General features: G+C 37.6%; 1 long non-coding RNA gene across 1 annotated transcript; it reads right to left on the reverse strand.

The window, feature by feature from the left end:
* Positions 1–3,218: 3,218 nt before the first annotated feature.
* On the reverse strand, positions 3,219–38,648 carry LOC125323713. The gene is made up of 3 exons (XR_007202622.1): positions 38,539–38,648; positions 6,240–6,346; positions 3,219–3,297 (listed from the first exon to the last, which is right to left on the reverse strand). It is a non-coding gene; the product is annotated as an uncharacterized LOC125323713 (long non-coding RNA).
* Positions 38,649–65,272: the final 26,624 nt, after the last annotated feature.

Consider the following 65,272-nt stretch of genomic DNA (forward strand, 5'->3'; position numbering starts at 1 on the left):
AGTACAAACACAGGCCTCCTGGAAAAAATTGAGTACTTCTGACTGGTAAGGAACGTTTTATGCAAGTGTATATGAGATTTGCATTTTCACCATTTGTGTCAGATTACAAGGAATTCTGCAGGGAATAGTCAGTCAAATCCTACTTTTGTAACAGGCAGAATCTATTTATTTCACCAGTCTTCACAGGCAAGACTACACCCTACAAATTAGTGACTTCAGTGACCTGTGTAAATTTAAGAGTGCCTTCAGGTCAGTAACCCTGCATGTCGTAGACATATGTAAAGCACTGTTCATTCATGCCTAAAACTTGCAGTCTAAACCCGGATCCAATTAGTAATAGCTAAAAGGATTTACTTCTCCAGCTTTTAAAGAAAACGGAACTGAATTTAAAAAATTAAGAGTAACAGGAGTAGTAAAAACACAAAATAAAATCTGTGGTTAATACTGTTCTTCAGGGTGCAAATCAAATAGAAAGAATAAAAAAAAACCCCAGGAAATTAGAAACATTTGGTGCAAATTCAGTTCAGCCCCCTTTTACACAAATCATTAATTATATACCAAGAGATTACTTTACTCAAAGGATCACAGTCTCAAATACCAGACTGGACTGGAGATTTTCACTTAACCAGCACACATGTAATATTTGGTTTTACTTCAACGCTGACTTGTGGCCTCTTCTTCCTGTGCCCTATTCCGAATATAAAATTATTCAAGCAGTTACCTATGTATTAGCAAGCAGAATTTTCCCAAAAAGTCAGGAATAAAATGGATTAGCTTTTACAACTATGTACATAAAGTACAGTAATGTTACAATGTAGGGTATCAACATAATCACAAAATCTGGCATGCAGCATCTTGTTGACACTCAAGGTGACCACCAAGAAGTTGGAAAATACTTGTTGAAGTCTACAACAGCACATTTCTGTACCTTAATTTAACTCTTGACTTGAAAATGCTGGGAAATTCACCATTAAAGGTTCCTCTTACTTTTTTGTTGATATAATGTGCATTTAGTGGCCACAGAGAAGGGGGCTTGGGAATCTAGTGTCCTTTTACGAATTTCTGAAGCTCTTAACCTTCAGTTTTCTATGAAGGAACACCAATGATCCAGTCCCTTTGCTCTTGGGAAATTTTTGTAATCAAAATGGGCCAGACTTCACTCCATAGGAATCTGCCCAAATCTTTCATCTGGATTTGTTGCTAGTGCTAAAATAAAGAGGGAGATTAGCCTAAGGCAGACACCTGGTGTGGAAAATTCAAGTCCACATTCCAGTATGAACAAAAATATTATAAGCTATGAAAACCAGAATTTTATTGTAGGAACAATCAGACTCTTTTAATACTTCTACCTTTTAAATACAACTAATGGAAAATAAGGTATTCAGGCTCCAGTTATTAGCAGATAAAATTTGGCCCAGTTAGAAAAAATCCTAGCTGAGTTTTCATGTCTTTCTGCACCAGATGTTTTTAAAGAAGAGTGGATTCTATTTTAAATAAGAATGGCAGAAGTAATTAGGTAAGTATCTTTAGCCCATGGAATCACAAACTGATTCAGTTTCAATTGAAGGATAAATACAACTAATTCTATAAGAAGCTTCACAGTGTGCAGGGGGAAACTTAAAAGGACATCACTAAGACGGTAAGAACTTTGTTGGTAAAGTCAGCTAAATATATTGGAAGGAGACACTGTTATCTCTGTTAACCTAGGGCACAAATGATCTCAAAATCGTGGTTTATGTGATGATTAAAGTTTAGCTGAAGGGATCCAGGTGTGCATGGATTAATTTCTATTCCCATCAGATTTTTGATATAGGGAGAAATTATAGGAAAAATTATAAAAAAGAGTTAACCAGCAAAGAAAACTACATCTTGGGAGGCCAGAAAGCGAAGGGATAAAGTGAGAATTTCCAGCAGTCAAGCTGAATTAGACCTTCCAAAGGAAATGAAAACAAGCAGTAAAAGGTTATTTAGCGACATAAATAAAACAAGAGAAGTTGAGCTAGTAAGCAGTGCCAGTGGATCAGAGATTAAGACTTTATAGGTACAGACCTGAAGCTAACTGAATATTTGACTTCAGGCTTCAGGATGGTAACTATGACAAAATCAACATGGATAATGAGTAGGAGAATTGGAAAAATATATTAACACCATGAACTTGGAAATAAAAATCAAATCATAACAACAGATTATTTCTGTCACTGAATATAAATTACTGAAAAACCTCAAATCTAAAAATGCAAATATGATAACAAAACTATGTCTTCAGAGGGAACAGAGATTTTACTTTGCTCTGTAAGAATTGAATTGCAGCATCAATCTTCAATTTATTTAGTTCGGGTCTCCAAATAGCTGTTAAATCATAAGACCTTTCCTTCTTTGAAAAGCCAAAAGAGTCAGTACAATAGAATGATATATTACAAATGTAGATTAGAAATTCTTTCTCTTTTTGTGCATTACTGCACTACATTATTCTTGAAATACAGTTTCAAATTGTGTTGAATTGAAATAAAACCAGAATTTTGTCTTGTTTTTATTCATGGGAATTCTATTTTAATGCCTGTGTCACTAATAGTATGTGAAAAGAATTATAATAAGGAATTTTACCTGTCTAATATCAATGTGAAATGTTTTGGATTTTTTTGAAACAAGTTGAACTTTCAAGAGATATGAATTTAACAAACCAAGTCATAATTTTTTGCTGGTGACCTTGGCACCATAGGAATATTAATTAACCTAAGAAATTTTTAAAAAATGATAGCTAATGATCAGTAATGGGTTTCTTGTTTGGACGTAAACAGAAGAATTGTAATATTTCAATTCCTGTTGGTATTCACAATGAATTTTGATGGTGGAAATGAAATGCCATCAAAATTATTTTTCTACTAGAACCCAATAAAGATGGGAGAGATTGATATGTATTTAATAAAAAAGTAGAGGAAAACTAATATTGCCAACTATAAAAACTAAAACTAGTGTTTACTGCACAGACATACAAACAAGTAAACATTAGCTGCTGTTACAAGAGTAATTTGTCTGAGAAATTTACTCTGTTCCCTTTTCCCAGATGTGTTTTCTGCAAACCCTTCTCTACCGAAAAAGATATTAAGCAAATTCTAGAGGAAAAAAAAAAGCACCAGAAAACACTATACTATTGTTTAAGCATAAAAAATATTAAAGTTACCTGTAAAATTGCAGCTACAGGGAATTGTGTTGATGTGCAAAGTGATGTATTTAAAAGATAGTGAATGTCAAATTAAGCACATGATGATGGACCAGCTAGAAAAGTAAAACTGTTTCCTGATGGAGACATAATTGCATGAAAGGTACAGTTAATTCACTGATTTACAGCATCACACATGATAAATGCTCCCTGCTGTGAAATATACATACTTTCCGAGAAAAAAGTACATTCAAAATCATCTGGGAAGAGGGAGGGGTATTTACCATAGTCTTCATTTATTAAATATCTCAAGTCCTTACAGTGAACTATAAGAAAGAAAACACAACATATTTCTGTTTATATTGCTATAAACAGAATGAAGTTACCACTAGAGTTGGAATAAGATTAAATCTGTCCAGGAGTACATATCAGCCTCAATCCAGCCATCTACCTTGCAAATTTAAAAACTATGTGTGTACAGAAATACACACACAATTAAAAGTGTTGAAATTATAAAACAGTCAAATAACAGTCAAAAAACAATAAAACAGCCAAAACCTCTACACTGTTCTGGAGTAATTTCCAGTTTGGAGTCTCCTAGAATCAATAAATTTATTTATATCTCAAACAAATCAGATATGACTATGCAAAATGGAACACTGCATTTGCTGCTGCTTCAGAAAAGATGCAGATATAAAATCTGCTGGATGGGAATTATTGCTGATTTTAGACTTCCACAGGTCTTAAAATTGAGGTGCCTAAATGTTCATAAGAACAGTTTCTGAGGTGAAAGGTGAAAGATGTACAACCAAGCAATTTGCAAATGTTACAGCAACGTGAAACCACAGCTCAACAAGTTGGTGTGCTCCTCATTCAAAGAACATACAAACTAGCTGTTGAGAAGTCAGTTCTTTCAGAAATTAGGATCTAACCTCAGCAAAATTGGTTTATTGTTGTTGTTAAATGCAGCCCTGCTGAACAGTACATTCAATGCAGAAGCAGTAACTCAGAAGTCAAGCACCTTACTTCCTAAGGAGGAAATACACCATTGGCATAACTGTGGCCAGTCAAGGCTGTCTTTATTGCTGTGCCTAGGGTGAAAAAGCTTCTACAGTCCCATATTTTGGCTTTCGTAAAACTTATCATTGTGGTGTGAATGCTGGAGAGAAACAGGCAGTGTTGTGAAGACTCCCCAGAGAAGACAAGTTTTCAAAGTAAAATCCTGAGGCAAAGCTTTTAGGGTAATATTATGTAAATAAGTAATAAGACTGACTGAGGTTTCAGCAATAGTGCTCTGTGATTTTGCTTTGAAAGTTTTTGCTTTTTGGAGTTCACTGCAACCTCATTATGTTTTGCTGGCACTTTCTCCAGGAAAAGCAACAGCTGCATAATACTGATAAAACTTAAGAAGGCCGACATGCGTGATTGTGGCTGGTGTTCCAGTCTAAGTCAACCATATGTAAAAGCTCTAACCTGGCAGTGTTTGCTGTCATTAAATCTCAAATTCTATCTTGTAATGTAAAATGTAGTTATATAAGAATAATCATCCATAAGAGCAAATTTCTACAGAAAAAAATGGTTTAAAATATTATTCCTTAATTAGTTATACCACTATTATCATCACCTACTTCTATCAATACTGACTGAATTTGAAATCATGTCAAGGGAGTTGACAATGAAGAAAAAATTTTAATGCATCAATTATTTTTTTAGTGTCCACAGAAATAAATAGATGACACTTATAAAGCTCCTTTGAATATATAACAATACATAAAAAAATGTGTTGTGACATGAAATGTTTAATCATTTATAAAATCATTGATAATCCTGGTAATATTCAATATTGAAACAAAATATGCTCCAGGCCACAAAATATAATTCCCGGCCACAGTAGTCTTCTTTAAATTGAATGATTTAAACTAAAACACAAAGTATTTTTTTTTATTCCTTGCTGAATCTGCAGATTATAAAAATCATATTCTCCAATTGATTTAACCTCCTAAATTTTTATAGATAGAGAAGAAGAAAGTCAAAAAGTCCAGTCATGTACTAGCATTGTCTTATTAAAAATGCTAGCGTAAGTCCAGAATTTCTCCCATTCTCAAGATAGAAGAAAAATTAAGAGTATGATAAGAAATACAGAATGGAGAGACACAAAGTGGTAAGTTTTCTCCATGTGTCATTGGCCTGTGGAAACTCACTGGTTCTAAGAGTTCAACAGAAGTGAAAATGTATTTTTCACATTTAATTACCATGCACAACTATGACTAAAGGAAATAAAAATATAGGAAAGGACACGAAGCCTTTGTCTCCAAATGTAAATCAATCTCTAATTGAAAAAGGCCTCTTGCCTGTAGTTACAGTACTGACTGCATTTGTGACCCACTGTGAGAAGTATCCTTGTGTATAATATCAAAAAGAGATCAGTATTATTCCATACTGATTTAGAATAAAGTCCATAGCATCTGGGATCTTTGAACCTTTGCAAGTTAGATCCTAACTGTACAAAGTTTTTGTGCAAAAATACTGGTGGTGGCTGTGTTATTTTGAGTCAGCAGGAATATCAGTTTTCAGACAGGACTGCTAAAGCTTTATATTTGGATCATAAGAAGACATCATGAGGTCTTACATTTGAGTTTAGATATCTAGTTATGATTGTTAAAAAATCTGGTAAAACCAGAAAAATAAAAATCTCAAGTGTAGCTTCAAAAATACTGAAGGCAGAGAAACCTATTTCAATAGGTTCAATAGTTTGAACTATTGCAAACAGGTTTTTTTTGAGTTGAACTTAATAGGTCTTTTCTTCAAGGTAATTACTTTTTCAGGGTTGCTGTCAAGTATTTCAGGTTTGCTGAATGCTTAAACCTAATCTCTGCACTAAAAGGAGAATTCCTATGTCTTCAAGGGTTTGCTTTGTAGTAGATAAGTGTGATATATAATCCTCCCATACTCTGATCTCTCCTCCTGTTGTGTGATTTTTTTCTACATTGTATTTATAGACAGGCCTGATGAAGCATAGTCACATAATGCAGCATCCCAGCTCCAGTGATCAAGTACAAATACTCCACAGAAGTCTTACTTGGGAGATAAAGAAAGGAGAGGCTCCAAAATCACATATTTCCAAATTTTCAGGCTCCAAAATTATATATTTCCAATTTCTCTGCAGCTTAGCCATCCACTCAGAGCCTGAAAGAAACCCCAAAATTTAATAAATCATACAAAATATTGATCAGACTCATGAGCAATTTGGGTAGTTCTGAAATCCTTGCTAATAAACTTTCCATGGCAGGGAATTCACCACTTAATTACATGTTTATACAAAAAAAAAGCACCCCATTTATCAGCCTTAAATTTTCTACTTCTTTAGTTTTAGTAAACATCCCATTGATGTTAGTTTTCAGAAAAAAATTGCCATATTTTGTTGTTATCCTATTAATTACTGAATTTCTTTCTAAAGTTTATGATTACAACTGCTTTATTTTCTTCCTTCTTCTGTGAACCCCCTTTATACTGCATACACACTTCTCAGAAGAGCTGTATTTCCAGTCTTTCTTTCAGTCTTGGAGGTCCAATGCAGTGTGAATCAGCAATAGCTCTATTTTCACAGAAAATATATTTGTGCTCTAATTTTGATAGAAAAATAAAATTAAGATATGAACTATTGCCATCCATGGGATTAAAGTTTCTAGAACAAATAGGTGGGAGATGCTGGAAATTCTGAATCACATTTCTCTCCAAGAAAATGTGCAAGAGACTTGTCTTTCCCTCAATGTCCTTTGCTGGTTACAGATGTGGCTTCCATATTTCTGCTGCTTTTGAGACACTGAGGTCAGATATGTTACAGATACCCAATGGTGTTAAAGTGTTCTGAAGACAAAATTCTTTTACAAATTGCTAACTTTGAACACAAAAGAGACTTGTCCTAACCATTTCTAGACAGTGCACAATGAGATATCTAAATAGACAATGATCTTTAAAGGATAAAAATCCCTCTCAAGATAAATGTGATTGAGGGGTTTTTGGGATGAATAAAGTACATAAGGTTAATAAAGTATGCAGACTTTCAAGTGGATTTGATTCAACAAAAACCTTTTTCAGCATTACTAGCATTCTTGAATGTAAATCTCCATAAAAATAATGCAACTTGGGAAACAGACAAAGCTCACATTTGCTACATTTCTGATTTGTTGTTGAGCTGGTTTTGCTGGACAAGTGCACCCTTACTGAGGGAGTTTGTGTACTGCAGTGTAGCTTTGTGCAGGTGTCAGGGCTGGCTGTAAGTCTGCTGCCTATAGAACTGGAAGAAGCCTTTTGCTGGTTCCTGATTCCTGGCCAGCTCTTAGCTGTCTACATGGCACTGCTGTGTGTAATACAGACAGAGCTAATACAAATAATGGCCCTTTTTTCCTATCTTTCCAAAGCTTCCACTAGACCAGGTTGGTCAGGACCTATTCAACCTGTCCTTGAATAGTTACAGGGATGGGGCATCCACAACTACTCTGGACAGCCTTTTCCAGTGGCTCACGACCCTCTGAGTAAAAATCTTCTTCATCTAATAAAAATTTCCCCTCTTTAAGTCTAAAATTGTTCCCCCTTGTCCTATCACTAACTGCCCATGTAAAAAGTCACTCTCCATCTTTTTTATAATCTCCATTTAACTACTGAAAGGCTGCAATTAGGTCTCCCCAGAGTCTTCTCTGGCTCTTCTCCAGATTTGTTTGGTATGACCCTGTAGAAATCATAATTTGATTTCATAATAGAATGACTCTCAGGAACAAGATTGAATTACAAGATTTCTTAAAGTTCTTTAACAGTTCTGCTATGATTGCAGGTGGTCTTAGGGGATTTTAAATGGAAGTGGCTGTAGCTACACAGAGCTGTAGTTACCTTCTCTCAATCAAGCCTTCTCTGTATCCAAGCTAATACCACATTAAGTAATTTTGAGGCCAGTTTATTTAAACCACAGCAGTCAAAACAGCCAAAGTTAAATCAACATACACCCCGTCTCCATCTGCTTTAAGAATGTCTACACAAAAGATTAGAATGCCTACACAAAAGATTGCTTATGTGCCTGAGACAGGTCCATTTTTTACAACTGTATCAGCTAGCCTAATAAGAGATTTTATTTCTCTCTAAAAACCTTGCAGGTTACTTAGCAGCAGCTTATATATAAGTTGTTCTGTGACCAGTGTAATTAATGAAGTAGATGTTCAGCACAGCTTGGATTTCAGAGTGATCTCAGATGTGGATTCCCTGATAACCAATAAAGGATGAATTCAAGCCCTGTTTCCTGTATGCAGCAGCCCACCTTCCCCAACACTGCTGGAATTTACTGCATTTAAGATCTCTACCTCCATCTCTAAATTTAGCTTCAATCTACAGCCAAGCACAAAAGCTGGTGGCATAAAGACACAGATAAATGTCACAAAAATTCTTTTGAAATGATGTATGTATGGAACATGTCTGGTTTTAGTCTGAGGACTTTGGCATGACAAACAGAACATGGAATCCACTGACAATCTTTTGGTCATTTAGTCAGTGCTTTTTCTGTGTGTACTTCTGTGGTGGGGTGGGCCTTGGGTGGATGCCAGCTGCCCACCAAAGCCTCTCTGTCACTCCTTTCCTCAGCTGGGCAGAGGAGAGGAAATATAACAAAAGTCTTGTAAGTTGAGATTAGGGCAGGGGGAGATCACTCACCAGTGACCATCATGGGTAAAACAGACTCAAGTTGGGGAAACTTGTTTCATTTATAACCAAAGAAATCAAAGTAGGCTTATGGGAAATAAAACCAAATCTTAAAACAACTTCCCCCTTCCCTCCCTTCTTCCCAGACTAAACTTCACCCCTTATTTTCTTTACCTCCCCCCACACCCTTCCACTGGGAAGGAACCTTATGCTCAGTTTATCGCACAATGCCTCTGCTGCTCCTTCGTCCTCAGGAGGAGGACTCCTCACACTCTTCCTCTGCTCCAGCATGGGTCCCTCAAATGGTGTGCAGTCCTTCAGGAACAGCTGGTCCAGCATGAGTCCCTCACAGGGTCACAAGTCCTGCCAGCAAACTGCTCCAGCGTGGGCTCCTCTCTCCTTGGGGCCACAGGTCCAACCAGGATCCTGGTCCAGCACAGGCTTCCCACAGGGTTACAGCCTCCTTTGGGCATCCACCTGCTCTGACATGGGGTCCTCCACGGGCTGCAGGATCTCTGCTCCACTGTGGACCTCCATGGGTTGCAGGGGCACAGCTGCCTCACCACAGGCTGTAGGGGAATCTCAGCTCCAGTGCCTGGAGCATCTCCTCATTCTGCTCTGACCTTGGTGTCTGCAGGACTGTTTCTCTCACACATTCTCACTTCTCTCTCAGCTGCACTGGGGATTTTTTCCCCATTCTTAAGTATATTATCCCAGAGGTGCTACCACCGTTGTTGATGGGCTTGGTTTTTGCTTGGCTTGGAGCCAGCCAGAGTTGGTTCTGTCAGACATGGTGGGAAGCTTCTAACAGAAGCCACCCCTGTAGCCACCATGCTATTAAAACCTTCCCATGAAAACCCAATACAATTTACCAAGGAGGGAAAAGCTCTTTGTGTTCATGAGCTAGAATAACTGAAAATAGACCAAAATTCAGAGAAAAAGGCAAGGATGGAATGTCTGGGATGGGAAGGATTTATTCATGTTTGCATCTTTCAGCATATTTGGTGTTGTGATTTAACCCCAGCAGGCAGCCAAGCTTCACACAGCCCTCACTCACCCCACCCACTTGGATGGGGAAAAAGAATCAGAATAGTAAAAGTGAAGAAAAAAAACAACCTCATGGGTTGAGATATAGTCTAATAATTGAAATAAAAATACAAATAGTAATATTAATAATAAATATCATACAAATAGAAATGATAATAAATTAAAGTGAAATAAAAATAACAGAAAAATTAAACCCAAGAAAGACAATCCATGCAAATGAAAACAGCTGCTCACCACCAACCAACTCATGCCCAGTCAGTCCCTGAAGAGTGGTTCCCTCAGTTTTATATGCTGAGCATAATTCTGTGTGTTATGGGGTATCCCTTGGGTCAGTTGAGGTCAGCTGTGCTGACTTCATCCCCTTCCCACATTTTGTGAACCCCCAGCCTCCTAACTAGTGGGGTGGGGGGAGGAGCAGAAAAGCCCTTGACTCTGTGGTAGTACTGCTCAGCAGTAGGCAAAACATCTTTTTATTACCAACACTGTTTCCATCACAAATCCAAAACACAGACCCATACTAGTGACTGAAGAAAATACACTGTTTTTCAGCAGTGTATTTCAAACAATAGTCACTCTATATGGTCAAAATATCAGAGAGAATGTTAACTGAGAGCAGCCCGGACAGAAGACACAGATTAGCCCACAGAAGTTTGAACTCTAAATGCCGAAGGTTGTGCTTACAGGGCACATTATGCTGCAGTTCAGCCCTAGTCTTTTGTCTGTAGCTGCTACTGAGCCACTACTGCCATATCTTCACCTAAATTTAGATCTTATCTGGAATTAGTAGCATCCTCACCTTGTTAAGTCAAACCACAGAACTGTGTTTATTTATCTCTTCTATTTCTGTGAGATAGGTTTCTCTAGGCAGTGGAGACAAATGCACCTTCAGGGGACAGTAGACACTTCACCTCAAGTGGAGGAGGAGGTTCTGGTCAATTCTGCTGCTGGCTGAAAAGGTGGTATCAGACCCTGGGTGCCCTTTTTCACTTTTACAGAAAGGAAGCCAGTGGCTACTTCATATGTGAAGTGCTGCTGTTGATTTTAATTTCTGCTTGGGAATGACCAGAAGCACTTGAACAGATTTTAGGGGCACCTTCAAAGCATCTCCTTCTAGCTGTGACACAGTGCACACTGTGGAGGAGAACCCATCAGCAGAGTTGCCCACTGCAAGGTCCCGGGTAGGAGATACTTTAGTGCACCATAAGCATGTTGCCAGTTTAAATCTCATGTGAGTAATGACACAATCCTGCCACTCACTACAGCATGACATGGCAGATAGACTTAAAAAAAAAAAAAAAATAGGCTGGCTATTTTTATGCATCACCTTTTCCTCAACAGACCCAATAACTGACACAAATAGCCTTAGAAATATTTTTAGGACTGACTCAAAAAGCAGAATACCTGCAATTACTTCTGGTGTTATTCAGCAGTTATCTGATGAAAAAACAGAAGAGACACAAAGAGCTAACACTGAAATAGCAGCTCTTAAACCTTACAAGTGAACCTATGAAATATTTTGAATCAATGTCTTCCACTTTTTATATTATCTTATTTCATCTAACTCCTTACTCTATATAGAGGGGCTTTTTCCTCAGACACGTTTTCCTTTCAAGTCACTTTGATTCCTTGTGGAAGCATCTGCCAACTGACTGTATGAAGTCTGGGAAGACTACTTGGGTAGTCTGAGTTAAACCTGATGGAGCAGACACCACATTTTTAAAAGGGCAAGAAAAGCATTTGGGGCACTGAGACTGGAAGTTTCAGTAGCTTGAAAATGCCTACATAAGTCAAAATCAATCAGCCAGCACAAATGACAGTATTAATCACTACATGGCCACCAGAAATAAAACTGTATCTACTTTTTTGGTAGAATTACTCAATTTCAGGTTTCTTTATTAGAATAGTTTTTCACAAGTCCCAGTGACATCTGCATAAGTACACAACTGAGCTGTCCAGCAGGGAAGGTTTTGAGGTGGCTTTCTTATTATTTATTTTTTACCCTGTCAATTCTGTTAAAAACTTCACAAAAAATGTTTGTACCTATCCTGAAAATATACTGAGTGAACACTGGTTCTCCTGCAAGATACATCTCAACAGTGATCCAGTGAGAAATATCCTAATATAAATCAAAAAGAGTTCTTTGTGTCTGTACCCTCTAATGAGAAAAAGATTCAAGAGAGATTTTCTATGGATCTGTGCCATCATCAAATATACAAAAGCAAGTTATAGTGGCACTGATGAGTAACCTCTGCTCCTTCCTATAGCAAAGTAGTGCCAAATTCATTAATAAAAGATAACAATGGAGAAAGTGGAAGAGTAATGTTTTGAAACAGCTACTGACAGGTGATTTTTCTCCACTGCAAATCTCTCAGCAGCATATTTTCCCCAGTTTCACTGATTTTGCAATGATAAGAGCAATAAGACTGATAAGGAAGCCAACTTGTTTTAGAGCTATGAATTTCACTGAGTTGTGTTTTGAGGCTGTTGAAATCCTCAAGGAAGTCCCTCATGTATTCCTAAAGTTAAGGACAATTCAACCTGAATGAACCTGACTTGAAGTCATGATTTTTGTTTTATTAAGTACTACTTTAGTACATGCATCCATCTATACATATATATATATATACATAAAAATACATATATATACTCAACACGCATATATAGAAATGCGTATTTTTTTGTGTGTGTATGTACAAATATATTTCTATATATGAAATGTAAATAACTTATGAGTACAAAAAATTAAGATAATAAAAATTTGGTAAAATAATAACTTATAGTGTTCTCAGAAACTGTTAAGTAGCAGACAACAATGCATTAATTAATATTCCTAATGGACATTAAGAATGTTTCATGATGAGTGAAACTTTTCAGGGATAATATCAGTGAACCATTTATCTAAGATTTTTGCAACTACAGGGAATTACAAATTCCATGCCAAAGTAATATGGAGGGAAATGCTGATATAAGAAAAGATCAGCTGATAGCCCAATAACAATTTTAAAAATCAAGATGACTGTACACTGTTCACTCTACATTACCTTCTGGAAAATCCTATTCTCTACACTTAAATTTTCCTGTATTTTTAGTGACTACCTAAAGAAGAGTTTAATGGTACTTTTTATTTTTCTCAGACTAAGGGTTTTAGAGAGAAAACTTCTTCACAAATTACGAGAACAGTGCCAGACACATTTACTGTATGTGATAGCCACATGATGAGCACTGTAGGCAGAAATAGAATTAATTACAGTGAATTCAGCATTTCAGCTATAGCTTTCCTTGGAACTAGCTAGAAACTTCTTTTTTAAATGCAATATTATATAAAATTAAATTTGGTTGTGTGATGGGAAATGTAAACCACGACTACTCTACCAAAAAGAAAGGTACAAAAATTAGAATTACTGTATCATATATAACACTGATACATTTCATTAAAAACATAGTATCTCAAAGACCTGATGTAATGAAATGTTGCAGTGCATGTAGCAGTGGTCACTGCAGCAGAGCATTGGTGGACAGGCCTCCAGAACACAGAGGTCTCATTCTCACCCCTGGGTTAGAGCGAGTTCCCATGTGCCTAACGGTTCATAGTTTACATGTTTTAAGTTTATTGGTTCAGGAGTTCTCCACCCAGTTTTATGTATAAGTTTATGTTTATGTATTTCTCCTAGTTGCTTATGTATTAGTTCTGGAAAGTTCTCCCTTCTTCAATGCTCCATTGGCCTACTCCTGCAATTCCCTCCCTTAAGTTATCCCTATTGGATAGTCCTCTGTTATCTCCTCCTCCTCCTCAGTTGATCCCCATTGGTTGTTTCCCTTTGTTCCACCCCTGTATGAAATGCTGTGCTTTCCCTTTTTTCCTGGTCTTTGTGCCTGGACCCTCCAGCAGCAATAAACCAGCTGGAGCCTACACAGAGACCCCTCTCTCATCCTTTGTCTCTGCCGATGCTTTTACTCCACCTCTGTTTGGGGCTCGCTCCTTGCGAAGGAGCCAGCTTTCCCTGCAAGCTGCAGCCAACCCCTGCCTGCTGCAGCTGACAGCTTTCCCTCCTTGCTGCAGCTGACAGCTTTCCCTCCTTGCTGCAGCCAACCCCTGCCTGCAGCAGCAGAAGCCAAGGATGTCTGCAGCTGGACGCTGTGCTGCCTCGGGCAGCCCAACAGTGTCAACAAAAGACCAGAAAAAATAAGTCTTTGTTTTCAACTGTTGATTTAAAACAGTAATCTGATAGTTTTGTTCTTCATCGAAATAGAACAACTTCTGCACTATTTACTAACCTGGACCTGGATAAATATTTGTGAGCTTTTATTATGTGTATTGTGTTTCAGAGTGTCTGTTACTGCCCCATTAAACAAATTGCTACTTCTGAGTACAACAGCAAAATTAAATAGGGTTCCTGTCAAAAGTCATTTATCTGTCACACATGCTTCATAACTGGTTTTGCAATTGCTACAGCCATGAAGTTAAGGTTTCTTTTTAATATGGTATATACCCTTGATGCTGCTATAATTAGAATACTGATTTTACACCATCGAGGAATGTACTATAATTCTTATTGATTTCAATGAGTAAATTAAAAAGACATATTATTGTTGTAGTAGGTCTCTGAAATGCCTAAAAATACAGTAAAATTCTTGATATAGAAACAGTATGGCAGCTATAAAGAGTTATAAAATCAGTCTAAAATATTAACTATTAATTTAAAGAGGTTGAAGAATTACCTAATAGTGCCCAATAATTATCTTTTCTCCCTCCCTTTTCCTTTCCTCCTAAAGCAGGCTTTTTTTCTTTTAAATACAGACAAGCACACATAGAAAAGGTGCAATCTCAAGGGGAAAAAAAAAAAAAAGTAGGACCAAAAATATCTTTCTCCCTGTATAATTCACATTAAAAAAAAAAGGCAATACAACACTCTGGTAAAGAAACAAAGAGATATTAACACTAAAAAAGGAGTGCATTAAAGGCTTCTGAACTTCAGTTATCCCCTAGTTAAGTCTCACAATGCCCACAAAACACACAGAAATCTTCAAGTTAGTGCAGGTTCTCAAGACTTTTTCCTCTGTAAGAAGTCATACTGGCTGTTGATGGAAATAAGGATCTACTGACATCTGGGTCTAAACCAGAAAAAAATATAATGAAACTAAACCAACACTAAGCACCAGACTTATGAAGGCTCTCAGGTAGTCTGACAGAGAGCTGCATGCTAGCTAAAAAGGGGCCCGGAGGTCTAGCCACAGTCCCGTCCATGCTACAGCAGTCACACACCCACAGGTAAAGCAGGCTGACGGAGTTGAGCACCTCACCCAAGGGAGCTTCCCTCTAAGCTGGTGGAGTAAGCGCACAGTAGTAGAGACAAAGAAGTGAAGAGAGGGGACTCTCCGTATATGTTCATACAGGCTTATTCCAGTGAAATCACAGGGGCAAAGAGACAAATTGGTAGGAGGATCCAGGGGTCTTACACTGGGTACAGAATAGGCGGGGAGAGGGATCACAGCCAATGGGGTAAGGGCAAGTCGGTGGATTGACAGCAAGGGAACCAATGGGAACAACACAGAGGAGGGACTTAGGGAAGGATCCAATGGGGCAAAGAGGAACAAAGAACTTTCTAGATTTAATACATATTAAAGAAGGAAAATGAATATACATAACTTCATACATAAAACAGGGCGGGGAAAACATTAACCAATTGGGAGAAAACATGCAAAAGGAAGAACAAGGGAATCATGGGTTCTCACCATGACTGTAAGTTACGTGCTAAACTTGGGTTGCTGACCACCACAGCTGGTTGGTTGAGGTCTCCTCAGGAGACAAAATGGTTGGAGCCACTTGTACCGCCACAGTAGTCAAAACCAGGTCTAAATGGACCTCTAACTGTTAAACATAAGGAAAAGGATTTTCATGGGAGTATGTCTTACCATAAGGGCCTTTCTTGATTATTTTCTGTACTAAAGGTTTCATATGGTATAAAAATACTTGTAAATAATACAACTGCATCTGATTTTTAAATATATTTCAACATGATTGAGTTGAAGAAGACACATCCAAGCTGAATTTTTTAATGCGTAATAGTTGGTATTAATAGTTCAGTACAAAAATTGTGTGCTTTTATGGTTGAATAGTGTACAGTGAATGCTGGAGAGAACTCATGAACCAAGCCTAGGATCAGACACTTCACAAACAAGAACTGTGTATTCAGGAATCCTAATGAATTCAGCAGTCCTAATAAACTCAGGAGTCATTCTCTATTCAGGATCCCTGTTCAGAAACCCTAATTGAATGAATGAAACTTTGTGTGTCTATGTGCAGGAGTAAAGGGAGCTGCTTATGTGGACATCTTTCATTCTTTCATTCATGACATCTGTGTACACATCAAACAGGTCCAAATCAATTTATATTATTTCCTGTAATAGTCCTAGGATTATTCCAGGTTAAATTGATTTCACAGTCAGTTCCTCACTAAAGTGGTGTGTCTGTTCCTCATAAACAAACATCACAAGAATAAATTTATTCCAAATTTTATTTTATACCTTTCAAAAATGTTAGCATATTCTAGTTCTGAAAACAAATATAATGTGACTTTAGGAAAAAACCTACTGCAGACCTTTTACCTGCTTAGGGTAAAGAACTCAAGACAAGTATTGCTAGTGAAGGCAATACCGTGAGTTCCTGCAAGAATAAGAACTAATTGATGTTGAATTCATTAATGACACAGAAGTTCCTCTCTGATAATATGTAAAATTCAGTGTCAGAATGCCCTGAGGTCATGTGCCACTGGTAGATGAAACATTTAGAAATTGTCTCATGCATCTTTTGCTATTACTTGTACATTTACAGAAATACTGGCCTTTTTTCCTTCTCCCTATTTATCTTCCAACACTTCTCAGTGCTCCACTTTCTTGACATGTTAGGAGTTAACCGTCCTTTATTTACTCGCTGTGCATTCTGGTTGTGAGGGTAATGATTGCTTTAGTAGACTGGAAGACTTTGCTGGGTTGCTGCCTTCAACAATGATTCTCAATCTCTCTTTTCATTTTTCTTCCCATTTCTAATTATACATTACTGGACTCATGTTACTATTAAAAGGTTGGTATCTCATGTTAATGTGGTAGAAATAAAAAAGCTTGCAATTTCTTGCCTCCAGAACAACTTGATATAATTATAGGCTTATAATTCATAGCTACTGATATAATATCTTTGCCTTTTCATGTTGTCTTCATACATGCAGATTTGTATTTGGGAGGCATATACTCACAGCTTTAATAGGCGGGGTGGAGGAGTTGAATATTCTTCATATTATATACTAAAAGAAATTTCCAGTTGTTAGCATTATGTGAGTTCTTGGGCTCTCTCATGTGATTGTATCATGCTGAATTTATTTTTGGAAAAACTTCTACTTTAGGGTCTTCTTGGTGTACAAAATGACTAAGTGGTAATATTAGCCAAAATTTTGCTGTAGTGAACTATTTCCCTAAACTTCAGGTAAAGAGTATCATGTAATTTGTAATGCTAACCACAGCATTGAGTGCAAATAGTAGTCAGCTATTACCAGCCATAATTGGTGCACCTTTCATCTCCTGTCAAGCAGAGTGGTACTGATTAGGACCAAAAGACAGCTATCAGCTCTCTCATTTCCGGACTCAAACAAAAGGAAAAGAGGTGCCTGTCTGAGCTGATAGCTTTTGGCCCTTTGATCAGGTCCTACCAGAAGTCACCCAGTCGCAGTAACCTGATTTCTCATCAATGGGCTACGGTCTTTGATGTAGGTAGGGTGCTACTGCAAATTGCATTTATGAAGGGAAAGCAGCAGGACATAATCAAGGAATACAGTTACTGATTCACATGGAAAAGGTTGCTTTGGCATCCTACTTTCTTTGAGGGAGGTAGTAAATAAGTTCTACTAATATTATTGAGAAGATATTCCTATAAACCACTAGCAACATGGCCCTTCAGAAGTTTGTGTTTGCCTTCTCCGGTGTAACAGGAACTTAGGCATGGTTCAGTGTTTATGAAAGATCCAAGCAAAATAACAGAAAATCAAATTTACTATTGATGGATGGGGAAAAATTTCCGTACTTGGAAAGAAAGCGTATTTGGAAAATTCTACCTCTAAGTAGTTAGGCAAACAAAGTATATTTCAGAAAAAGACTTTTCAAGTTTTGCTTTCTTCCACCATAAATCTGCAATATCAAGTATGGACATGCAAAATGTGTATCAATCCTTTTTTTATTTTATGAAGCATTTTCCCAGGAATTACTCTCTAATGTTGATATCACTGTTAGAGTGGGGTACAGAAACAATGTCATCATACTTTCAGGAAGATGCTAAACAAGGTTTTAGATGATGCAGCTAACAGTTGGAGTAAGTACTATGAAATCACCCATATTCCATCATTATATGGAGAATATTGATGTAAAAATTCAAAAGTCTTCCTCTCAATTTCTCATAAAAATTCTATAAATTTAATGTAACAGCTGTTATTGTCCTCCTGATAAATAGATACTCTATTTCGTGGGGAAAAAAATCTGCTTCAGAATGGAAGAGTACTGCATGGTATTTCATCAGTGTTTTTTTTTTAATCCGACCTCAAAAGACCTTGGTCTGTGACATCATGAACTAACCAACTTTTTGAACTGTCTAACTAGTTAGAGAGGTAAATAATTTTCTTCTCAGTCTAAAATGTTGTATTAAACATCTATCACAGTTGAGAAAATGTGATAGAGGTACTTTTGCAGTCTAGCATCCTAAGTTTAATCATTTCTTCTTTCACAGTTAAATAAGAGCGTGATGTGTGGCAAGTTATATAGAGCAGAATAGCTTTTGTAGCATTAAGAAAATATTTCTCTGTTAGGAAAAAGTTTAGCCAGCATAAAATTCCTAAATTTTAAATAATATATAACCATTTAAATACAAAGAAAACAAACAAACAAAAACAGAACTCCGACTCTATCAAAGCAGAATGAAATTTTGAAAGGGCTAAGATTTCAGTCATGTTTGTAAAAATTAAATTCAATCTTGGATTACTTTTTAAATATATTAAAAATTAATCTAAATCAGTTGACTTATTATGTGTCCTAGGGCTTAGAAAGAGGACAGTCTACAGATGAATGCTGCCCTGAGTATTTTTATCTAATTTGTTCTCACTAAAGGAAATTGAAGGGATGTGGATATAAATAATGAATGCTGAGGATCCAGCTAACAGTGGTAAAAAGCAATTATATTTAAGGTACAGTATAATTTTTCCAATGTTTGAAATTGATTTTAAAGTCATTCATGTATGTATTTGGGCATTTCTAAAAGTATTTAAAGATATACAAGGCTATAAGATTGGCATCCTCCTCCAAAAACCTAGTGTTCTTCTAAGAATACAAGTCAAATATTTAAATTAGTCTATTAAGATATGAGATGTCTATTTTGTAAAAGACAGTAATACACAGTTAAACTGCTTTCCAATAAAATGTATGGCAGAGACCTAGGCAGGGTTGTATCTCTCTATCTGTAGATCTCCAAGAGTGTGCCAGCAGGCTTTGCACCAGTTCATAACCAGGCATGTAATTCATCCATTCAGCTTCATGCTATAGAGACATGTGCTCTGCAACATCATTTCCATGTTATTTGAGATGGACTAAACTGAAAAATACTGCAGAAAGTCATATTTTGAGGGCCAAAATGCTGAAAAATAGAGCCCAGGAGGAACTTACAGACAGGTGCTGTGGTATGTGGTGTCTGCTTTAGGACAGACCTTCCTTCAGCAATGTGGATGGGTGCCAGTGGATGAACGCTGACTGTGTTACAAGTGGTATTCCTTTCATTTAGAGGAATTTTTGGACCACAGGATGCTTGTAAGAAACACCCAAGACACTGAGCAGTTGACTTTTGAAAAGATGCAGTCCCATTTTTTTCCAGTAATGAGGAACATCAACGTGGTGACAGTTTGAGTTTGGGAGAACCTGTGGGTTATTTACTATCACAGCTCAATAAACTGTATGGTAATCATGGAATGACAGGGACAATTCAGTTACATTTTTGGAAGATCCCAAACCACATACATCCCCATATAACAAGTGAGACATAGAATATTTTGTCATACAGAGTATCAAGTCTGGTTTGTTGTTTTGGGGTGTTGTTTAACAGAATTATTTTTCATATGGAACAGACTGGAGACACTCACCAGCTCTTATCTGACTTGCCCAGGTACCATTTGAAAATACAGGACTGGAGAATTGGAACAGCCCATTTGCTTACAGTCCTGTCCCTTTAAATTTTGGTTTATGTGCTTTAATTGCTGTTTTGAGGATGGCAGACTACCATTGAAAACCTTGCATTTATTTCCAATAGAGATTTTAAAATGGTAGCTTTTTGTTTAAATTCTGATTTAAAAAGAATGCTAGTTCATATCTACAGCCTGGTTAATATAATGAATTTTATTGAGTAAGGCTGGTTGGCTTATTGGATTAGATATGCATTAGATACCCATTTAATTGAAAATCTCAGTCTGTGTTAGAACGTATGCAAAGGTTTCTGGGTGTTTTGTTGACCTAGATTGCTTGGTGACTTTTCTGAAATATTAAAAATAAACAACTTTAGACATAGCTCCAGCTTCTCATTTCTTTGGGTTTGCTACAATTTCATCTTCCCCAAAAGCTAACTAGGGACATTGAGAAAGATAGAAAAACAAGTATAAGGATGGGATAAGCTCTCACTTTCTGACTGGTTCTAGGCAGAGATGGAAAAGCATCATTTTTCCTTTTTGTTTGCCTCCTACTATCCAGTTGTTCTGAAAGAGAAAGGAATGGGTGCAAGACCTGAAGAAATAATACTATTTCTGTATAGAAAGGCCAAGTACCTGGAGATTTTTCTAAACTTCCAGCTTGTAATTTTTGTTTGAGATGTCAGCATTGCAGCTGTATCCTGTTCTCTTTCCAGATAAGCAAGATGGTGTTAAAATTCACTCGTGCTAAAATCACAAGAGTGGTGTATGCACTTCATTGAGCAAGACTATGCTGTTGTAAATGGCTATAACATAATTTCAGGACTTTGACAGAATAAGGTCTAACTGAAGAAAAATAAGCTACAAAACACAAAACAAAGAGTTATAGCTATTGCCAGATATAGAAGATTGTTACGAGAGAAAGGGTTGGCATACTGGAGAAATGCTAATGCAGTCTGACTTTTTATAACATGAGCTGGCACACAAATTACAGACCCCTGAAAGGTGCTGACACTGACAGAGGTGGGTACGTGCCTTATACATGGATTCTGGTCTGCTCGTGTTGTGGTCCCCCTGGGAAACAGCATTGAGGTTTTCAGGGATAGGAAATAGCTAGAGTGTATCTCCTTGGAACTATCAGCTTCAGTGAGCCAAGGGATTTCTCAGCATGTATGAGCAAGGTAACTCTGTGGTAAAGCCCCATGTTAAATTCTAGACCTCAAAGAAACCATTTATTGTGCAGATCTCATAAATTACCTCCAAAACTAGGACCAGTCTTTTCATAGTTTTCTACTAGGGCTAGATGACTGTGTCATCCCATCTTTCTCTGTTTTTCTCATCTAAAATTGTCAGTAGAGCACAAACAATTTGAAGTTTCTGGTTTAAAACTAGAAAAAAAAACATAGTAAGGATATGACCAATACACAAGTACCCTCTAAACTTTCTAGGGTTTTTTGGTTTGGGTTTTTTTCCTAGTAAGACCTGTTTTAAAGATATTTATTTTTGCAGTTACCTGAAGATGTGCAGCATAACAAGAGGACCAGTGGCTATCCTGTTAAATACTGATCCTATCTAGAGTATTCGCAGCCTCTCAAATAGCCTTCTCTAAGTAATAGCCATCTTTGGTAGTGCTTGAAACCTCTTCAGATTTCAAGAAAAACATTCTGCCACTTGTGATTTTGACAGGAAATGCTTAGTTCTAGCAGAACCCTTGTGGCCCTCACACCAAATCTGTATGTTACAGCTATAATGAGACTATGAAAGCCCAGAGGAAGTAAAGAGCCTGTTTCTTCTCTCAATTAACACCACTTGTATTCTATGTAACTGTTAACTTTAGTGGAATTGTTCCCAGCTTTCAACTGTGCAAACAGAAGTACAATCAGACTCCTAATAGCTGGGCTTTGCAGAAGTATACTATGTATGTTTTGTCTCTCCTCAGTTAACTCTCCTGTATTAGTTAGGCAATTTGTTTCCCGGGCCATGCCTGTCTTTTTGATGATACTGGTGCATAAACAAAGTAGGTGTTTGGGCAGAAAACCTTAAAAACTGGCAAAAGAAAATTTTGAGTCCTATCCAGCTAAAAACATCTATGGTCTTAGAGGTTATGCAAGGCCCTGGCTACAGATACTGGCTGTTCAACAAGACAAAATATTCAGACACAGGTTGGTCTCCAGTCCAAGGTCAAATAAAAGTGTCTCTGTGCGTGGTGGAGAAAGTTTAGTAAATGTGAAGGAAAGCAAAATCAGAAAACTTCTATTTGTATCCTGGTGATCCAGGTAAAATTAGAGACTCTTCATACTGGTCACTGTACGGCAGATTATCACCATGTATTGGATCATTGTACAGTTAAGATACATAATGTCATAGCCAAAAACTTTTTAAAGTATTTATTCTCACAGCATTCTCATTAGATATAGAAACCCAAAAGAAGTCTCCAAAGTCCAGACACGTCACATCTACCTTGAGGCATTTGTTTGGGGTGAAGAAGACAGGAATCTTCACACCCAGTAAATAGTCAGTGGTTCAGCCCATCTGAATATCCCTGACCCTGTGGGAGCGTTTGGTTTTTTTCTCCATTGACAATCTAATCTTCCATTAGTGCCTAAATTTAATGGAGGAATCCAGACATTAATGATTTTTCCCTGACTTCACCAGGTATAGGAGAGACTACAGCTGAAGAGGAGTGACAGTCAAATCTCCTAGGTCTCAGGCTGTAATTACTGAAATGCTTTGCTATTCATCTTCCCTCTAGACAGAATGGGGAGAGTCAAATAAGAATAGAATTGTTGTGTGACCATCCTAAGATGACCCACATCCTATCAGTCACATACATGTATTCTGCTGGTTTTCTTGTTTCCCAGGGGTGTCCCATACATGAATTGGTAGTTCCCATATTTTATTCACTGTTGGAAGCTTATTTGCTCTTTTTACTTCTTATTGCCCAGTTAAGGCTACACAGTCTGTTGGGGGCCACAGGATCTCTGTGAGGGAGTTACTGGAATCTTCTTTCACACCCAGTAATTTCTGTCCAGAGTTTTCTTCAGGTTCTGTCTGGCTTTTTGAAGCAATAACACAAATGTGAAATACTCCCATGACTCTCTCTGTGGGATGAGAGCTTGTTTTGATGTCTGTAATAAAATAGTTTTGTAAGGATTTATAATGTAAAAGCATGAGTGCCATGTATAGCAAAGAAATGCATTTTAAGTGTATGAAATACAGAAAAGAGTTTGATGTAAACAGATATTCTCTACGGTCCAAGCTTCCATGCTGGGAGCCACGTAGTCACAGCGGAATACAAACTGCAAAGACAGCATTTATTCTTTCATTCCAAGATGCTATGATCTTGGTTGTAGATATAACTTACATGATTTCCTTACATTTTTCCAGATGGTATTTATTACATCTACCTTAGCTTTTAAATTAAACACTTTAAGTCTAAATAAGTTATTCTATGTTCTGTACTCACTGGTCAGGAATGGACATTTGTGGGTGGTGGTGCATCATTGCCTTATCTTTAAATCTATGTTGGGATATTGTCTGCACATGTCTGTATCTTTTTAGGTCTGTATAGGCAGTCGCAAGGCAGAGTGCAATCCACCCCAGAACATCAGAATCTGGACCTCTAATATCTGTCCAAGAAAGAGGAGATATATGGAAACATAAGCAGAGTACCACAGACCACTGTTATGTGTATAATCAACTAAGTTGAGCTGTCTTCTCAAGCTACACTGACAATTTAAAGATTATCTCAAGTGTCTTGCCGAACAAAACTGGACAGGAACATTGGCAACACAGGACTTCTCAGAGTATACTGACAGATATATCTGGTATTTTGAAATTTCAAATGTGCTGAGATGTTTTTCCTTGGAAAATATAATTAAAGCATTGAATCTCACAACTCAAGTTGGAGGAGTCAGAAAATAAAGGAAGGATTCCAGTCCTTTTACCACGTTCTTGACCACTGACTTGAACAAAATGAAGATCTGTGTCGAGTCCTCATACATTTTTAATATGCACATTTCTTTGGAAAGAAAACATGCTGGGCAACTGCTTGTTATGTAAGACACACACGCATCACAAATGAAGATTTGTTTGTCCTAAAAGCTGGATCTGGATCAACCAAGAACAGAAAGGTGTTAAAACAGTCAATAGTTTTCTAATTAACATATTTATGGGATTACTGGAGCCCAGAAAACCTACAGGGAATTTGAATAGTACAGATTTGACCAGTTTTGAATAGTAGAGATTTTTCACTTTTGAAATAGTTTCCTTTTATGTATGACTGAAGTTATTTACAAAAACTTTTACAAGACATTTCCCTATTTTCTTCTCAAGCTGCCCAACCTCATAATATTTATAACTAGTTTCACATCTACCCGTTCATTTGATATTGTGCTTCTGATTAGACAGGACAGAATTCTTAACTATCCTAAAATATTATACTGTCAATGCGGGCTCAATAACTTCTTCTAGCAGTACTTTTTCTGAAACTGTATTTATTAGAGAGAGAAATGTTAGAAATATAGTTATGCTTGATAGTAATTTATTTGCTATTGTATTTTGCGTATTACTGTTACCAACTTCATACAAGTCACCTTCATATAAAGTATCTTAAATCAGAAAACTTGTAACCACTACTCTTAATTCAAGACTGTAAGCTTATATTCAGCCATAGAGTCTAGACAATAGTTTATTATTAGTTGATTATATATATATTATCTTCATTTATTATTCAGCTAAAGAAATACAGACAGGCTGAACAGTTGGATCATAAGATGGGAACACACTTCTCTAGAAATCTAACCTGTGCAAAAATATGAGGGACTTCACACAAAACTCATAAAAAACAATTGTTTATGTCTACATGAGGATCTTTAAAGAGCCCAAATTTTCTCCTGAATCAATCATGATGCAGATTGAGTTTCTGAAAAGGATTCAGGTTCTGTACTTCAATTCTGATGCAACAAAGCAAAACAAACTGCTTTCAAGCAAACACAAAAAGGAATGGAAGGTCAGATTTCTGAATTAACAGAAGTTTGAACACCATAAATAACATCATGGTTATTAATATGAAAGGGAATAAAATATCATTCTTTTTGAAGTTAATAGCTCCTGTAATGTTCTTATGGAAACGATACAGCATCTGCACTACCCAGATGCTACAGTCTATGGCGATATCTTCTGCTAGAATGCAACTTTGAAGGTCATTGAAGGAAATTGCTCTTTTTCCAAGATGGAGAAAGAGAGATACTGGACTGTCATCTCTTCTCTCAGACATCTCTTGTACGTTTTCTGTTTAACACTCACCAGTAAGACACATCAACAGCTTTAGGAACTGGGATAGAGGCCAGAATTCCTCCACCACTTCATTACAGAGAGAGCCTTAAACATGGGTGTGGGAGGGGTGTCACCTCAATTTTATAATCTCTTCTGCATAAAGGACAGATTCGGTAAGAATGAGGGCAACATAAAGAGCATGCTTTAATCTTTTGTTTAGAGAAGGCTTTGGAAGACTGGACATCATCATTATGTGGGAACTTGGGCACTGCTGGATTGTGTCCAGAGGAGGACAATGAAGCTGATGAAGAGTCTAGAGAGGAAGCCACATGAGTGGCTGAGGGGAGTTGGGATTATTTAGCCTGGAGAAGAGGAGGTTCAGAGGAGGACTTACTGCTCTCTATCACTATCTGAAAGGACGGTGTAGCCAGGTGGGGATCAGTCTCTTCTCCCAGGTAACCAGTGATAGAGCAAGAGGAAATAGTCTCAAGCTGCACCAGGGAAGGTTCATGTTGGAGAGCAAACAGAATTTCTTCACTGAAAGAGTGGTTAAGAATTGGAACTGGCTGCCCAGGGAAGTGATGGAGTCACCATCTCCGAAAGTGTTCTAAAGGTGTGTGGACGTGACAGTTGAGGATATGGTTTAGTGTCAAACACAATGGTCATAGGTTATTGTTTGGAATTGATGATCTTGGAGGTCTTTTCCAGCCTCAATGATTTTATGATTCCGTGTTCAAACCACTTTGGGGAAGTAACAAGGAAAGACCCAACCCAATTTTTTCTTTCTCAAGCATTGTTCTAACTTTTCATATTTTTACTACCACTTTTGTTGTTTCTGGGAAGATGAATGCGTGTTCTGAAAACTAAGAGAATAAATGTTTATTACATCTTAGTTCTACACCTAAGAGTTCTCACTAGCTGCATGTTGGGTGTCTGCTCCCCAGGAAGTATGAAAAAGACACATTACACTAAGGAAACTGTCATTTGATTTGGGTCCTCTAACTTCAGAGGTACCTGCCAGTGTCCATAAAGACTGATCACTTATCTCAGACTGAATGGCCAGGACTGGTTGACTATTACTAAACAGAGAAATAAACTATCTTCTAAATAAACTATCTTCTAAATCTTCACAAATTACCTGAAGCAAGCCCAATAACAAGTAGTGAAAAGATAGCTCTGAAGTTTCTTCAGGCCAGAAAACTATTTCTTATTCTAATATCCTTTGCCTTGGTCACTCTGACCCCATGAATTCATCACTTAAGATTCAACTACAGGAGCTCTTATGTAAGAATGAAGCCACATACATAAAAAGATTACAACTAATGCAAGAATAGCAATTTAGTAATGCACCATGGACAGTATAAACAAAGATTATTTGAACCTTGGAAAGCCACCTTCCCATGGCTCACCTTAGATTCAATAAAAAGACAAATATTGCCTGAAATCCCTCTCCGTATGATTTCCAAGTTCTTCATCCATTTTAGAAAACTTGGCTGCCCTTTTACTTCATATTCCAATTCACAGTCTCTATCAAAAAGCCCTGCAACTTCCATAGTATCTGTGCCAATATCAGTATAACCAGATAAATTTCTCCAAAAACTGGTCAGCTCTTATAGGAACTAGTGGATTGCCTGTGTGAAATTTCAGAGACATAAAAACTTGTTGAAAGCAATATTTGAAGGTGTCTTGGGGTGACTTTATGATGTGCATCCCATATTGCTGCCCCATGCCTAGAAATTAACTTTGTGCCTTTCTATGCCTTTAAACTGAGCCTGAGAGGGGGAAGGAAAAACTGAGCAAAAACTTTTTCAAAGCAGTTTGCAGCTTGTTCAAGGTCACACAGAGATAGAGATTTTTTTTTCATCTGCGGCAGGAGAGCGGGAGGGAAGGAAAGCACCCGGGCTCGCTTTTCTTTCCAGCCAGCTTTTGGCAGTTTTTTTTTCCTCAGCTCCTTTTCCTTTGGAGAGTTGAACTTTTGTTTTCCTGGGACTTTGTGGTTTTTTTCCTTTTCTCTCTGCTTGACTGTTTCAACATCAGAATACATTGGGAGGACTTTCCACCGAGGCCTTGGCCCTGGAGGTGGGCCCACCACCCAGTCCCAGCTCCAAGGAGGGAGAGAGAGAGAGATCTACGGAAGGACTCTGAAATTTTCCCAGGTTTCTTTCAGCAGGACGAGGGGTTTTATTATTTAGCATTATTATCCTTTTCATGTGTGTTTGTTAAATAAATAGTTTTTATCTCTTTCACTTTCCTTCGAGGAAAATTTATTTTTTCCCGAACCTGGTGGGGGAGAGGTGGTTGTGCCTTCTCTCAGAGGATATATTTCTAAATTTGACCAAATGGCACAGAAGGATACCTCACCAAATTCATAGTGCACACACCATTTTGACCCTACCATGTTCAGTAACTCATGGAAGCTTTCCTATCAACTCTGAAACTGAGGAGACATATAGGAAGTACAGTGAAATATATTATATTGAGGACAGTGAAGAAGAATATCTTGCAATTCAAAAAGTACTTTAGGTTAGTGATTCTGATTTATACATCTCATTCAAAAGGTAGAGTGAAAAACTGAGCAGCAGTCCCAACCAAGTTATGAGTTCCTGTTTTGTAACTAGAACTGTTTAGATTTCTGGGTAGTTTTTGTTAAGAAGATGTTCTGTGAGGAAAGTCAATGAAAAGTATCTGTATCATCCTATCACAGTGGATTCCACAAATAAAACATGACAGAAAAGAACACAAATACTTCAAATTTGGATTAACAAAATGTCCAAATACTACAAAATAGGCTCCAATATCTATTAGATTAAATAAAAAAATTCATCTCTTTCCCTCACCAACCACTTTTTACCAAAAGTATAATTTTCTGAAAGAATTTATAGTAGCATGATAAATGTTTAAAATTTCAGATTATTTCACTAAACCCGTTATTTTTGCAATTCTGTCTAGAAAGCTAAACTGTCTCTACCAGAATTTCTGAAAACAGATGCAATTAAAAGTCTCTCTAGCTTTCCTATTTCAGAATCTTGTGAAAGTACTATTTTTTTTAAAAAAGCCCTTTTTATTTTACAAGTGGGGAAAGTTTCCTTTTTAAAATACTGTTTCAGACTTGTTTACAATTTTTATGCAGGGTTAACTGTTTGTTGGCCTATTCCATATCAGCAAAGCTGAGTTATTCAATAACCAGCAAGCAATATACACGAAAACTGTCCCCTGAAATCATATTCATGGAGCATTGGTACCCAATATTATCTCAACTTCCCTTTATTCCCATTACTGATGGGATTTCACTTCTGGTTGTACAGAAAGCTCATTATTCCCAAAGCATCAAAAAAACCCTTTGAAGTAAACAGCGGATGGCCTTTGACCTGTGTTGGTTTGAGAAGTAAGATGGATGAGCTGCCTTGTGAGGTTTCACAGACCTCATACCAATTCTTATTCCACAGCAGAGCAAATAAGTTGCTTCTAACTGTATCTGAGAATTTGAACTTGTGAGTGAGTCCTCAGCCCCTTTTATCCTACTTCTAGGCGGGACTGTCCTTTTCCAATTTTTCAACACAGCATTAGCTTCAAAATGTGTGTCTTAACCTAAAATATTAATTCCTTCCTTGTTCTAACTCCTAGATGCTCTTTCTTCTCTTTTCCTTTACAGTCCTCCTCCCTGATCATCAGCCAAAATAGTTTCTTTTAGATATTTGTTTCATTCAACTTTTACCGCTTAGAAAGGCCAACAACAGCTGAGAATCTTTCTTGATTTTTTCTTCCCTCTGGCCCATTTTGTTGAAGTCCACTTTCCTCAGTCTATTTGGGAGCTACAGCTCCTGAACTCCCTTATTCTGAACTGAAATGAGGAAATACCTTGAGTTGAGGCATCTAAATAGTTTATCAATGCATAAAAATATATCACTGATTTTAATGAACAGAAAATGGATATAAAATTGAAATACCAAACAACATGCTATAGATTTTAATAACTAAATTTTCCTGAAACCATAAATATATGGAAGTATAAACTTCCATGCAAATAAAGAATTAATTTTAAAAAAGCAAAAAAAACAAAAAATAAACCGGTCTGACACTGATCATGAAACTGCAATATTTATCAGAAATTTTTCCATCTGTTTGACTAATCTTTTAAATGGTATGTGTAGTTTATTTAATATAAGTATTAATGAATGTATATTCAATTATAGTAATTAAAACAATAGACCACGGCTTTGGGAAACCCCTAGTAAAAATGTAATTACAAGAAAGAATGCTGAAATTACACAGGAAAACATACTTAAATATGATAAAGATGAAGAATATGGGCCCTCTTTTTGATATCCAGCATTTTGAAGAGGATGTTTTATTAATTACCAAAACTTTAAATTTCCTTCATTGTGAATCTTCACATTGGGGAAACACTGCACTGAAATATTTCAGGCAGGAAAATAATTTGATTATTTGATAGAAAAGGGTCTGTGTATTATTATGTATGTTCATTATACAATAAATTTGAGTTCTCTCTCTTCAAAACGACAGTTAACCTGAGATTTCTTCATGGATTCTGTCTACCATAACATGAACTGTGCTCTTTTGCTTGCTTCAGATGGAAACAGTTTTTAGGGCTGTGAGCTGGTAAGTTTCAGAAAAAACAACAAAACCTTTGAAGTGCGAAAAAGTATTTATGGTGAATATAACATAACCCCACCTTCACTTTTCCCAAAAGTAGTTTACCTGCTGTGTCTTTCTGCCACAACTCCATTTTCTCCTGATATTTGTATCCAGAATAGCACAGACCCAGAACTGTACAGACTCAGTAAGGAGAGGAAAAAACATAACTTGAAAGGATATGAAATATGGTCTGTGAGTAACATGGAGAAAGAGAATGGGCAGTAAGGGCTTGTTTTAATTAGAACACATACACCTAAAAAAACTAATCACTGAAAAATTATCAAGGATAAAATCCCCAAATAAAAATGGACATTTCTTTACATGATTAATAGTACACTGTCCCTTAAACATCCACCTGCTGACCCCAGGCTAATCTCTCGTGAGCTTGATTTTCTCCCTTTCCCCCTCCCAATCTAGTTTAAAGCTCTTTCTGTGAGATCTGTTAAGTCCATGAAAAGATTCTTTTGACCTTTTTGGGTCAGGTGTACCCCGTGTGTCGTCAGCAGGCCTGATGTCTTTTAAACTGACCCATGAACAAAAAAACCCCCAAATTCTTCTGATGACATCAGGCTCAGAGCCAGGTATTGATCTGCAGTCTCTTCCTGGTTTTTCACTCATCATTCTCCGCAGTTGGAAGGATAGAGAACACTACTTGTGCTCCTGATCCCTTGGCCTGTCATCCCAAGTTCCTGAGATTTCTCAATTGCTGTTCTTGTGCAACCATCTCTGCCCACCTGAGAAATTAATAATGGAAAATCATCCAAGTCCTGTATCAAGGTATGAAGCTTTCTCTTCATGTCTTTATGTATGTCTCTGTCGCACTCTCTGATACTCCTCAGTCAAGTCCCCTCCTCCTGCAGCTCTGTCAGTGAGCAGAAGGGTTCCTCTACCTGGCAGTGCCTCACACACGGATGCTCATTGCTGCTGGCTGAGCTGACAGAAGAGTCAGGCTCACCCTGTAGCACAGTGCTGGGGTGGCAGTGTGTTCCCAACACAACTGTCTGAGAAGCTGTGTTTGTTGTGGTGGGTGCAGAGCTTAGAGAGGTCATGGCCTTCTGCCAGGCAGATACTGCTGCTCTCTGGTTAACCCAGCAGAGCCCACTCTGTTTGCCTGCCCTGGTCACAGTGCTCTCCAGGGACTGCTTTCCACATGTGTGGGGACTTGGTCACCACTGCTCCTGATCCCACTCATGTCCCATCAGCCACTGTTGCTCAAGCTGTGGGGTCTTGGCTCCCCTTGAGGTTCCCCTGTTCAGGAAATCCCCTTGGGCACCACACTGGAGCTGGAGAGCTCTGCTGCTGATTGTGCCAGCACTGGGCTGCTCACCTCAGCATATTAGTGACAGAGAAAACCTGTCAACCTTGTTCCAACATACTTAATATGTAATGATGCATCCATAGTACGAATCTAACTGAGTTAGTTTAGCTACTTCTAATTCTAGTCCCTGACTTCAAACCAACCTCTGTTTGTATTTTTAAACACGCTAGCCAGTATATTACTGGAGGAGGTTCAGTGAAAAGGTTATATTCCCTGCTACCATCCTTCCCCCAAGAGCATGGACAGGTGTTTAAGTGAGAAAATGAAGAACAAGCAGAGAAGTTTTGAGAGACTCCAGAGGACTTGTTGAGATAGAATGCACCTTGATACAACACTTTAGTTTTGACTTTTATTGTGAACCACAAGGTAAGAACACGCTTTCCTGGCCATGTGAGTAGGAGATAAGGAAATGATGTTCAGATACTCTCCAAAACCATGACCCTTGCCAGTGACAAAAGGCCTAAAATTAATCCCTGGCACAGTCCTTCCATTCAAAACATTTCATTACTGGTGGAAGAGTAGGGGAAGAATAAGAAGAAGTTTGCAAACCTTGCCTTACATTCCTTTCCAGAAGTACATCATATCCACCCATGTGTGTGAACAGAAGTTTTTATTTCATCCTTAATGGAAAGGTCAGAAAAACATACGTCTCCTGCACACAAACATGAGTTAGGAACTCATGGTTAGAAGGTTTGCTTGTCTGTCCATGTCATTTGCTGCAGCTACATTAATATAATACATGCAGAATTCAATATTTTATATAATACGAGCTCTTCCACATTACACCAGGTATTGCTAAGTAATTCCCGATAGGTAATAAAAACTGAAAAAAATACATTTTTGACTGGATATTGATTAAGTTTTCAGAAAAGGAAAATATAAGAATTTTATTTCTGTGTGCACAGGTGTACTCAGATGTACAAGAAAATTGAAGTTTAAAGGCAATATTGGAAACTATTTGAGCAGGTTTAAGATGCTGCTGAGGATAAAATAATTCGTAAAATCACTTGGGAGTCTGTTTTTCATTTTACAATCCAGTTTTTATGACCAAACTCCACCAGTACACTTTAAAGGGGAAAGCATAATTTAAGGACAATGTTTGTATCATTTTAACCAGAACACATGTAGAACCCTTTTTTTCAACAAGGCCATTCAAGCAAAGCACCATAGTTAAAAAAAAAAAAAAGCAAGAAAACATCTCCTCTATAAATATACCATTTAGAAAGTATAAGTTTGATCTGCATTGACTGTAACAACATCAGCTTTAATGGAGTTACACAGCAACAGTGTACTTTTTCCATTGTATTCTAGTTCTTCCACTGCTAAATTTGTAGAGAAGATGTGATTTTCAGTAAGAACAGAAGGGACATCTTATATAATCTGTCATATTCTTATAGAAGTACCTTTTTACCTTTGAATGTAAGTCTTGCACTAGTTTGAGAAGAGTATCATAAAACTAACAGAATACCTATAAATGCATATAACCATAGAGAATGATGTATTTAAGTAGAATCTACTAAATATATTTTATGGCAGATGAAGAAGTATAATCCAAAACATATGATACTGTCTCATTAGTGTTAACTTTATGAAAATGAAAACCATTTGAAATGGTTTTTTAGGTATATTTTTATTTGGACAGTATAGTATATACATCACTACAGAGTTGCAGATTTTCTGAATACAAACATCATCATTCCAATTCTAATAATATTTGTGCACTGTAAAAAAGACCCAAAAAAGCCCACACCTGCTTACATTAAGCCAAAGACCTGTTACTACTTGTGTTTTTGGAAAAAGAGTGAATTATCTTTCCTTTCCACATTGCAAGAGGAAAAAATTGACTCCTCAAAATTGTAAAATTAAATTAGATTAGAGCAGTCAAACCAACAAGAGCAGACCACTGCCACATCAAAAGAATAGAAATAATTTATTTATACTTACACATAATTTTATTCTGAAGAATTCTTCACCTATCCTTGCTGTTACCTATTATTAGAAGTCCTTTGGTGTTGATCATTTTGTGGCACTGCTAAGAGTTTGTCGGAAATGAGTACAGTTAAAATGGTTTATAAAAATACAAAACATTGTTCACTTTTTATGTCTTTGATTCATTGAACTCTATAGGTGAGCTGCCTTAGCTAAACATGATTCCTTATGCATTAATAAAAAATAATTCATCTGAGTCTAGGCAGATCTTGAGCTTTTTGTCCTCATTGGGATACTAAAATTGAAATCCTAGGGGTAAGGATAAATTGAAACTTGAAGAGTCAGCTCCAAAGCTAAAACTTGTTGAGATAAAGCAGACTGTGCCCTACTTCTACCACCGCAACTTTCATAGTCTTTCATCACTGCCTTTCTTCTCAGAGCTCTGGAAAGCAGCTAAACTGGTATCCAGCCAGGAAGCAGAGAGCCTCTCCAAAGCTAATCTCTTGGAGGGGAAGAACAGTGTTATTCTTCAGGGACTATGTATTAGGTTATTCAGCAAGATCTGTTTAATTTTTCTTTTATGTATTATTCATTAGACAAAATGCCCATGACATAGCAGTAAGAAGGTCAGTATGATGGCCTGGGCCAAAATAAAGGTAATTTTTTGCTGGGTTATGTAGCAAAAAGATGAATAATCAGTGTGACACAAAAAAACCCACACCTGTATAAAGATGAAGGACAGTGAACCAATTATTGTTAACTAGTAAGGACAGAAGTTTTAATTATCATTTAAGGATGGTTCTGGTATTCCACTATACAGTCTTATGATACAGTCTAATGATTTAATGAGCATTAAAAAGCAAAACATCTGCTAGACAATAGTACACATATGTCTTATTCCTTTTAAAATTGATGTTTGCTCACGGCACAAATGATTATGGAGATTTTTACAGAATCACAGAGTGGGTCAGGTTGGAAGGGACCACAGTGGGTCATCTGGTCCAACCTCCCTGCTCAAGGAGGGTAATCCCAGAGCACATGGCACAGGATTGGGTCCAGGTGGTTCTTGAATATCTCCAGTGAGGGAGACTCCACAGCCTCTCTGGGCAATCTGTTCCAGTGCTTGGTTACCTACACAGTAAAGAAATTGTTCCTCATGGTCAGGGGGAGCTTCCTGCATATCAGTTTCTGTCCATGACCTCTTGTCCTATTGCTGGGAACTGCCAACCAGAGCCTACCTCCATCCTCTGACACCCCACTTCATCTACTTGTGTACATTGTCATCTTCCCTCTCCAGCTGTCTCTCCTCAAGGCTGAACAGGCCCAGCTCCCTCAGCCTTGACTCATAAGAGAGATGCTCCAGTCTGTTAATCTCATTTGTAGCCTCTCATCAGACCCACTCCAGGTGATCCACATCTCTCTTGTCCTGAGGAGCCCAGAACTGGACACAACATTCCAGATGTGGCATCACCAGGGCTGAGTAGAGTGGCAGCTTGTTTCAGAGACAGATTCATTTACCTAATATTTATGTATAGTTCAGCTTTTATTATTAATAATTTGCAACTTTTCTACTTTGCAAGTTTTGACATTTCAGAGGGAAAGAAGGGTGTTGCTGATGTTAACAGCATGCATACAGGAATTAATTTCTGGTTATATCAGTAGAATAGTAGGTCTGTAATCTCATCTTCAAAATATCACATCTTACTATTGTACAGCATTTTTCTATTTGTACTTGTATTTGAGAGAGTATAGGTCAGTTCTTTCTGAATTTGCTTAAGAACTCTACTTTTAAATAAATCAGGAGTTGTATTTCTCAAAAAATGGAAACTAGTCAAAGATTAAGAGATAAGGAAATATTTAGATCAAGAGAATAGGATATGCTTATTGTGCTGAAAAGTATATTTGCCTTCCATTTAATTTCAAACATTTTTCCTACTTACTTCAGAAGAAATTATTAGATATTTACATTTTTCTCTTGCTCCTTTAAAAAAAAAGGAATACATTTCCATACATTATAAAAAGTTGTCTTAATTTGATTTCATTTATTATCAAAATAAAACTTAGTTATTCCACAGAATTGGTTTTCCTATTAATAAAATGACAGAATTTATAATCAATCATTATGACCCAGTTAAAGAACTTTTGATTATGTGCAATTTTTTTCTTGCCTCCAGTTAAACAGAAATACTTCCATAGTCTAGAAAATCTCTTTAGCAAAGTTTCTATAGTAAATAAGGATTCTTTTTACACATTATTTATTGGCATGGAGGATGGATTTCAACTGAACACCGGTGTGGCTGTTTACCTTCAAATAAAAACAATCTGCCTGAAGAATATTGTTGAAAAAATGACTGACAAAAATGCACGTGAGTATTCTTACACTTGCATCTTTAAAAAACCCACATAAGAAGAAATGTTGAGTTTTTTCTGTGAGGACAATACCAGGGAAATTCAGCAAATTTAAACATGGCAAACAATTTAAACACATGTTCGGGCAATCTGTACAGGTTATTGAAAAGGACCTGAAGAGTCTGTCCTTGAAATTGAAGCAAATTGGAAACACTGTCTGATTAAGGACAGCGGCATCTAAATCCTTGTTTTGCAGTTCTATCATTTTGTGTGGTACCTGAGTACACAGAGAAAACCAGCAAAAAGAAATTTCAAGTCTCAGGGTTCAAGAGGAATATATGTAACTGGAAACTAAATCAAAGGTCTCTGGTCTAAACAAAAATATAGCCTTCTTTCTCAGCAAAACAGTTTCTAAGAAATTCTACATGAGCCTGGGACAGAGGAAGAAGGAGACAGCAGAGTCTCTGATTTGTATTTCTGCTCGATTTACTTGAGCAGGATTAAACACACTACTGGCAGACCAAACTGTGAACACTTCTAGTGACCACGTAAATCGTGTTTGCAAGACTTAAGTGAGGCATAGGCCTTTACTGGCTGTCAAAACAAAGATGAATTTCATCGTTTATGAGTAAACCAGGAAGAAATGCAGTAAAAGACATAAATAATTTCTCTAAGGTCTAGTTTTAAATGCAGGATTTTTTGTACTGAAGCAGAAACTGTTGAGGGAAACAAGAAGTTCAATTGACCAAACATTTCTTAAAAATTAAAACAGTTTTTTCCCTTCTGATTCTTCTGTGTGAATATTGGTCTCCTATTGTTTCTGCAGAATTTTGAAAATCAATTTGAGTGGCTTACAAATACAAAATATCTGCAATGTTGTAATCGCTAGATTTAGTTTAGCAGGCTGCAGCTTTCCTGAGAGCTCAGCGGAGCTGCTTAGGGCAGTGTGACCATTTCGCCCTCCGGTAGTCCATTCCGCACGGCTCCGCAGTTTTGCTCCAGCAGCTATCAGTGCTACAACCAGTGGTGGCAAAGGAGGCAGAGAAGGGTCTCCCATGAGGGTTTAAGAAGACTTTAATCACATCTTGTCCTGGCAACCCTCAGAGGCAGAGAGACCTTGTGATCCGGGCTCAGGGGGGTTTTCTCAGGGGCTCAGGGGCAGTACATGGGCAGAGTTGGGGTACAGGAACCAATAGGGAGGGCCCGAGGGAGTGGCCAGGGCTAGGGGCAGAGGAAAGCGGGAGGGGGGATATGGGACCAGAAAAGCAGTGGGTAAACAGATCACCACACTGCAACGTGGAAATGGAATAGTGGGGTTTTTTTTCTTGGAATTACCTTTTAGACTACCTGGAATAATGCTGACTAGTAACAGCAGTATCAATACTAATTATGTTAGCATAGGATTCCAATCTTATAACATTTCGTAGGTGTCGACAGACCTGTTTGTCATTTCATAGAATTAAGTGGCAATGCATCCCCTGCCTTAGGAAGTTATGAATTGGCACCCCAATTTTTCAGAAGTAATAAGCTATCTGAACAAAGAGCAGACATGTCTATTTTGCATCCAAATGCTTGCTTTAACATTTTGGCATTAGTAGCCTTGTGCCTGGTGTGTAGCTTGTGAGCTTACACTGTCACTTGTATTTTGTTCTTATTTTGTAGTTCTTTGTGTGAAAAAAAATGGCAAGAGTTGGTATGGGTAGGATAGAAAATATTAATTTCTGTGTAATTTTCTGTGTTTACGCAAAAGTGCATTTTTATAGAAGAGCCGCATAATGGCTACATATGTAGTTAATAATAAGAAAAAACAAAAAACACCAAAATTGTCACAAAAAATATTAAACTAGACTGTGATTTTTTTCTCTTAACTTTACAGCTGAAGACAATCAAAGATCAGCACCATCCACACCCATGAATCCTCCTCAGATTACAAAATGGGATTTGGTGACAATCCTGCACATGATGTCTAGTCATACAACAGAGGTTTAGGTTAAACCAAATCCCAGTACTTGCCATCTCTTTCAGTAAAGGCTACAAGGTTCTACAATTTTATGGAAATTAAATCATGCTTCTAGATCATAACTTCATTAGGCTACTAGCTCAGTGGACTATATCTGTCAAGGGCCACTAAAGAGAGAGCAGAGCAGATCTGAGAGCTTGTGTCTTGTTGGAGTGAAAGCTCCTCTGGACTCAGGCCCAGAGGAAAGCCAAAGCACAGGGGTTGAATTAAAACCTTTGGATGAGCTGAGATACATGAAGTCACACCAAAGTGAAACAGAAATATAGATTTTTAATTTTTAGTAGAAATATATGCTAAGTGCCTTAAACATTAAAAAGCTGCAGCAGAGACCTTAAACACAGTTCTTGCTGCAGCAGTGTTACCTTTTCACAGAATTCTTTACTTCAGACAAAATATAGATAGAACTATACACTTCACATTTTTTAGATAGAGTGTTCACATGAACAATAAGAGCTGATAGAAACTGTATTTGCAAATCTGTGTAATACCTATGTAGCACTTGTGTAAGACTTAACGACTGTTAGAATTAGACCAAGATAGGTTAAGAAAAGGAAAACTAGAATCATGTGTTAATCTTATTGGTCAATTAACAAATATAATCCACACTTCTGTAAGAAAAAATTATAGAGCATATAGAATTAGAAGAAGAAGCTGGGTTTTGCCTGCTGTTGCTGTTGCTGCTTGGCTTTATCATGTAACCCCCTTTGAACTCTGCCTTTAAGAAAGCTATGGGACTATGAAATAAAGAACTTAGCAGAACAGCAGCCTCCTCTGCTCTTCTACCCTGGCCCAAGAAGGAAGGGTAACCCATCCAAGCTCAACAGTGTCTCTCCGCAGGGTCAAATGTGCACACAGAGCTCTTGAAGCTGTATTACCAAAGCTGAGCATGTACCTTGGAGATGACTGATCCTGGCCAACTTCCAAACACTGGCACAGCCATTCACTCTTGCCCTTCTCACACAGGATGGGGTAAAACAAGAATAAGGTTGAAAGGCTTGTGGATCTCGATAATGACAATTTGATAATGAAAGCGAAACTGTGCACAGCAAAGCAGTAAGAGGAATTTGCTCACTACTTCCTGTTAGCCCCTTTCTGGAAAGCAGGGCCTCAATACACAATAACAATTGCTTCAGAACACAAATGCAAGAGGCACAGACTTTCCCCCTTTCTTCTCCTTTCCCACAACATCTTATCATACTGAATATCCCTTTGGGTCAGTATGGGTCAGCTTCCCCCTCCCAACTTTTTGCCCACTCCTTCACTAAGAGATAAAAGGGAGGAAGTAGCAGTGAGGGAAGGAGAGCAATCCCTGACTGTGTTCAAGTAATATTTAGTAACAGCCAAAACATTGATGAGATAACAGCACTGTTTTAGACACCAGTTCAAAGGAGAGAAACATACGGGCTGCTATGAAGAAAATTAACTCCATGCCAGCCAGACCTGGCACATACTCCATGAAACCAGAGGGTAGTAAGTTCACCTCTGTGCCCTAAGATGGAAAAAAACCTGAATGATCTTGTTGCCATACATGAAACAGCTGAAAGAAGGGAAGAAGCAAGTGTAAAGAAGTCCCAGAGGTCTCCTGCTTCACTGAATGGTTGGAAAAAGTTATTTAAAATTGTGCCTGAAGCTATGTGCAAATGTTGTGCTAATGCTCAATGTCTGCTAATTTAGAAAATTGTACAGTTGTCTGTCCAAGAAACCTGCTGGCAGCTGTTACTACTGCCCACATTTGTGATAGATCATGAGGCTGTTAAACATAACACTGTAAAGGCATTTTTCTTCCAAAAGTATGTCAGGTGTGAGATTCTGGTTTTCAATTAAAGTTGAGGTCCAGGAAAAAAATATTCTGTTTTGTTTTTTAAAGAAGTCCTCCTAACTTAACAGCCAGTGGTGTGTGCATACATTCCTGAGCATTGCTGTCACCTAGCTGGGCTCATCCCACCACAAAAACCTGCTGCTCCTGTTCCCCACATCAACTTCACAGTCCTGCAAACAATTCTGCTTGTATGAACAGTTCTACTTTGAACTGGAGAACAGCCTCAGTGAATTTGGGAAGCCCAGAGTTATACATATCAGGGCTCTAGTGGCATACTGAGGAGAGATAATACAGGAAAGAAATTATACAGGCATAGAAGCAAGGGAGAAAGACTATTAGGGAAAAAAATTAAAAGAAAATACATTTAGTTATTTATTTAAGTTGCCCAAAAAATATTCTAGCTAGCACTTAAAGCAGACAAGCTGCCTGAGACAAGGACAAAAATGCCTGACATACCAAATAGACACTCATGTGCAATAAAGATTTCAGTAGTTTTACTTATAATTAGCGCTACAGTGGATACCATCTTTAAATTAAGCCCTTCATGGTTTATACTTCCAATTCTATATATTTATATCCTTATATTTAATAGGAAAGTGCACTGATTAACCTCTGATCTTTCCTTCATCAAGGTGTCAATGCTTTAGCACAATATTTTCTGAAAGTGTAGCAATTGCTGTGAATTGAAGTTACCTTTTGAAAGTTCTTAAAAGTAGAAACTACAAAGATGTTTAAACTAGACTGTCCTCTTGTTGTTCTGATTATTTTGATTAGAAGTGCAGCCTGTATGCATCCTGTTTTGAAATGCAAGCTTTTTATACTGCAACATTCACATCTATTGCTAATGTCAATGACAGGTGTCATTCTAGGACTTAGGAATTACATATTTGTACAGCTAGAATGTGCACAAGCTACAGGTTTCTAAAAGTTATTTAGTTTTAATATAAATAATGTTTAAGTTGTACTCTGCTTGTAGAATCACCAGTCTTTTCTGTGGAGTAGGAATTCTTACAAAGGGAAAGATGTCTTATTAATGTAAAGACAAGTATGTAATCATATTAAAATCATAATTTTAATCATCAAAAATATTTCATGTGTCATAAAGAATAAAAGATCACCCTGTGGAGATAGTCTGATCTAATTAGCTACAGAATTTTCCAAAATTTAGTCCTATTAGAAGTAAGGCTTATCTTTTAAAAGAGTACCTAGTTATAGCATAAGAATTTATTATGAATAAGATGAAGAATCCAAATGCAGAAGCCCTGGTAAATTGTTCCATAGGGAATTGTTCCCTGACTATCAGAAAGTCACAACTACTCTTTTCTAGGGCAAATTTATCTAACTTCTTCCAAGGAGTAGGTGTTAATATATATTTGCCTCCTAAATTAAAAGAGGTCATTTTCTTTGAAATTCTTTACTGGGTGTGACTGTGAAATACTTCAGCCATTAATTTCTAGTGAAAACACTGAATTTTGAACTATTTTTAAAAAACTACCCACTCAGTAGTGGGTAGTATTTTCCTTCAAATAAGCAGCTTTCAAAGACCTAAATGGATAAAGCCCTCATAAACCTGGTCTGATACCATAGCTCACTCTGACTTCAGCAGAAGGTTAGAGACCTTCGCTATTGAATTATCTCATGAATGTTTAACCTCATGACCTTTGTCAGTTTCCAGAGTGTTGACACCATACTTTCTCAGGTTCATCTTAGCAGTTAAATGAGAGAATGTATATATATATATTTGACAGCTCTTGTCAGTATACATATTTGACATATCATTTGAACTAACAGAGAAGAATTGAAAGCTTGACTTCCCTGAAATTAATTTCATTAAATAGCACTGGTCTACTTACTTCAGTGGTAATTTTTTAGACAACACACTTTTCCAAAACACATCCCCAAATTAATGAAGCTTATAACTCTTCCTTATTTGAAGGAAGGTTAAACATAAGCTATGCTACGTCCCAATTATACTCTCCTGGGACATAATAAATGGGATTTAAATTGTAAACAGAGATTTATGCACTTCTTGTGCAGGAAAATTTTTATCCATACATGTTTTTTCACTGACGTTGCTCGTAGAGAAAAGGTCTCTGGACTTAAAATGAAGATGATAATGAAGAAAGAGTGAGTACTAGATAATTTAACCACATGAATATACTGCAAAAGCAAGTCCATATATATTAACCCTGTCACAAGAAAGCTGTAATCTTTGGTTTTCTGTTTAACATCAACTTGAAGAGTGCTAGTTGATAAAAAAACCTTTAGAGAATGAAAACTGAAACCAGAAAGCTAGACATGATAATAATGGTCCATGGTTATCTATTGTACTAAAAAAGGATTTAAATCATAAACAAAACTGTAGTAGAATGATCTGCCTGGGTAAAAGTATGTGACCTGCCTGGGCTTTCTAATGGGCTATGACTCTCTATCCAAAATATAGAATAGAATTCAGCCATCTTCGTCTCTGTGCTCAAATGTTCCCTGTAAGGTTGGTTAAGCTGTAACAGATGATGAAAGCAAATTAATTGAATTTCTACATATCAGATGGTCCATCAGTAAGGAGAAAATCACAAACATAAGAGAATAAATGAGCAGTGTGATTAAAATGCTATCCGTATGCTTGAAAAAATCCTAGCAAATTTAGGAATGTTAGAAGTTTCAAGATTGCCTCTATCCTCAGACTAAGGTGGTAAATCACAATATCTGTAAAAGCAGAATGAGCATCCTCAGACTGCTCAGTGTATAACACCACCGCTAGCAATTTTATGTCACTTTTCAATGAAACTGCTCCAAGCATTTTAAACAGGACACCCTGTTTCATTAGTTTTATTTTACAGTTTATGGAACAAACATAGTGAGAAAGTGGCAAAAAAAAAAAAAAAAAGATGGGAACAAGGCCACTACTGAGTTCTTACAACTCCAAATTCAGCTGTTCTTAGGCTGCCTTTCAGCCATCCTGAAGATGTAGACTGTCCAGAAAGGAGAGACATAAATCTTTATGTGCTTCTCTTATGGCTTTAGGAGTATATGTATGCAGTAGTTTCAGTACATATGTGTACATGGATAGGAGAATCCATAACAAAATTGCTGCAGTGATGAGAAGTGGATTTGGTATGAGCCGATCTTTGCACCTACTTCCCACTCTGGCGCTGTCCCACAGCAGCCCTGCAGTCAGCACTCTGTAGACACAGCCAGCACACTGCATCTGGCTTTGGGATCCAGTGGGAGAAGGAAATCAGTAAACAGTAGGGAGTTCAGCGAAGGACTAACCAAGATGGTCACGGAGGAGGGCACTTGCGCTGTGAGGAGAGGCTGAGGTACCTGTGCTATTTCAGCTGTCATATTGTAATGAAAAATATTCTGGTTCTAATCAGAAAAATATTACCATATATGCAGGCTTTGTGGAATGTGAAGGTCTTGTTAACATCATGATACCATTAATAAATAAAAATATACATTCCTTTACCTACTCTGCTCATAACGTGTAAGTTACTGTGTCAGCCGTTTTAGCTACTAATGACTCGGGATGTATAAAAAGGAATTTAATGGCACTTAGAAAATCACAAGCCAGAGCCTGGAATAGGTTTTTTTAGCCTGGAAGCAGAGATTTTCATCATAGGGGGAAAGAAAAAAAAAATAAAAGAGGTTTTTTTCAAATAAGTCTATTGTTTATAGCAAAAATTACAGAAGAACAAAACAGTACAGGAATTAAAAGTATAGAATGAAAAAATTAATGTCTATTCCATGTTCAACACTGTAAATATTTCAATGCTATTGAAACTACAAATTTTAAAGTAAAACAAAACAAAAAAATCTACTCCTAGACACCTCATTATTACAAATGTATGCATGATAAATATAACATGCAGTAAGTAATTGACAGATAGTATTTAAAATTACATGCTCTACAGCAAAATGTTTAGAAAGGCATCTATGCAAATCTTGTCTAGACCTTACTCTTGAAAATACCTAAGCACATGTATACCTGTACCTGTGAAAAATTGCTCAAATGTGTTAAGCTATTAAGCTTACAACAATGAACTAAAAAAATGACAAGAGAAGCATTTATATATAGCAGGAATCAGAAAATAAAGAAATGATGTCTTTAGACTACTGACTTAGGTACAACACTCCTTTAATTTCCATGAAATTCTGCAGAAGTAGAATACCTGTGTATGGCTGCAGTACCATGCCTGAAGTCTACACAATTAACAAGTGATAAAAACTTGATCTATCACATACTTCTAGAGGAAAGTATATTTTCTAAGAGGAAATGGGAATTAAAAGTGGACCTTCAGTATGTAGGGAGCTGTGAAAGTCCAGTATCAAATATGCTGGATTAACTGAACACAGTGCAACTGTTCTGAGTATATGTAGCATTGCTGAAGAATTAGACTTCTGTGCCTGTGTGCAGACACTCCATATTGCACCTGTGCTATTTCATTTTTCTCTGTCTACTCATATTTGAACCCCAGACTGTGACTGATTCCATCAAGATAGCTCTGCTTGTGAAACTCTCAGTCTTTACTCCTGAGTAACTTATCAACTTCATTTCTTTACAGACAATTGTTTCAGAGAAATAAATAACACTGCAGTTTAGACCTTAACAATAATACTATTGGTGTACAATACTAATGTAAAAAAAAAAAATTAAACATGTATATGCAGTTTTTTACAGTATAAAATGGGGTATTGAAAGCAAATATTTCTTGGTATTGTTTGGATTATGTAGGCTGTTAAAACTTATGATTAGTCATGTACCTTAAAAATAGGTAAACCATTAAGTAGATAATGGAGACCAACACACACACCATGTAATTATTACTTCACAGAGGATGTAAGAACTACAGTGTCAGAAACTGTATTTGCATCAGTTGAATGAAAAGATCCTTTAACCCAAGACTGGATCAGGCATCTGCCACAATCATTTGGGCACTTATGGTACCGGTGGCATAGATTTTTCGTATGCTGTGTTAAAAAAAATCTTTTATTGGGTGCTATAGACTCATTTATCTAGAATCTAGGATCATATTTGAACTCCTGATTGGACACAATACAGGAAACAACCTAACCTCAGTTCCTCATAGAGTAAGAGAGCAAGTAATTGGAAGAAAAACACAAAAAAAATAAAACCACCAAGAATAATTTATAATAAACAAGCAAGAATAATTTATTAAAAACAAAAAAAACAAGCTGCCTAAGATTATGAAGGCTAGATGAAACAGTCATTTCTTTTAAATGTTAGAAATCTACTGGATGGAGAAAAATGTGTGATAGGTGCAGTTGGACATCTTGTGTTGAAAATCTCTTTAGATGAAATGTCCAGTTTACCTTGGAAAACCCCTCAGATGATTCAAATCTAATTGTGCACACATTCAAACCAATGAATAAAAACCATTCAAAAAATTGGCAGCATTTCAGAAAAACAGGAGACCTTCTGAATATGGTGGTGTCCTTGGTGAAATAATAAATATAAAAGTTTGCTATCCAACCTCACATGCATGTAGATATAGAGCATATTTAATTGCAGGAACAAGGCTGTGCTAGTTCTGTTGCCTTTATTGCTGTTTGTTGAGATTTTTGAGACTTTTTTGGAAGAGTTGGGCTTACAGAGTCTATTAGTTAAAGTCTTCCCTGTTTTTCTGAATATCTATGCTTACCAAACTATCTGTAGAAGCAAATGTGTGTGTATCCTATTGTGATAAACTAATAGGATCCTGCCCTCAAGTGACAAGTATTTCAGTATCAGGAATGGTAAACAAAGATGATACCCAAAGGTAAATTTTCAAGACAATTTGGAATAGGCAGAATCTCACCATTTGCCAGTTGAGCATGTACACCCTGGTATTTTGTGTTAAAAGCATAGCTGCAAGTCACCCACATATGGTACATTGTCAAAAATTTTGTTATGAAAATGTGATTTTCCAAGAGTTTTGCATGTCATTCTCTGACATATGACACAGTGAATTTATTGCAAGAAATATGTTGTAGAACACTCTCACTTGGAGTCAGTGGATTGCAAATTATCTGCAAAAGCAGTTAGCCTATTACATACCTGAAACCAATATAAAACCAAAAGGATTTCAAACCCTTTCAGGCATTCAGAAATGTGTGACTCTGATTTTATTCCCAGTGTAAAAAATGAATTCATTATAGCTTGAATCTTGTGTTTTGTATGAGGAGAATCATAGAATCATTAAGTTGGAAAAGACCTCTACGATCATCAAGTCCAACCTTTGACTGAGCCACCATGCCAAATAAACCATAGCACTGTCCAGTTGTTTCTTAAACACTTCCAGGGATGGTGACTCCATCCCCTCCCTGGGCAGCCCATTACAATGCTCAGCCACCCTTTCAGTGAAAAAATTCTTTCTGATATCCAACGTGAACCTACCCTAGTGCAGCTTGAGGCCATTTCCTTTTGTCCTGTTGCATGTTAACTGGAAGAAGAGACTGACCCCCACCTGGCTACACCTTCTTTTCAGGGAGTTGTAGAGAGCAATAAGGTCTCCTCTGAGCCTCCTTTTCTCCAGGCTAAACAATCCCAGCTCCCCCAGCTGATCCTCATAAGACTTAACTCTCCAGACCCTTAACCAGCTCTTTTGCCCTTCTCTGGCCTTGCTCCAGCCCCTTAATGTCTTTCTTGTAGTGAGAGACCAAAAAGCTGGATACAGGACTCTAGGTGTGACCTCACCAGTGTCGAGTACAGAGGGACAATCACTTCCCTAGTGCTGGCCACACTATTGTTAATACAGGCCAGGTGCCATTGGCCTTCTTGACCACCTGGGAACACACTGGCTCATGTTCAGCTGCTGTCAAGAAACACACTGGACAGCCTTCCAGCTGCTCTTCCCCCAGCCCGTGGCCCTGCATGGGGTTTTTGTGACCCAACTGCAACTTTTAAATGTGATACTGCTGCAGCAAGACTGATTGTGCTGGGTTTGGCTAGGTGAAATTTAATTTTCCTCATAGTAGCTAGTATGGGGCTGTGCTTTGGGAAAATACTCTTGATAATTCAGGAATGTTTTTGTAATTGCTGATGAGCGCTCTCACAGAGCCAAGGCCTTTTCTGCTCCTTATCCCACCCCACCAGTGAGGAGGCTGGGGGTGCACAAGATGCTGGGAGGAGATACAGCCGGGACAGCTGATCCCAACTGACCCAATAGATATCCCACACCACATGGGGTCATACTCAGCATATAAAGCTGGGACAAGAAGAAGGAAGTGGAACATCTGGAATGATGATGTTTGTCTTCTCAAGTCACAATTACATGTGATGGAACTCTGCTTTCCTGGGGATGTCTGAAATCCTGCCTGCCAACAGGAAGTGGTGAATTAATTTCTCAGTTTGCTTTGCTTGCCCATGTAGTTTTTCTTTACCTATTAAACTGTCTCTATTTCAACTCACAAATTTTCTTCCATTGTCTCCCCCATCCCACTGGGGAAAGTGATCTAGAGGCTGTGTAGGGCTTAGTTGCTGGCTGGGGTTAAATCACAACATTGTCCCAAAGTCTGTCAAAACACAGTATGTCAGATTCAGCTTCCTTTCACAAATATATCACAATGTGCTTTGGATAGAGAAGGGATATATTTTAATTATTTGTTTTTAATCTGACTCCAAACCTGACATATGGCACCTCATTAAGTTCTTTTCACTTGTTCAGTGAAAAATAACCATCCACAAAGGAGGCATGCAATTTCTGGGACAAAAAATAAACTCAGAATACTTTACCATCTTACAAGGTAAGTCAACCTGTGCAGAGCACCTGAATTTTGGTTTTGAAGGATAGCTGCCACAGCATCTGTAACAGCCTGTTGGCGAATAAACTTTTCATTTATACCTCAGAACTCTTCCCCTGCCAAAGACTTCAATGATCTACCAAAATCAAATAATAAACTCATTCTCCATTACAAAAATGCAGGTAAATACTTAAAAATCTGAAATCAAATGAGAAAGAAAAGGACATGTAAGTTGTTTTCTTATCTAGACAGTACCTTATTATCATTCAGCCAGACTTTTGAAAGCAAGAAATCCATTCTACAGCATGTAGAAATTCAAGACAGATACAGCAGCTGGGATTATTTGAAATGGAGAAATATGACAGTATTTTTTCAACCTCCCTGTAACACAGCTAATCATGCACAATTTAGGCTAAGGCTTTCAGAGGGGATGAGTCATAGAACCATAGAGTGGTTTGGATTGGAAGGGACCTTAAGGATCATCTAATTCCAACTCCACTGTTGTGTGCAGGGACACTTTCCAGTAGACCAGGTTGCTTAGAGTTCCAACCTGGCCTTGAACACTTCCAGCGATGGGGCATCCACAACTTCTCTGGGCAATGAAAGTCACAAGAAAAACCCAACATCCTGTTCAAGAACAATACATAAGACACAGTTACCATCAGGTACATCATGGAGAGTTAAGGAAAAATAATGGTATCCTGAACTTGCATAACACATTTCATCTGGTCAACCAAATGTACTTCACAGGCACATGCTTTAGGCCCTGCAAAGGTGTTCCGCCTATGGGTTTTCTGAAAGGTATATTTTTGTCTTGCTGAGTTTCCCTTTATATTATTCTTGGTCACTCTCTTTGACTTGGAAGCAGGCAAGATTTCAGTCCCTGAAGGACTAAACAATCCAGGGGAGTAATATCTTCAGTCCAGGGGAACATTTGAAAAGAATATTTTAATCAAATGATTCTACTGTTACTTGAGAACAAAACATGTTTAGTATGCCTTAGGAAGAATATTATCAGACAAAGGTTTCTTTATACTAAATGAAGTACCACGATAGATAAAATTGTCAAGTCAAAACAAAAACTCAAAGGCCTTATGTAGCTCTTCAGACATCTAGAAATCTCTTTCTCACGTTTTTAGTATTACAAAGACTCCAGGTCCTCTGTTGATAATGTTAAAGCATTGAAGAGATCAACAAATTTGGGAGGAATGTGTTATAATTTGGCACAGAGAGAATTATATAACTTGGAGTCTTCAACCCAAAGAACTGGCAAGTTTTGGCATAGGGTGAATATCCTCCTTGCTTTTTCTGCAGTCCAACTACATAATTCCTTATCTCATTAAAAAAAACCAAAAATTATACCCGAGGCTATTTAGCTCCCATTTTTTGAACTACGTTCCTTAATGTTGACAGATATTGAGTATAAATTCTGCTTGTGCTGAGAATGTTGTCATTTCTTCCTAAAGCATGAGGATACTGTTCAATAATAGTTGTGGCTCTCTGAAAATTTTCCAGCCCTGACAATATCCCATATGGCGATATACTGTGGTGAAAAATTCCTACAGTCCTACTCCGGACACAGTGGCTAAAGCACACCTTTAGCTTACTAAAGGTTTTACATCCATCTCACACCTTCTGCTATGCAGAAAAGGGATAACAAATTAGAAAACTGAGACACAGTAACTTTGAAGCCTTCCTAGCACGTCCCAGGAAACCACAGGCACTGGGAAAATACATTCAGAAAACTTCAGTGATAATCCAGTGTTCTTTCCTTCAAATTCATCAATCTTAGTTATATTTCTATCTTAGATAGTCAAACATAGAGTTTTCAGTCTTGCCACTGAGATCAGCTCAGTTGTTAGAGCCTGGTGCTAATAACACCAAGCTTGTGGGTTCAATCCCCATATGGGCCATTTACTTAAGGGTTGGACTCAATGATCATTGTGGGTCCCTTCCAACTCAGAATATTCTGTGATGCTGTGAGTAACACTGTCCTGTCAAGTTGGTCTTGTATTCATTAGTGCATTTATACTACTGACAGTTAGCCAGGCTTCATATTCTTGACCCTACATTATTACCTGTGGTAATGGTCCCACTTTCCTCCAGACGGAATGTGATATTACCTTATCTTCCTTTGCATTCTTTCTTCTAAAATTAAGGAGTTCTCTTTTTTCTTCTCTTTTCATGAACACTTTTGATTCATATTCCTGTATTTCATAGAATTATAGAATGTTTGGGTTGGAAGACACCTGAAACATCATTGTAGCAGGTTCAGTTTGAACTGGGCAGAAACACCAATTAGTGTGTAGTGGATTGGTCCAAAATAAATACTCATTACTTACTTATTTTTCTTCTGTGAGATAAGAATTAGGAGAAAGCAAAGCAGGCACAAAACTTAAAAGAATATAAAGAAGTTTATTAACAGACCTAAAAGAAAGGAAAAAAAAAATTCAGACCAAAACCTTCAGAACACTTCTCCTCCTCCCACCTTTCTCCCTTCTCCCACTGACAATGTAAAAAGACAACCCTTGATATTTTCAGTCAGTTTACCACTTCCATAATAACCTTGTTCAGTTCACTTAGGGAGAGGAGTCTCTTGCTCATGCTATGGAGACATCTCCACAAGAAGTTCTCTCATGGCTTCAATGTCACAACAAGACAGCCGCCCAGGTTGGTTCTCTGCTCACATGTGAGTCCCTTCCCCTGACTTACAGCTTTTCCCACAACTGCTTTCGAGGGTCCAATCTTGAGCTACTGGGGTACCATTTTAAGGATGAGCTGTTCAGAAGCAAAGGTTGTCTTCACCTATCTCTGGGAGCATCTTCATCTTTAGAATTGTCTCTGGGAGCATCTTCATCTCTAGGAACAGAGGTCTTCTCCTTCTGATTTGGAGCAAGAGTCCTCATCACTTCCATCTCTCCCTGTTCAAACTTCTCATCAAATTACAGCTGCTTCAGCATTTGCTTGTTTCAGCACAGGTACTTTTGCTCTCAAGTACAAGTTGAATGCTCCACCCCCCCCACGCTTTCATGAAATTACAACGGGTACTCTGATGTATCATAGTCCATCACCACCGCAGCTTTACAACAGAATTTCAGCTTCTAAGCATCTCCTCTTTCTTCTCCCTGAGGGTTTCAGCTCTTCCTTCTTCACTGACTTTGGTGTCTCTATGGTGTTTTCTTCACCCTCCCTCTTCCTCAGACTCGGAAGAGGATTGATGTCTGCAGGCTTCATCTGTTCTGGAGGAAACTTACAGCGCTAAAAGGGTTAATCTCACCCGAGCCCCACAGCTGGAATTCGCTTATCGCTGTTGGTCACATGATCTTTGCCAGGCAGCGGGCAGCTTCAGCTGAATCTTCGGCCGCACTGGAGGGGGGGCTGCCTGCACAGAGCAGGGCTGCGGGGGGGCCGCAGATGGAACAGGGCCGCACCACGGCCGACCCAGCTGGGCTGAGCAAGGCCCATCTCGGCCCCACTGGGCTGCCTGCAGGTCCCCCCCCACTACCTGTCCAAAAGCCAGAAGGCAAGAGAGCTTTCCCAGGCTCTGTTCGTTCTTAAATGTGAATCACAGAGGTGTGTCAAGCTTCTTAAGTGGCTTAAAAAGTTGCCGATATTCAAACTAGCCAGTTGATAGGTTCTGTAAGGTCATAGAGGAAGCTGTAAGCACCTCTTTGCAAGAGAATCACTTCCACAGCTATGCTAACCCACGACTAGTCCAACCCTCCTGTCATGGGCAGAGACATGTTCTACTACATCAGATTGCTGAAAGACCCATCCCATCTGTTTTTGACCACTTGCAGTGATGAGGCATCCATGACTTCCCTGGGCAACCTGTTCCAGTGTCTCACCACTCTCCTCATTAAAAATTTCATTCTTACATCCAAACTACATCCATTCTCTTCCAGTTTAGTAAAAAGTATCTCTTCTTCTTAGAAGCCCCCTTTATATATTGAAAGAACACAATGAGTCTTGTCTACTCCAGGCTGAACAATCCCAACTCTCTCAGCCTGTCTTCACAGGATTGGTGCTCCAGCCCTACAATCATCTTGGCCCTCCTTTGGACTTCCTCTAAGAGGTCCATGTCCTTCTTGTGCTTGGGATCCCAGAGCTGGATGCAGCCCTCCAGGTGGGCTCTCTTTAGGGCTGATAAAGGGGTAAAATATCCTTCCCCCACATGCTGCCCACACTGCTGTGAATGCAGCCCACGGTACGTTTGCCTCACTGTACTGCAAGCAGACATTGCCAAGTCGTGTCCACCTTTTCATCCACCAACACCCCAAAGGGCTTCTCAGCAGGGCTGCTCTATGTCCATTCTTTGCCCAGCCTGTATTTGTGCTCCAGGTCGCTTGCAATCCTTAGGGATTCCTGATGTTTGTGTGGGGAGGTGGTGGCTGCTCTTACCCCTGCCCACCAGACACATGCCTCCTCATCTCCTCTTGGGCCAGATCCTGGCTCTGGGCACATCTTGGCACTCCCTTGCAATTTGTCCACCTCAGGAACCCCCTTGCCCTGCCCATCATGATGCCCCACTCTGCTGTGGGACCTACCTTCTACAGAATTGAAAAAGCTGGAAAAGAATATTTTCCCTAATATAGAGGGTTTTTCTTCATGAAGTGCAAATTCCTGTTTCAAAAGACAGACAACATTAGATAAATATATTCTTCCTGTGTAACCTGCAATTTAATGTTATTTGAATGATGATCAAAACTACTATCACATTTATATTTTGCATTTTAGTTTTCAGTAAATATGAGTTTCAGGAAAAGCAAAATCTTTTAGTTATGACCTGACAAACAATTTTAGTAAAGCAATGGGTACATATACGAAAAGTTTCACGCTGCTTAAAAAATTTTTCAAACTATCAAGATTGTCCCATCTTTTTTAACATTTAAGAACTCTATTAAAAGTAAAGCTAACTGAAACAGTGGTAGATGAAGGATGAAATTTTGATGACAACTGGAAAAAATAAGAATCAGAATGGAAAATTATCAACTATGGTTAAAAATATTGCAAGTTTTGAAATCCTTTAGTGGCTCCCAGATAAGCCATAGCAAACCTAAATTCGGCTGAATAATTTTTAATTAATGTACTACTGTAGGATGCTACATATGTAAGAAGGTGCAGTTTTGTAAGTTCCTGTGTTTACAAAGATGGATCTCATTCAAAATTGAACAGCCAACACACAAGAGTGACTGATACAAGAATGGAATAGAAACCAAAACTGCACTTTGTCACACCCTGTGTGCAGCTACGGTTTTGTTACTTAGTGATGGCAACACTTATGTGGAAGCTGAAGAGCCATTTATTACAAAGAGCAACAACCTGATTACTCTAAAATATGACTGGTTTTCCACATTATCTGGAGTTACAGTTCAGAAATAGTTATGGTATGGTCGTCCATGGTGTTCAGCTGTGGAGAAAGAAAAATGACTCATTATGTTGGTTTGTTGGCTTCTGTATTAAATCAAAATGTTTGTTGCGTTTTTTTCAAAGCATTGTCACTCAGAAAAAGACCACAGGTGTTTTTTTGAGGAGATGGAAAAGTAAAACTATTGCTTTTTGTACATGAACTTAAGAAGTACAACATTGTAATGAGAGACATCAAGCTGGTCAAAAGTTTTGTTCAATATTTTGGACTTTTTGTAAGCTTATATATTTTGAAAACTGTAAGTAATGAGTTTGGTTTTATTTTACCACTTCTGCTTTCATTTTGCTCAATGTGTAGAATATCAGAATAGGGATTATGCAGCAATTCAAATGTCCACAAAATGAGTTTCTCCTGTTGCCGTCACAAATCTGAATGGTATTATCTAAATTGACGAATGTTCACATCTGTCAGTGAATGTGTTTCCACACTTTAGGCCTTTCCACCATAGCAAGTTCAGCACAGTGCAAGCATAAGTTAATTTTGCGTGTGTGTGTGTGTGTGTGTGTGTGTACCAAAGTGAAAGGCAAAGCTTTGTGTAGCCTTTCTCTCGTCTAGGCAAGCCCAGTGCACAAAGCTGATCTGCTGCACTGATCCTCATTCTTTTAAGCAGTGATCAGGGACCAGGACTCAATTTTTACTTTTTCTTTTTTTTTTCTCATTTTCATTTTGATTATAATAAAAGGTTGCAGCAAGAAGGTAAAATCTTCTGTCCCCACACCTATCAATGGGTAGGGAACTCTTCCTTGTGATGGGAATTTCTAGTCCTTAATAAAGGAGGCAACTCAGGTAAGGTGCTTTATAACCACTGGACTGAGTAGCAGTCAAACAGCACCAAATACCACTACATGCTACCTGCAAAGGGGTGGCCTTTTGGGGGCTTGCAGGGTGATGAAATACTTAAACGCAGCAATTGCACAGTGAGTGAAAATATAAAGTCTCTGCGTGAATTGGTGCCTAATGATCTTACCTGTGACTTTGCTTTTCTGCCCTAGGAAACCACTTCAGCCCTCAAAATCAACAGAGTTACTAACTTGGCTGAAGTAAAAGCAGATTAGATGGAGTTTAGTCTGATAAATAACCAAAATAAGCAAGTTGGGACCACGGAATCTGCTGAAATACTAACTGTAACCATTGTTGCATGATTTTGTGTTGGCATTTGGAAGGAATACAGTGAATTGAAATCCTGACCTCATGCAGGAAATAATTAAAAGAGTGGATGAAATGGTACTTCCACTGAAGTCAGCACATATAGTTTGATCCCAAGTGTGCAGTCTTTTTTTTTCTTTTCAAAAAAATAAATGGAAATGCTTATTCTTTGAAGTCTGTATTCATTACAACTGTCTTAAGACATGAAAACAGCTATATATGGTACTAAAAATGCAGTGCAAAGCTACCTAGCTTTGCTGACATTATATTTTGTGCTGAGATTTCTGTTTGAAGGTTGAAACACACTGAAATATTTCAAGTGAAACAGTAAGCAAGAATATGAAGAATAAGGAAACTTCCACCAAAAGTCACAACACTACAAATCCATGTGACCAGCTTTATCTGATCCCATTAGAGCTATCAAACCTAAAGTGTAAAAAAGGGAAAAAAAATACAAAAAAGAATTGCATATCCGTAGTTTTTAAAATTTAATGATACTATTATAATGAATAGTACAATTTAGTATTACATTTTATCACAGCACTTAAGCACTCTTCATACTGATTCTTCTCCAGGTATTGTTGTTTTGCACAACAACTTTACTATTGACAGGAAATATATCACAGAATCACAGTAGGGGAGAGGTTGGAAGGTATCTGTGGAGGAGGTCTAGGCCAAATAGCCTTGATCAGGCACCATCATTTGCAGCACACAAGTCAGGATCATGTCCAGTCAGACATCAAACATCTCCAAGGATGGAGACTTCATGGCCTCTTTGGGCAACCTGTGACAGCATTTGAATACCTTCTGGGTAAAAAAATATTTTCTTGTATTTAAATGGAATTTCCCATATTGGTTTGTGCTTGTTGCATCTTATTCTTTCATTGATCATCACTAAGATGAGCCTGGATCCTTATTATATCTATGATTCATTACATATTTATTCCCCATAGTCATCTTTTCTCCAGACTGAAGAGTTCAAGCTCCCTCAGCACCACTTTGTTCCCCAGATTCTCTGGCCCATTAATCATCTTTGTGGCTATTTGTTGGTCTCACTCCAGTATCTCCATGTCTCTTTTGCACTAAGGAGCACAGAACCAGATACAGTACTCCAGGTGTGTCTCAGAAGTGCTGAGTAGAGGGGAATGATCACCTCCCTCCCATGCTACTAGGCTTCCTAGCGCACTCTGGGTTGCTGCGGGTGCTGCATAGTGAGGAACCGCGATCTTCCCAAAAGCGTCTTGTTAGCAAAGCCACTCGCCAGGACCACCACACACTCACACGCGTACACACACACACACGGATAGCTCCAGGAATATGAGTCAATGGCAAAGAGCTGGGAAGGGTCTCTGTGCAGAGTTCCACGGACAAAGGTTTATTGCAGCTGCACTGTAAAGGGATCCAGGGATGAAGACAAAAGACAATAGGGGGTCCACGTTTAAGTATGGGAGTGGATCGAGCAACAGAGACCAATGATCTTAGGGCATGAGGGCAGTAAAATGGCAGGACTAGGGAAAGGGAGCCAATAGGGAAGCTCTGGGGGAGTGGCGAGGGGCAAAGGCCAATGGGGGGAACCTGGAGTGGAGAACCTTCTAGGGCACGGGACATATAAGGTAACAAAGGGGTGGAGAGGCCGCAGGCCAACTGGGGAAGCAGAACTGGGGTACATTAACATAGCAACACCAAGCATCCTGGGGGAAGCTTCTTTTCTCACCCTAACCTTGGGAGGAATCTCTGGTGCTAGGGACTGTCTTACCAGTGGATTGTCTTTGTGCCTTGTACCACAGGCTAACTGCCTGGACAGCTTGTTTCTTAATGTCTTTGCTGCCAGCACACTTTGCTACTTTATGGACAACTTGATGTTCACCAAGACATCAAAGACTCTTCCTGCTAAGTTGTTCTGCATCATTTTGCACCCCGTGTTCTTATCAGTACATGGAGTTACTCCTATCCAGGTGCATTTCTTTTTGTTCTGTTTTGTTTTTAGCCCATTTCTTCTGCCTGTTAAAGTCACTCTAAATGGCAGCAAAACAAATATATTTTAGCATATATTTGAATATATTCTTCTTAGGGTGTAAAAACCCCCAAACAAATGCAACATGGTAAATGATAGAGTTGCTGTCATTGTGCAAAGAATCTACAGTCTAAGCAGAGAAAACATCATGAAGGTAGGTAAAGAGGGCGGTCCTCAATTTAGAGAGAAGAGCAACTAAAGCACAGAAGTTAAATTGTCCCCCTATCTTTAAAAAGGGAGTCTGTGGTAATGAATCTACATAATATTCCCTAGTCCACTCAAATAATCAGATCATTTTTATGCCTAAGTACCTCAAAATAAACATAACATGCAGATAATGCTGTGCAATATCAGAAAATTTGGTGAAGTAGACCTTGATCACACAAAAATTAGGAAAAATTATCAAAGACACAAAGCATTATTAGTTCTCTTGTAAAAAGGGCAAATTAATTCAAGATAGCAATCCTACAACTTTTTTCAATATTTGAAAATCCAAACAGAGTTCAAAAGCTGAACATTAAATCTCTTTTTCATACAGCAAGCAGTACTCTCTGTGAAAAATAATACAAATAGCTCTTAAAGCCCAAAAGAAAAAATATGATCACAAAAACGTGAATTTCATCTTTGATACCAAGCTAATACATTAACCTATATCTCAGTTCATTATTGTTTCAGAAACAATCCGGGCAAAATTTTTTAGGTATTTTCAGGCCTTTTAACTGCCCTTGCAAAAATCTCTGTTTGATACTGGGTGTATCAAAATCATGATACATATTACTCCTGAATCTGTACTTTAACACATATAACAATGGAAAATATTCGGCTCATCTGCATTTTGTATACAAAACATGCATATTCAATATTATTTAAATAACAGCACAACTTTATAGATACTACTTACATGAAGTTACAGAAAAAATTATATTCTGAAAGGAATATTTGTTCCCTGTTTCTAATCTTTCAGCTGTCACATGAGAATGAGGCTCTTTGGATCTTAAAAGCTGAATCTCCTATATCACAAACAGGTTTTTTTCATCTTGTATCTCAACTGTTCAGAAACACATTTCTTATCAGCTGAACACATGCACAAACAGCACAGGATTTTATATTGTATTATGCATACACATACTTCATCAGTATGCTGAAATCAAATGACCAAGTATATATTTATAACAATATACACACACACCAGGGAATTTCTTCTTGGATGAGTGAAATAAAAAATCCTCTCTCGGAAGAATGCAATATGGTGTTTAAATATATATTTGCAAATTTAAAAAAATGTTAGACTGTACTATGCTGCTTTGCAAAAGAGCTTGTGAAAATGATATGTTTCTTGTTTTCCAGAAGCTCTTACACCAGAAGACTGCAGCTGACATTTTTTATCAGAAACAAGCTGTGCTCTGCTCTTGCCAATTAAAACCTAAAGACACATCAGTCCTTTTATGACTTATTTTAGTTCAGTATTACCTGGTGGGATATTTCTATTCCTTTTTAACAGGAAAAAAAACACCTGACAGAAATTTAAAAGGCATAAACTTTGCAGCTGCAGGGTTCTTGCTGGACATCATCCCCTGCTCTTGGGCAAGGGCACCTTCTCCAGCGAGCGGTCCCTGCATCTCAGGATAAGAGACCAAGACAGACAGAGCAAATCAAAGGACTCTTGTTCACAGTTCAGTGTGACTCTATTACATTACAGTTTACAAGCTGAGGAGTCAGTCCAGTTATATCACACACTTGAAGACATAAGACATGGCTGTATTTAAATAGAAATAACAAACCAGAAGACTAAAGAAAATACTCCAAACAAAGGCAGGGTGAAATGAGATGCATTTTTGCACATTTCCTCACCTGAATCCAAGTTACTGTGCTGAGCCTTCTACTGTTACAAAGGCCTCCACACAGGAGGGAGATAGGATACAGTGGAGTAAAAGAGGCAGATAATTCACCTGACTGTCTGCTCTCATCAAATAGCATAATTAATCTCCTCTGCAACTGGCCCTAATGAAGATAAGGCATCTAAAATTATTCTTCTGAAGCAAACAGGGACACAGGAAATTAAACCAATTTTAATCTGAATCTGAGCCCACTGCAGTCAAAACATATTTGATTATCTCTCAGAAGAAGCCAGAAGAACTTCTGGAAGGTGTCAGTAGCCAAAGTAGGATACCCAGAATCTTGTAGAGCCTGGATAAATAAAAATGTTTTGCAGTAGATAGTGAAACTTATATTAACCAGGAGGAAAAAAATAAATTATTCTGTGCTGAAGTATGTCTCTGTCTTATTACAATCTTTATCTCCCCGAATAAAGTTCTCCAGTAGGCAGAATCCTCAATTCTAATCTGACTGAGTCAATGACTCACTCTGTGACCTTGGGCTAATCACTTGACCTTCGTCTGAATCAGTCAAGCCAGCTAAAAAATTGTGTGAAAATATCACATCGCTGAAAACCATATTCTGTACCTTAAATGAGGTTTTCTTTCAAAAAAAAATATAAACTGCAAGGAAGAAAATAAAATATTTTTTAGCTTGAACTCTGGGTTAGAAGGCCAAACCAATAACTTCCAGTGTTCCCTCTATAATGATACGATGATTGCCTCATAAATACCATGACACTGTGTAAGATACGTATAAATAGTCTGCAGTTACTTTTTAAACAAAGTTTATTCACTTATATGAAGTATTAAAGAATTTTGTCAGTTCAACTTTTCAACATTTAAAAAATCAGTGTTCTCAATGTCTGCAGCAACCTTGCACAAGAAAGGAAAAAAGTTGAAGCTTATTAAAATTTATGTAGCTCACAGCAAGGTTCAAAATGTTTTCCCATTTCAAACCAGTGAGGTTCAAATGAGAACAAACAGTTCAAACAAAATATCACTGAAACCAGAAAAAAATTTAACTAAAAAAATAATTCCGTTAATGTGATTATTAAAGAGTTGGAAAATAGTATGTAATGTATGCAAGATTATCTACCCTTCAGCTGTTATCAATTATTGAATTTTCTAGTTGAAGAAAAGCCAGGGTTTTAACATCTTATGTTCCAAATATGCCCTGAAAGTTTACTATTTCAATCTGTGAATGGAAAATCTAACATAAACTGATTTTGTTGCAAATTGTCTGAGATTACAATAGTTAAGTAGAGGGGTATAAACATAGTCATAGAAAGCAAATAATATTTCAAATATGCATAACACATTAAAAAAATGGCCAATAGTTCTTGATCTTTTATTTTCTTCCTTCATTTGCCAAATTTTCTTTTCATTTTGCAGTAAAAAAAAAAAAAGTGAGAAAATAAAAGTTTTAAGCAAACAAACAAAAGAGTATTATTTTGAAAATTCAAACATGCAATATGTAATACCCCTAAAACAAGAAGACTCATTTTTATATTGTGGCCCTGAAATGAAACACTTCAATTTCTGACACTTTAATTTCTGAAAATATGGTAGTTAGATGCATTTCCATTTTCTTATGCTACTGTGGGTGCAGGCATGTGGCTAGATTATATTTCTTTCTAACAAGGGCAATTAAGCCACTAAGATCTATAATAAAAATATAGAAGCTTTGTCCTCATGGCAGGGGCAGGTGTGGTGAGATGGAGGAAGAATAAAACAGAAAAATTGTTGCTGAAAAAGGGTGAGCATTTTCAATTTGCCTTGGATATACAGAACAGTTGAAAACAAAACATCAAAACTTCAAAGTTTTAGAAGACAAGCCACTATGAACAACATCCCCAGGAGAAATATTTGAGAATTCTACTTATGCCACCAACAGAAATTGTGATTCAAAAATTGTAGGTAAGTGTAGAAATTCTATCTAAGACAGTCTAAGGAAAATGCTAAAACATCTCTGGCTAAAATATCTTGAAATTACCATGGAATTGATGAAAAATGGTAAAGAAAATCAAGTGCGTTCTCAGGTGGGATGTAAATATTGTCATTCACCCACTGCATTCATGCCAGTATAGGTTGAGAAGAGAAATGGTTTGGTGAAACTTTCTGAGCAAAAAACCTCATACTTCTGTCTAACTGATACTTGACTTGTTTGTGCTTCTGTAAGTTCACTTACGCTCTTGCTCAAGTGCAAGATTCTGCTTTCCCTGAAATTACTGTGAATAACTATGACACAAGAAGAACTATATTCATGAACAGAAAAGGAATATGCTTAGATGTCTTCACACAAGTTTCATAGAACATGACTAGAAGTGTGAATAAGTCTCTCAAATAGTTTGGGTTAAAGTTTTAATATTAATTTTATCCCAAAAGTAATTTGTTGAATTAATATATTATATCAAGTATTGGCCAGTCTTACTGAGGTATATTGACTGTAGCAGTCTAACATTTACAAAGGCTTTCCCTTCTTCAATAATAATCTCTTTACTATCAGCAATAAATCTCTGTGTTGGTCTCCTAAGAAGTCAGTATCTAGTTATTAATCACAGATAAGGTAGTTTGAATTATATACATTTCTTCTACCTTCACTTGCCAGCTAAGCAGCTGACTCTACCCTTTATATAGCATTATATAAAGTGGAAAAACTATGTTCCTTTACATTTTTTTAAAGAATAAGGAAAATTATTTAAACTAGTTTTATTTATCTTTTATTTAAAGAAACAATTCAAGTTCTACTTTATTTACAGGAATATGCTTCATTAAATGGGAGAGGCTACTTTAATATTTTAAAGAGATAACTTTCATTGCAAAGTAGATGTTATTTACAACTTGTCTTGCCCTCTCTGGCAAGTATAAAATAAAATGGAACTGTGTTGAATGCTAAGAAGCAAAAATTCTTCAATGTGCTCTCAGTGCTTTATCAACTAAGTCTTATCAGAAAAGTTGATTTAGTACATGTAAATCCACTGAATATTACTTTCCACTTTTCCTATACATTAAAAAAGAGTGATTACATCTGGATTAATATTTCTATTATTTTATTCCATCTCTCAGATATAGTCACAGGACACTATCAAATAGAAAATTGTAAGTTTGGCCCCAAGAGACCAATTTGAATTGGATGCCTTGAGGTATCTAAATGACATTATAGGTGTGACCTTTAAGACCTGAAATGCTCTGCAAGTTTTCATACCACTCTTGGCTCAACCAACACGCACACACTTGTGTGTCCATATGCGCCAAGGAGTTAAACATCCACCTAGTCCATGCTTTCTGTTGTGATGTTAGGGAAAAAGTTTAAAATAGTTGGGTTTATCTGAACAAAAGGGAAATCTAAGAAATGTCCACTGCAAATCAAAGCTGTGGGAGCAGTCACTGCCAAGAACTAGACTACTTTAGCTTGCTCAGCAGGTATTTTTTTGTCTGCTCTCTAGTCACTGCAGCTCAGGATGTGTTCTCTTCTGGCCTTCATCTGCCCTTACAAAACACACTCTTTGTTTCTTATATGTAAGTCTACTATCCATAGGGTAAGCTGCACCCCAAAGCACCAGTCTCACCTGAAGACCATCTTATCTCATTCCTGACACACTTTTCCAGGTGTTATTTGTAGAGCAAGAAGCACCCTCTAGTCCCTGTGCTGTCTAACACATATGACTCTTGTGGCTTGGTATTAGTACAAACTAACAAGGTTTGATTTTCATGGCAGAAAAAAAATATTAATATATTCACAACTAATTATGAAATCTGACAGATTAAGGCTTTCATGCTCAGGGAATAAGAAAGCAATCATGATTACAGAAAATATATAATTTTTTATAATTATTTTGGGGAATACCTTAATTCTGTAGAGCAGTCCCTATGTTCTCCACAAGTATTTGATATTCCATATCAATAGTTGGTACTTGCAAGCCATGTGCCTCAGCAAGGTGTTTAGAAGGTATATATCTTCAGGTAGGTAAATTTAGATAGAAATTTCCACGTGTTTAAATTCATTTTACAGAATTAGATGACTCTTTACATCTGACTCTTTAGCTAGCCAAGTAGTTTGAGGAAATTTTGATAAAAATAAACTGAAATGAAAGAATGAAATCAATATAACTAATGCAGTTGAAGACAGCAGAAAGAATTTTTTATTCTCTAAGTAACAGAAGAACATCACCACAGAGTCTTATTGTTGTCATACCTGTCATTCTGCCATAAAACAGTGAATATCAGTTAATTTTTCACTATTCACAACTTAAGTCATGTAGCTGCTTATATTTACATCTGTTTATTATCATAACTTATTTTTCACCACAGAAGACTGATGCTATCAGCAAATCACTTGGAAAGGATTATTTGACTAAGAATTTAAAAAAAGGCTTGAACTATGTTGGTGACAGAGAAAATAGTTTGAAAGTCAGAAGCCATGCTTATCATCATTTGCAGAGAGAATATGTCCCCAAATTATCGGTTTAGTTTACAGTCCATGATTGTTCCTCAGTTTTAACTAATGTTAAAGTCCAAGGGACAACCCCTGAGCAATTTTTCAACCCTCCCAAGTGCTGTTGTTTCCACCAGGAAGCCATGATCTATTGTTCATCACTCACTTCTGTCACTTTTCAGCTGAAATAAAGCTGTCCACCTGGTCTTGTGGTCTTTGGCAGATACCAAACTCCAGCCAGTGCTGAACTGGCAGCAAGTGTCCACTGACCACGGTTCCGTGAACAAATCTCAGCTTTTGAGGCAGTAGACATGTAGAAAAAGTTCCAGAAGTGGCATAGCCTTATCATCAAGATCTCAGTTGGTCCCCATATGTAGGAGACCAAAACACTGATTTAAGAGCAGTAAAAAAAGACAAAACAAAACCACTTTGTTCATTTGACATTAAAAAATTTTCTTTATTAAAAAGGTTATTGGTGCTGACTTATGTGACCTTGGTCTAACGTTGCAGAATTGTCTCCAAGGGAAATTAAGGACCACCTTGTGACCTTCCCCTCCTGATGCACTCTGTGCTCTGCTTTCTCAATTGTACTGGCCAACCTATTGTTTCTCTGGATATCTTTCAAACTCAAACCAACAAGGCTGCTAATTTTTAAACAAGAAGACAAAACAGCAAACACAAAACAGATGTTACTCCTTTTGTTTAAGTCTGTTCACAGATACACTAAGACTTTGGTATAAGAACCTTCACAAGAGTTACAGACGACACTGTTACTAATGAGTCTAATTTTATGTTACCTTAAAAAATAACTGGCTTTAGAAGTCCTACGCAGAACAATATAATGCCTCTTATCCATGCCCTTCACTCAGTAACTCAAAAAGTCCAGGAAAAAAAGTAAATGGAAGTGAGATATCAGAAGCTTCATGCTCTCTGTACCGATTTAAAAGCTATTGAGAAGTTCATGCATTTTCAGATTATGCCATGGTGTCATTTGTCTTTGTTTGGCACCAATTCTCGAGTAAGCTTGTCTTTTCACCATATAAATGGCTCTGATGCTGTATTAGCACAGGGGACTAAACAGAAGCAGCTCTGTAGAACTATCCATGCATTTAAAAGCACTACCTATTTCAGTTGATGTCAAAGGAGCTTTCCCACTATCAAAACTAAAACAGGATCTGACCATAATAGATAGCTATATTCCACTTGCCGTGAGTAGAAATAAATCTGCAGCAATGCCATTACCAATGCATTTTGCTCTGTTGCCTCTCAAAAGAGAGTTTTGTTCTGCTTATCTTATGTTTTAATTTATTTGTAGTAGTGAAAAACATGGTTAAAAGAATTTTATATGGACAGGACCACTGAAAGGTACATTTGAAACTTTTAAATCCATTCATATACAGCTTTTCTTTCTCAATTTATTGTGATAGTATTGGTTTCCTGAGGTGGAAGATGTAATTAACAATTAAAGAACTGACAATTAAATCACCTACAGGTGGCCCTGTAGAGATGGAAGATTTTTTGTCAGTCTTTGTTCCTTTTTTCTGACAACCTTTTTTTGTTAATCATAGTGAAAGAAAGTACATGTTACACCTTTCAAAAATGAATATTGAATTCACCTTATAATTTTGAGGTGTATTCTCACTTGGTGCAAATATGAAAATCATGCTAACACTCACCTGAGTTCTGCAGCCTTCTGGACAGCACGGTAGATTTTTTGCATGATTAAGTATATATAAGGTTAGGCCTAGCAAGTTTTAAAGATCTAGAAACTTCATTAAAAGAAATCCATCACTAAAAGAACAAAATCATTATATTTGCATTGAAATTTCCATCAATAAAATTTATGTTTGATCTCATTGAAAAGCTTATTCCCTTCAGCCAGGCAGTGTCAGCTGTATTAACAGTAGTGTTTATATGGGACAGACTTACAGCAATGACAAATTATCTCATTTACAGCAGTGTCCAGAAGTTCCCTTGCTATAGAAGATACAAATTATGCCAATTATTCATCACTTTCTTATAATACCTTCCTGACACACAATATAAATTTGTTCATAAAAAAATATGAATCCCTTTCCACTTCACCCCTCCACATTTCATTGAGAAGGTGACTGGGTAATGGTTGTGGGTCCTAGCTTTTGCAGCTTCAGTGTTTGTATTATAAGTAAAGAAGGGACTTAGAGCTGTGTCTGGGCAATCTATAAAATCTGCATATTAATATTTCAGCACTGCTTAATGCCATCCTGCAGATTTTCCAGAAAGGCCTGTATCCTGAAACTCCTGATGCCAACAGAATTTTGCAGTTACACTGAAAAGTGAAAGTTATACCATTAAACACGGTTCTCATTCCCTGAAACAGTGCAATGGTCTACCTGGACCTCAAAATATCTATCCCAAACAAATTATGTGATTTCAACAGTTGCCGTATGTTGAGTGGAATTCAGGGAATTCCCCGGGAGGTTGAGTTTGTGAGCAGATGTTTCTGCTTTTCTCTGTACTAGTGTCTTCCACAAAGACAGAAAGAAGGGGAAAGTACTTCTAGCTGTTCTAATTTGGGGGCATACATGTTACAAATTGTAGTGGTTTGGTCTAAAATACTCATTACTGTTTATCTGCTGTGAGATAAGAATTAGGAGAAATGCAAAGCAGGCACCAAACTTGGAAGAATATAAAGAAGTTTATTAACAGACCTAAAAGAGGAGAAAAAAAAAATTATACCACCTTCAGAACTCTCCTCCTCCCCCCACCTTCCTCCCTTCTCCCACTGACAATGTGAAAAGACAACCCTTAAGATGTTCAGTCTGTTTACCACTTCCATAATAACCTTGTTCAGTCCATTTAGAAAGAGAAGTCTCTTCTTGCTCATGCTATGAAAACAGTATCACAACGAGACAGCCGCCCGCTTCCAAATATTGTTCAGTCCATTTAGGAAGAGGAGTCTCTCCACCTGCATGTGAGTCCCTTCCCCCGACTTGCAGCTTTTCCCGCAACTGCTTTCGAGGGTCCACTCTTGAAGTTTTTTGGGGTACAATTTTAAGGTTGAGCCGTTCAGAAACAAAAACAGAGGCCCTTCTCCTTCCCTGGGAGCAAAGGGTCTTCGTCATCTTCATCTTTAGGACTATCTCTGGGAGCATTTCTAGGGACTGAGGTTTTCTCCTTTCCCG

This window comes from Corvus hawaiiensis, chromosome 3 (assembly GCF_020740725.1).
Source record: "Corvus hawaiiensis isolate bCorHaw1 chromosome 3, bCorHaw1.pri.cur, whole genome shotgun sequence".
In the NCBI taxonomy this organism is placed as follows: Eukaryota; Metazoa; Chordata; class Aves; order Passeriformes; family Corvidae; genus Corvus; species Corvus hawaiiensis.